This window comes from Schistocerca piceifrons, chromosome 5, assembly GCF_021461385.2.
Source record: "Schistocerca piceifrons isolate TAMUIC-IGC-003096 chromosome 5, iqSchPice1.1, whole genome shotgun sequence".
Classification (NCBI taxonomy): Eukaryota; Metazoa; Arthropoda; class Insecta; order Orthoptera; family Acrididae; genus Schistocerca; species Schistocerca piceifrons.
This window is the reverse complement of record NC_060142.1, coordinates 686,257,643-686,329,731: the sequence shown is the minus strand read 5'-3', so window position 1 is coordinate 686,329,731 and position 72,089 is coordinate 686,257,643.

Below are 72,089 nucleotides of genomic sequence, written 5' to 3'. Positions count from 1 at the left end.
AGTTGTTCATTAAATCTATATCATTTATGAATGTGATTACATATACTCTACTTGTTTCATAATCTTGCAACAGCAGACTCATGACGAATGACGTTACACATTTTCATTTACAGCAACAACCCAAAAGCAATTTTTTTCATGCTTTCCCCTATAATTACCCAAAGCAATGCATTGCTAACAAAAAAATGTATTACCAGTCCCAAATAATGATACCAGTTTAAGAGAGTTCTGAGTAATGCTGATCAGCTATGAATAATATGTCACTTGAACTATGAATGCTACTGATTACTATATTTAAATGACCAATGATTAATAATGCTTTGTAACTAGGAAATGAATGCTACTAATTATGCTTTGTAACAAGGAACTGAATGCTACTGATTATGCTTTGTAACTGGGAAATGAACGCTACTGATTACAGTACTGAAATGACCAATGACAATGTTGTCTGTAAACCAATTAATGAATATTTTTCTGTAATACTACATACATGGTACAGAAATGTTCATTAACTGGGCTGTGAATGCCGCAAACTACTAATGTAATTACCAATGAAGACTAGTATGTGACTTAATGTCCTTCACTCTCTGACCTAACTACCCTGAATTACTGTAATATCCATTTGTCCTGTATATCCTCTTGATCATGGAGCACTATATTTGGTTTTTGCACTAATTCTACGTTGGTGTACCTTGTAACAGCGTGGTGTTGACACGACGTGGTGTCCACCACCGTGAGCGATGGAGACGGTATTATGGTCGCACTGTTTGGTGTACCTGATGTACTGCCAAAATGTTAACATGGAATATTACTACGACATTTCAGTGTCTTGGGTACGCTGATAAATACTTCTGGGAAAAGAACTGCAGATTGCCTGACTTGGTGTTGTACTTCTGTGGAAAGACATGGACTTTCAGTGCAGCTGCGTGCAACCTAAAGTGCTACAACCATGATGCAATCCTTCCCTTTCCTATCCTAATTCTTATAACATAGTGAAAATCATTTTTTGCTAACATCATTTGTATTCTTGGCCTATACATTTTTTTTCGAACTACAGTGGAGTGCACTTTTGTTGTTTTCTAACATGATTACTACTCATTGTATGTACATTTCGATTTGCTGATATATTCTGAATTTCAGTGCGTGTGCACTTTTGTCATTTTTCTAACATGATTTCTACTTATGGTATATAAATTTTGTGATTTGCTGATATATTCTGAATTTCAGTGCGTGTGCACTTTTGTCATTTTCTAACATGATTACTACTCATTGTGTGTAACTTTGATTTGCTCATATATTCTGAACTACAGTGCATGTGCACTTATGTCACTTGTCAACATGATTTTTTGCCATTATGTTTATTTGTTGTGAAAATACTAAAGAGTTTTTCAGTGTGTGTGCACTTTTGTCATTTTCTAACATGATTACTACTCATTGTATGTACATTTTGATTTGCTCATATATTCTGAACTACAGTGCATGTGCACTTAAGTCACTTGTCAACATGATTTTTTGCCATTATGTTTATTTGTTGTGAAAATACTAAAGAGTTTTTCAGTGCGTGTGCACTTATGTCATTTGTTTTGTACTCATTGTACATATATTTTGTACTCGGTGCATGTGCACCACATTTACTTCGTGATCTACATCTGAATATTCTGTGATTGTAAAGTTAATTACTAAGAAAAAAAAGTTGTTGCTCACAGCAAGTCCAAATGACTCACCATCGCTGCCAAATTTTTGCCCCCCCCCCCCCCTCAGTGGAGGGTTATGAAACACGTATGTATTCAGTAGCAGTGATGGCGAGGCATGACAGAATCTCTGACCAGAGAGTTATTTATCGTTGCTAGTCTGCGCTTGACCGCGCGTGAGTGCAGTAGTTGTACGTAGCGAGTCGCGAGAGCATGTAGTTCAGCTGCGAGTTGCACTCAGGCAGTGCTAGGAGTCGTGTGTGAGGAGTCGGCGAGCGTCGACATGGGTCTCTGGTCACGGTTTGGGACGAGGTATATTGTTAAATAAGGCAATGAAGCAGCATTGCGCTCAGCCAATAACATCTGTTAATTGTAATTAATTTGTTCAAGAAATGCCCCCATAACAATTTTGTTGTCAAAGCAATCTTCTTTTTTAGGAATGAATCATTCCAAATGAAACAATATTTCCTATGCTTTTCCTCCCAGAATCAATTTATCAGATTAATTATTGCACAGGACCTGAGGTCAGCGATGCTGCCCTTCAATTTATCAGATTAATTATTGCACAGGGCCTAAGGTCAGCGATGCTGCGCTTCAATTTATCAGATTAGATATTGCACAGGGCCTAAGGTCAGCGATGCTGCCCTTATAAAATTTATCAGGTTGATCTTAACGTTAATTTTGTGGGGACTTAACATTTTTGCACATTTTATTATCATTGAGTTTTATTACTGTGGGAGGCTGACATTTGGCACTATTCGCAATACTATTCAATTCTTTTCATTTTCATATTTTTATGGGGAGGTTACATTTATGGCTTCCATTTATATTTAAATAAATATAATTCAATCATTTTTGTGGGGAGGTTACAAAGTAAATTTTTTTTCATCAGATTTTTCGATAAACTAGTGTAATTGATGTTCTGATTTCATTTTTTTTTTTGTTTCATGTCATTGAGTTAAGAAAACTGTAAACAAGTTTGAATGTCAATATTAATGTTTATGTTAAATGTCAAGCAATATTGTAATAGAATTGAAATGTAACAAATGTTGAGACTGTTGTAAGGTGTTTAAAATTGTAACTGTGCCTCTGGTCCATACGTAGGCAATGTGTTACGATATGTAGAATGTAAAACCTCCGGTGAATACCCGGTCTGTAAGGGCGGCGAGCGCGGGAAAATGCGCACGGGCACTGCACGGCACAACGGGCTCAGCAGTAGTAGTTGGAGTTGGGCATTGGTCTGAGCAACACGTTCTGGAGTGAGGAGGCACTCCTGGAAGACGTAGTTTCATTGAGCCTCGGGTATGCCATTCCAACGCCCACAGAGCATGGCAAAATTGCATAGGTACTAAATGGAAAAGTATTGTGACGCTAAGAAGAATTAAAGTGCCGATACGTCAAGAGCCATAGCTGAGGTTGTATGTGTGCTCTGTGCCTCGCCATCTCGCCGCTCGCCGACCTCCGCATCGATACAAACAGGTTGAAACTTTTAGTACTGTATTCGTATGGACCAGAGAGTGAACTATTCAACAACAACTTAAATTTTACCAGAACTTCCCTATCATTGAATTATCCTCACAACTAACCTAGATAGGGTCCTTTCCAAATGTTGTGCAATCCGAGTGTCCCGAAATGAAAAATTAAATTTTGTGTTAATAATAATTACTTGCAGAACTAACTATCTTAGAATGGTGTTTAAAGAAGTGTTTTGTTAATGAACCAGTAAATGATTAATGAAGGTCTAATGAAGTTGAAAGATAACTTTAATATTGATATAGTAATGAAGTTTAATTATTTCGAGACAGATATAAAGGTATTTAAATGAGCAGTAAATAAGATAAAAAGAGTAGTAACTCATATACTGGAAATATGGAACGCATGATAATGTCAGTAATTAATTTTTTATTACAGTAATCATAACAGTTTCAGGGTCCCCCCCTCCCCCTTTTTATTCATTTGAATTCTGAAGTGTTCCACGTTGGTTTGCCCAGCAAAAGTTTAAATCAATATACAAGTCAAAATTTATCAGTGTTTTATCTTTATCAAAATTGACATTTTGTCTGTGGCTCGAAAGTGCTATTTCCAGGGTAGCCTATGCCCGATTGTATTCAGATCAATAGGCAGTACGAAGCTTTGTAGTATACATTATAGTGTAGTGTTATGTATTCATGGTTTTTCCATATCAGTACAGAACGTGAAACTATCAGTTCAATAGATTTTCCGGTTCTAAAATTTTACTATATTACGCAGTGTTACTACGTGTTGTTTTGCATGAATATACATCAACTTGTACAGGGAAGAAACTCAGTTAATGCCTAATTAGGCTGGCGACCGTATTATTATTAAATTGGTAGCATCTTCGGTGTTGCGTTTGGTCTCGTAAGGTAAACCCCACTCACTTACCATAGTACAGGCTTTCATGAGTATTGTGCGCCCCAGGCGCACGTTACATATTGGCAGACGAATTTGTAGCAGTTCTGTCTCTAACCTGGTCTTGGTTGTGATCCATGAATTAACAGCTTAGAGATATAAGTGATGACACTTTCTGCAGTACAATGCTCAAGCACGTACAGTGCAAGCTGTTACCGATTTGTTGGACTGATGGGGATGCTAAGTGTTACTCTAGCTACTCCACTCCCCTGACTTAAGACGTCGTGAGTTCAACACGATTTCTAAACTTTAGGAAACACTTCACTGCATTCGCTTCAGAACTGCTACAAATTCTTCGGGCAATGGATGGCCCCTCTCGAACTGTTAACACAACTGGCACTGCTAAGAGTATCCTACGACATCCACATCGCTGGCACCGTGATATACACAACGCTGGTGACTACTCTGAAGGTCAGTAAAGCTTTAAAATACGTATATAATTTGTACGAGCTGTAAATAAGTAGTTGCCACTTTTATAGTATTAGTGGTTACAAACTTATTTTAACACTAGATGTACCGGACTTCTCCGTGCCCCTAGTAGTAGAATGTGGATCATTTATGATCCTCAGTAGGAAACCACCGTTTTATTCATATTTTGGTGATATTTTGAGTGCCGCCATTTAGACAGTATGTTCAGGAAGACTCTAAAGCGTAATCAAAGGATAATTTGGACTATAAAATGAATAGCACACTGTCAAATATAAATTTACAGAAACAAACTTTTTTATTTAGAATTTTACAGAAAAAGTTCCACAGTCTTTCATGAGGCATCTCTTTATAAAACACTATCAAAACATATTGTTTATATCAGCACTAAAATTGTATTTTTTACTTTTACATACAAAATAAATACCGTACCGAGTATTTGACAAAGATTGTAAAACACAGCAGGTGACTAAAATGCTTTGCGTGTTTTCTTGCTTATTGTAACTGAGCAATTAAAACCTAAGAACAAAAAACTTCAGTCTATAATTACAAATATTAGGAAATATATAGAAACACAGACTTCACAGAGCTGCTTAAGGTGGGATGATCTCACAGTTCAGACATTCAAGAAGAGTTTTTGCTTGGCAGCCTTTACACACATATTTGTTGCACTTGAAGCATATGTTTCATGTTTTATTCCCCTTTGATGTTTGCAGGAAACTTGAATTTGATAACACCTACTTCCACATTATCCAGCGCCAGGATCGAGTAGCTGCAAGGGGAGATTGACTCCTCTAAGAACTTTGTAGAGGGCAGCAAGCTCATCTGCTACTCTGAGAATAAGGTCTCGGCGAAAAATCTTAGATGTAAGTAATTTAAAAATTGTGTGAGTGTTGATCATGGCAAGGTCAAAGGTATTATAAAAGACATGTTGAGGCCATCGGTGGTTGGCAGCTCCGAGACTGTAGTTTCTAGACATTGGGTCAACTATATATACTCCACCCCCAGTTTCATCATAAAACTTCACCGATTCTGTAACGTTCTTCTCAGTATTCTCAGCCATCTGACATATAGCATGCATGTTACTAAGAATAAGGGTATTTTTTCCTTTCCTCTAGGTATGCTGTGAGAAGATTGTCGCCTGAATTGTTAGTATGTTGCATAGAATGCATCGTTTCCACTTTGCGTCGCAGGCTCTTCGAGTGATTTTCGAAGAGTGCCAGCTACAATTGTTCACTTTTGTTTTGGCTTATCTGTTGTCAGTAGTAATTTTCCATGAGGGCTACGCGCCTGACATGTGCAGCCATGTGCTGCCATGTAAGAGAACTAGTACCAGTACCCAAGACAGCGGGGGGCGGGGGATGGAGGGGGGTCAGCTTTCCCACTATATAATATGTTACTCTTGTGTTTCCCAGTGTCACTCCGTGGGTCTGCATGTCGCCAGTCGATATAAAACGGCAAGCCGCGCTAATATAAAGTATCGCCTGACCACCAAATTCTTCGTACTTTGCCATGTTTGCGGCACAAGGTGTTGTAATATACTCCAGCATCTCGTGAATAATGTCAAGGCCCGCCCAGGAACTATTTAGCACCTGAAAATTGGTGTTACCGGTATGAAATTGCATTAAAATGTGTATGCGCCAAAAATTACCCACATGGTATTACTTGAATAACAAGTGAGTTTTTCGTGCCTCTGGGTGGGATAGAGGGATGAAATTTTGGTGAGTTGTACAGCCCCATATTGGATGAAAAGTCACGGTAGAATTTCGTCCTACAATGATTATGGAGGGGGGTAGGGCTCTCGAAACACTATCGTGGGTCAGAAATGACCCACATGGTACCTCAAGTGTTAAACGGAAAAAATAACAACTATAACAAAAAGAATATATGATAAGAGTAGTTATCTGCTACATCAGATGTTGATTAAGTACGACGAATAACGCCAATTGGCTCTTGTCATGTACAAAATCCATCTTAAGAACCAAATAATCTCAGGCCACAATAGCAGAACTGTATTACAGACACCCAGATCAAATGCCATGTGTAGTGGCCCATTAACATAGGACTCTTGACTTAAAAGTTGACTTATACAATATAGCACAGTGCTGCCAATGGCATTGTAGCAGTGTGTATGCGACAAACAGACAAAGTCACCTGCCCAAATGTACAGGCTCTAGTGCTAACTTAAGCCACTGCAGAGGACGCTAAGTGTATGCGCATAAGAAATGCGTGTAGACTCCATTTAGTAGAATAAGTGAATCCAACACTAAAAGAAAGAAATGCTGCATCTTCTATAAGGCCAGTAGTAATCTAAAATGATGTAAAGTCAAACATATTTAAATGTGCGTGTAGAATGAAATTTGAAACATTCTTATGTCAGCTTCAGACAGCAACGTGTAGAAAGTTACTGTTAAAATTAGTATATGCTGTAAAGTGGAGGGATGTACTAAATTTATTAAATCTAATTTCTAAAAAGAAAAAACTTCTGTTTAGCGTTAAAAAAGTTTACAAGCAGAAGCTTATCCAGAGGAACACTGCAACAATATTTTGCAGCGTGTATGGTAAGCAGCGCCATTACAATTAATAAATACTGTAAACAAAATGGTGGATGGTGGCATCATGAACTAAAATTTCTTAGAAACAAAAATGGAGAAATTTATGCTTAGCATTACAGGAGTTTAGCAACAGTAGCTTATAATAGGGCGACAGTGCAACGACATTTTCCTGTGTTCGTAGTAAACAGTACTATTAAAAATAATAAATGCTATAGGGAAGGAGGAGCGGCAACCATAAACTGAAAGTATTTGAAAGCTAATTGGAAAAACGGAGCAACTTCTGCTTAGCTTTAGAGAGGTTTACGAATGCAAGAAGAAGCAGAACAGAAAAATAGTTCTGGGAGTATGAGACAACCATCCTAAGAATACCGCATCAATACCCATGACTTACGACTATGGTTGTACGTTTGACACTAAAAAGATTTAGAAGCAACAGCTTATAGCCAGCTGGAGTGGCCGTGCGGTTCTAGGCGCTACAGTCTGGAGCCGACCGACCGTTACGGTCGCAGGTTCGAATCCTGCCTCGGGCATGGATGTGTGTGATGTCCTTAGGTTAGTTAGCTTTAATTAGTTCTAAATTCTAGGCGACTGATGATCTCCGAAGTTAAGTCGCATAGTGCTCAGAGCCATTTGAACCAACAGCTTATAGGACAGCAATACTGCAAGGTCGTATCCCAGTTGTGGGGCGGCGGGTGGAATAAGTGTTTATAATTGTTTTGTATTATTTATTTATTTAATGATGTTGTTTGCCATTCGCAAAACTGGCTCTCTAACTACAATAATGGCAACCAGAAAGTGATTAGCGAAACGTGAAGGCTGTGATTAGAATTCCTAGTTCCCACTTCATCTGAGAAATACATTTATAGCTACAGCTTATAGCTCTGAGGAATTAGGAGATTGTCTGAGATTCATAATCAAAAACCATTCTCTCTAAAATGTTCACTATATTCTGTAGGACACAGACCAAAAGAATCCACACAATCCAACTACCAGAGCAGTTAAGAGTCTAATGCGCTGATGCAACTATAACTGTTCAAATTAAATGTTTAAGTGAATGCTCGCCATAATTTGATGGTAATGTTCATCAAAGGAAACGCTAAATAATGGTAGAATGTCTGTCCCGCGGCGGCACGTGAAAATACGACTTACACAAACTGAAGATAGATCATTAAAGTCTTCCCAGAATTAACGCTTCACTTGAAAACGATTTCAAGATTATGCATATCCCGAGTAACTTATTACGGCATCCGAGGCTGATTATAGCAACGATACCGACGCGACGCGACTCCCGGCACAGGTGGTGCGCTAATCAGCATTTGGAGAGAACTGGGGCCTTTCTCTCTTGCGCAGCGTTCTTACATATAAAGCCGCGGTGCGGACGACTAAGGGAACGCCTGATCAAAATCCGCTCTCCCGACTTAGCCGCTCTGCTAGTAATGCACCACTTTAAATTATTGAATAAATCATTGCTTCCTTTGCTGATGGCTGATGAAGCTCACAATTTAAACGTGCAATCAACACACAAGTAAGTAATCATAATAAAAGTCTGACGTGGCTAAGTCAAATATTTTGGGCGAGAGAATTAATTTAATTACACCACACGCAATAGACGAGCTCTGAACTTGGCCTTTGGAGATACGCTATCGCTATAGTTTTATAGTTATTCAGTTGAAACTTCTCACATCTTTATGATTATAGCGGATCTCCCTTGTACTTAAATTTAAACATCCTAGCTTTATTTATTCGCCTACTTAATCTATGTTGCTTCCTTAATTTTATAAGACAAAAACTAGAAAATCATGAATTTCAACTACAATTTCAATTTCTGAGATCCAGAATACCGTTTCTACTAAATTATTATTCAAAAGGAAGCCCCAAGAACATTGCTGACGCAGTAGCGAGTATGAACGCAGATCTTTGCTCTGTTTCTCGGTGGGCACAGAACCTAGGTCTGAAACTAAACCCCAAGAAATCCCAGGTCATACTTATATCTCATCCAAAGTTAATCAGTCGGTACTTTCGTGAAACAGTCCCCCAAATACTCCTCAATGGTACCCAACTACCATACCAAAAAACAGTAAAAGACGTTGGAATAACCTTGGATGAACACCTAAACTGGGAAGAACAAACAGTCACAGCTTGCCGGAAATCGCTCTCCTCCCTACATGCAATTCAAAAATTTAGAAAAATATTTCCAACCCATGTTAAACAAAAATTAGTCCAAATACTAGTCTTGCCTAATCTTTACTACTGTGATGTAGTTCAACATGGCACAAATAATGAAAATTCTAGATGCCTAGAGCTAGTGATGAATGCTTGTGTTAGATACGTATGCAACATACGGTTGTATGATCATATCAGTCCTTCATACTCCCAGCTAGGTTGGATACGCCCACATAAGGCACGCGATCTCCACACGATGTGCTTACTTCATAGATTTCTTAGTCACTGGTGCCCCCAATACTTATCTTCTCACATTAAACACCTATCATCATTCCACAACCGCAATACCAGATCGGATACGTCTAGCATCTTGGCTGTACCTTTACATAACACAAAATCTTTCTCCGTGTCATTCTCCATCTCAGCCATACGACTATGGAAAGCGCTCCCCTGTGATCTGCGTCTTATCCAAAACCACTCAACATTCAAGAGGGAACTTAAGACTTACATATTAGGGACGGTATAGCCACCATTGTTGTGCCCCCCCCCCTCATCTTTTTCTTTCTCCTCTCCATCACAGCTTCGAATTTTACCATTCTATTTCTCTTCCTCTAACCTATCTACCTCTTCGATATCTCTTTCACCCCATTCCATCGTCTTATGTCTCTGCTTGATGAGAATAACTCACAAGCTGCAAGAATATAACGAGAAAATTCCCAACTAGCAATAGGACTGACACTCATAAAAGAAAAATATGTTTACTTTCATATACATAGTTATTATTATTACTATTATTATCATTATTATTATTATTTTTATTATTTTTGATTGTTATAATTATTTTTTGATTGTTATAATTATCATTGTACTACTTTTATAATCTCTATTTTTTTTCTTTAACATTAATACTGTATAACATGTTATATGTCCTAATTTTCTGTAGACACTGAAATTTGTTGAATCTGAGTATGCCTGGTTAGGTGTAAGAGAGGGCCTGAAGGCCCTAATCTTGCCAGGTAAAATAAATGCATAAATAAATAAATAAATAAATAAAAATAAATTTTTAAGTTTCTAGCTCTTTTCTGTTGCACCAATGATTTTTACAGAAAAACATCAAAATTTCGAAAATGGTTAAAGTTATTGAACTGATATCCAACACATATTGATTTAGTATTACTCCTGACATTCTAGAAACGTTTCAGGTTATTTAATTGATTTTTAAAGTATTGCGCAACATTTATGAAGTCAGAGCTAGTTACAGCTGACTAGGCTGGCATACAATGGAAAGACTGATGTGAATTTTATACAGTGTGAGTAGGCTGCTTCCCTACATCACCCTCTACTTAATTTTTTTAAATGTAAATGGAAAAAATTGATTAAAAAATGGGAATCAAGAGTACTGCTTAACTCCCCATGAAAAATTAAAATTTAAATGTAAACATATAGAAATATTAAAAGAAAACGTATTACCTATTTCAATTATTTAAATTGCTGGGATGTTCACTGCTTAATAAGCAAGATTATCACGCAAAATTTAAGCAAAATGAATGAAACACTCTGGCATACATATAGCCTTAGACAGACAAACACATAAAATATGTAAAATTATAAAAATCTTAAATCCATTAAATACATATTTACATACACAAATTCAAAGAAAATTACGCAGTTATTCATGATACATAAACAGATAATTGTATCTTACCAGTCTTTTCTAAACCTGAAAGAAAATTTCACAATTCACGACCATTTCATTTTGACAAACGTGGTTGTAGCAACTTTGGCTGGCGTTCTACGCTTCCATTCACAAGGGTAGAGGAGGGGAAGTTGCTATGGTGTGCGTCCTTCACGTTCCCTCTAAATTACATGGGGAAAGGGGAGGGGTCACTGGGAGTTGTGTCCAAGTCACTCCTCGCTTTCACGCAGCTACCTGGCTGCCATTATCTCGTTTGTCCTGTAGAACAAACAAAAAGAGTGCCTCAGACTCTGTTCACTTAATATCTAAGGGTGGGTCACAATGAAATGGGGATATATACATTTTATCTTTCAATATGTTACTGGAACAAAGTTAACAGAACATTTTCAATTTTACTCTCGCGGTTACTTAACTGTCATAAAATCGGTAAGCAAATGGTTCAAAACGCCGTTAGTCACGTACTAGAGGAAATTTATGCTCAAGGCATAAATCATAAATCCTATTTAATCTCAATTTATCATTTCTGGGCCGGAACACTGAACCAATGCTCGGTACGTTCTTGATACATTTGGATTCTATTTACTTAGCTGACTCATCTTTGATTACCTTATTCTTAGAGATAGTATGAGTATATTTGATTAGTAGTTGTCTTCTCAGCTTCTTTGTACATGTGAGTAACTTGTGGTAATAGTACAGTTCTGAGAGTTCAAAACACACTATGTTTAGATGACTACTAAATTAACTTATTGGTCCTCTGCTACTGTGTCAGTTCCACATATGCAATTATGTACTTACTTCCTCAAAGTGTATTTATGCTGAGCTATAAATAATGTTTCACATCTGCCATTATGTTACTCAATTATGTTACTAGTGTATGTACTTATTTAACACTCACTCTATTAACATTTAACGCATAGGATAGCACATTTATTTCATATGTATAGTGTATTGCAGCTGATCAGTTTGCTCACGTGGCAATCCATTTCCACTCGATCGGACGCTGAAACCATAGGTAGTCTCTCTCGACCTACCACTAAAGTGCATTAAGTAATTATGGGCGAGCGTAATGCTAAATTACTTAAACCTATAGGACACCATGAGCTGCTCTGTCTCATCTAACATAAGGTACCTATGGTCGCATTCACGCCTCCAAATCATAACCTCAATACATGTAGGTGTGTCACTGCACACCCAACACCAAAATAATGGCCAGCTCCAACCTTATAAATACTTCAGGGACGTGTCCTTCACGTCTCAACCACAAACACTGTTCTATTCTACTACTCTGCCATTCCTTGCTACAGAAGGGGAGTTCATTGTTACAACTTATCTGCATATTTTTCATAACACTAAGCAATCTCTTTTACGATTAATTAATTAGCTCTACAGTATACAATAGGTTTCACTGCCTAAATTATTGTTGGTGGACCATTTCCAATAAAACAACACTTTGTACTTATAATATTACGAGGGTTCTATACATACTTGTTACACAAATACCTTTGTATCTTAATTACATCATAATTCTCTATTGTTTATGTCACTGTTAGGTTTGTCACATTAGGTATTTTCTTCACTAATCGGTGGATAGAACGGCTACAGAACTCATGGCTTGATAGACACGACGGAAAATTTTTGTATTGCGAAGAAGGAGTCGAAACTTCAGTAGATAGGAAAGATGAAGAATGAGTGATACCTGAAAAGGAAAGAAGATCTCACACAGCTGGGACTGCACGGCTGCCACACTGTGTAGAGGTTACAGAACAACCTCCTCCCTACAGAATTCATTAGCTTATTGCTGGCTTGATAGTCATACCGGAAGATTTTAGTATTTGAGAGTAAGAGCCGAAATTTTGGTGGATAGGAAGGATGAAGAATGAGTGAGACCTGAAAAGGAAAGAAGATATCACACAGCTGGGACTGCACAGCTGCCATCCTGTGTAGAGATTACAGAACAACCCACTCCCTATAGAAATCATTAGCTTAATGCTGGCTTGATAACCATAACGGACAATTTAATTTGTTGGAAAGCAGAGGGTGAAATTTTAGGTGGATAAGAAAGATGAAGATTCAGTGAAACGTGAAATGGGAAAGAAGATCTCACACAGCTGGGACTGCACAGCTGCCACAGTGTGTAGAGGTTACAGAACAACCTCCTCCCTAAAGAATTCATTCACTACCTATGAACTTCTTTAGGTCTATCACGTTCCTGAGACCTAATAGCTTTTCACTCTTAGGATACTCTAGCCTATATGCATTGGCATGTGGTTTTCCTATGATCCTGAAAGGTCCTTTGTATACGAACATGAATTTCTTTGTTTCTGCATTTATTTTCTTTGGTTTTTCCTTGGTTTTGACAAGGACTAACTGACCTGTTTCAAAACTGGTGGGTACAGCTTTTGCGTCATGACGCTTCTTCCATTCCAATGCTCTTTTTCTTATATTTGTCCTAGCCTTTAACTTCTTCTCGTCTGTGGATATTTGCGTAACAATATGGAATTCTACCATATCTGCAATCACATTGTGCGCTTCTTGGCCAAACATCAGTTTGCAAGGCACAAAACCAGTTGCATCATGCCTTAAGTTGTTAATTACATTCTCAAAATACTTCCTGTGCTCTGCCCAACTCGAGTGTTTCCGAGCAACAAGAGTCCTGCAAAGCCTATTCAGTTATCTCATAATACGTTCACTCATATTTCCTTGGGGTAAATACGCAGATAATTGCAGATGTTTCACTCCGGCCTTATCCAGACATTCTTTAAATCTATCAGAAGTAAATTGTGGCCCATTGTCTGACAGCAAATTCTTCGGAACACCAACGTTCACGAAGAAATCTTTTTCCAACTTTTCTACCAACGTTTTTGCATTTGCTCTTTTAATTGTGTATAGCTTAACATATTTACTAAATCCATCGACAACAACAAAAACATTGGTGCACCTACCTCTCGAAGCAGGAAGGGGCCAAAAAAATCACAAGCCAGTAATTCTACGGTTTCAGTTGGTTCTACTGAATGTATATCCCTTTGTATTCTGGTGTTAGCAGCTCGGACTTTCTGGCACACTACACAAGATGCTAGACGCTTCGTAACAGCGGCGGTACATGTTGTCAAACACAACATCCTCTTTTAATTTTGCGATACACTTCTTTGCGCCGTAGTGCCCATACCTCAGGTGTAAATAGTCGATTAGTAAGTCTACATGTTGTGAGGGAAAGCACAGCTTCCACTCAGAAACACCTACCTTTTTCCTCCTAAACAGAATACCTTTATGCAGACAGTAGTATTGCGAAACCTTATGATAGTTCTCATCTCCCAAATAGCTCTTTACTAATTTCAGCTGGTCATCTGCACTCTGCTCACGTCTCAAGTTCTTAATCACCCTCTTTAATGCACTTTCTTCCTTTACTTCGTGCAACGCAAACATTCGAACTTCATTTAGGTCGGTTGCTGTAATTCCCACGTCATCACAGAGCTCTGCACTTCTAGATAACCCATCAGCTACCAGATTGTCTTTCCCTTGAATATATTTAACCTCAAGGTCAAACTGCTGGAGATACAATGACCATCTTACCAAACGAGCATTCCTCAATTTACAGGTCTTTAAAAAGGTCAATGCCTTGTGGTCACTGTAAACTATTATCTTGTGACCTAATAGATACTGCTCAAACTTCTGTACCCCAAATACAATAGCGAACGCTTCTAGTTCTGAGATGCCATAATTTCTCACGGCTGCCTGTAAAGATCGACTTGCGAAAGCTATAGTGCACTTCTTGTTCGTTTTCTATTTCTACTTGGAATATCTCCACAGCTATACCATAACCACTAGCATCAACAGACATATAGAATGGTTTTTCAAAATCAGGATGATGTAAAATAGGACTATTAATTAAAGATAGTTTAAGCACCTCAAACGCCTGTTGACATTCTGCTGTCCAAACCCAAGGGGTATTCTTTTTCAGCAGGAGGTGAAGACAGGGAGCATTAAAAGCCTGATCACTAACAAAACGCCTATAGAAGCCGAAAAGACCAAACATTGATCTCAACTGCTTCTTGTTTCTGGGAGCCTCAGATTTCTCAATGACTGCTAGCTTGCCTGGGTCAGGCAGAATACCTTTTCCACTTATCATATATCCCAAGAAACCTATTTCGTCTTTAACGCACTCTGTCTTTTCAATCTTTAGTTTCATGCCACCTCTCTCAATAGCCTCTAACACTTCGTCTAATAAAACTATGTGTTCTTCCCAGGTATTAGTTGCTATTAACAGATCATCTACGTAGACTGTTATTGTATTACTTAAGGCTGGTACGAAGGCACAAACACAGATATTAAGTCCGAAAGGTACCACATGGTATTGGTAACAAACTCCTTCGTACAATAAAACTGTGTACTTCATTGAACTTTCCGCCAGTGGCAAATTCCAGTATCCACACGTGATGTCCATAGAAGTTAAGAATTTTACTCCCCGGAACTTTTGCAATAACTCGTCCATGTTCTGCGGTCTATCACTTTCCCTAACCACTATTTCATTCAACCAACGAACGTCCAAGACCAATCTGACACTCCCGTCTCTTTTTGGTACAACAACAAGAGGATTATTGTACTCACTGACCGCTTTTTCAATCACACCCCCCTCTAGCATTCTCTGTATCTCCTTTCGAACCGCCTTCTTCCTAGCTACATGTATTTGGTATGGCTTCCTGAAAAACACTTGGCCAGGTTTCACCTTTAATTGACATTCATAACCTTTGACCACGCCAGGTCGATTTGAAAATACCTTATGATGCCTTTTTAAAACCTGTCTCAGTTCTTCCTTCTGATTAGCTGAAATTTTATCGATTTCTTGCAATTTAGCTTCTATTTTGTCCAAAATAATTGCTTCTTCTTCTTCTTCTGTGTTTAGCTTACTTTTACTAAGATTAACACCTTCGTCCCTATATCTCCTATTTTTCTGAACTCGTATAGGCAGCTCCCAAGTTTCATCATTAGTTACTACATGTTTATCAATAAAAGGTACCGTAATTACTCCGGTTATCGGAAAGAACATTTTTAACTGGCTTCTTTCAAAGTCAACAACACTCTGATATTTTGACAAGAAATCTATGCCAATTTAAACCTCAGTACTGAGATTGTTTACAATTAAGCATGGATGATCAATTAAATTACCATTAATATCAAAGGGCAGCATAGCTTCTTGCTTTACCGTTTTTGACACCTTGCCAGTAGCACCAATTATTCTTAGTCCTGATACCCTCAATACTGTAAGCTTGTCTTTACCAGGTAAAGCATCAAAGAAGGACTGAGATATCGCACTCACCTCTCTTCCACTGTCTAATAGACAACGTACATTGATACCCAACATATTCACTATTATTATAGGGTGGCTTATTCTAGTTTGTACAGGTGGTTCCTCAAACTCATCCAATAGTTCCTTTTGGATTTATCTCCAACTAAAGTGATTGACATCAGTCTTCACTACATTTAGGTCAAAGCGTGTAGTGGTTTCCTGAATTACATTTTCAGCTGCCTTTTCTAGTCGGTCTATTAATTTTAAATCGAAACACCGCACGACTTCATTACATTTAGTTTGCTGAACATGACCCAAATTACTGTAGTCTGAGCGATTCTGCGCCTCCAGACCGTGCATAATACTAGTTACAGCTAAACCACTTTCTCTATTATCGTCGGGTTCCTTCTCAAGTGACATCTGGTCACAGCTACTGGGTTCATCGACCCCCAAAAGGCTATCCTCTACATTCTCACTTACCTCCTGTCCTAAATCTATTAGTACAGTATGAAAATCCTGCACAGGCACTTTAGATAAGAGCACATCATCCTCATCGTAAATATAAGCATGAATTTCTTCTGCTTCTTCACCTGACAATTCAGTATTTTGTAGCTCTTCCCTACCGTTACACTGCTGCGCCTTCTCTTTCTCTTCCCGCTTAGAAAGCGTCTCTAACACGATATCTATCAAATACTGTGAGTGATCTAATATTTCTTCTGTATCCGTAGATGCTACCGACCCCTCATCCACATGTTCAGGCTGGGTATTCTTATCTGTCTTACCAATTACTGTAATTACTGGCTTAGGAAAAGTAACCGCCTGGTGAGCGCCAGTGTCCTCATAGACGGGAACTAGTTTTCCTGCCTCGGCCTACTACTGTTTCCTTTATTTCCGTTATAGTTAACTGGCGCAGCATTGCTTTCAACACTGTTATTTACTTGCACATTTTTGTTAGGAACAAAATTACTATCATTTGGTTGCCATTGTTGGTTCTGGTAATTATTTCTCCAATTCCTACCTTTCTTAGGATGGCGAACACCTACCGTTCTGATGTTTACATTGCCATTCTGCTCGTTCTTAAAATTACTACCAGTGTTATCAACATTTCTGTTATTACATGCTTGCTCCTTATTGGCAGCTACACGCTCTACACGTTCCAAATATTCATTGAAACGATCCAGATTGTCTCTAGGGGGAGATATAATTCTAGTTTGCCAATACCATGTCAGTTTGGCTTCAAGACCTAGTATTATCATTTCAGGTTTTAGCTTTTCGGCCAAATTTGACAAATGTGAGATCCATGACCTGGCAAACTCTTTAATAGATTCCTTGCCTGCATTGAAGCGTTTTCCACTCCAAAATTCTCTCAACATTTCATTTTGCTTATTAATAGACCAATAATCATTAATGAAAGCTGTTTTAAATTCCGCTAATGTTTTACACTTCAACATAACATCAGCCGACCAACGCTAGGCGTCACCTGCTACATGGCTTCTAATAAATGAGATTTTCTCTCGCTCAGACCAAGTTGGTGGAATCGCATCTTCAAAATCGTTCCAGAAATCTAGCCGGTGGATATTTTTATCTGGATCGAACCGCAAGAACTGCCGACACCCGATAAAAGCAGCGTTTCCAGCTACAACTTGTTGTATACTACCATTACCAGAAGTTACTGAAGCTACTTTACTCTCAGTGTTAGCAATGTTAGTACTAATATTTTCTACTCTCATTTCAACATTATCTACTCTTTGCATAATATGAGTAGTATCAGTTATGATTTCATCTACTTCTGCTTGACGTATGTTTACTTTTATATTAACATCTTTAAACCTACCTGAGCACAGTTCAGATTCTGCCTCGATATTTTCTGTTAACTTGTGCTCCAGCTTCGCATCTTCCATTTGGAAGTCTTTGCTAACCTCAGAAACTTCCGATTTTACTGTTTTATACATTTCAGAAAACTGTTGAGCAACCTTTTTCTTAATATCCTCATGATTGTAATCAATTTTATAATTCAAACTGTCCATATCCTCTTTCAACATTTTGCAACCAGCCTTGAAGGTATTGTCCATTACCTCCAATCGTTTATTAAAATTAGTTTGGCTGGCCAAAATCTCGTATTTTAATTCAGCATTACTGCTTTTGACCTCAGTTATTTCAGACTTTAATTCAGCTTTATAGGATTCAAATTTATTGTCCATTACCTCAAACCGTTTATTAAAATTGGTTTGGCTGGCCACAATCCTATTATGTACCTCAATTATATCAGATTTTAACTCAGCTGTCATTCTAGCATTACTGGCAGCTATTGCTTGTAATATTGCATTTAAATCAATAGCCCCAGTATCTTTGGGTTGCTCACTAGCTAGCTTTTTATCACACTCAGGTGACGAAAAACTAGCTCCAACACCAGAATCATCAAAACTAAATGAAATTTCTGATTGATCAGTCATATCTAACTTCTCCTTCTTAAACTGTACCATCTCTGATGTCTGTTTCATTTTTAAATCATCAGAGAAACTATCATCCAATAAATTAACAATTTCTGATTTCTGCTTTACTACAGGGGTCTCTATTATTGAATCATTGCCCCTTTTCACACAACTGTCAGGGGACAATACTTCTTATTTCACTTTAACATTACTATTTTCATGCATATTTACACTTGAATCGTTGTCTGGATTTACAGTTCCCTCAACAGACATAGGTTCTGATTTAAGTTTAACCTCGGTTTTTTCTGGCAGTTCCATCGCTGACAGTCTTTTTGTGCGGGTTAGTAAAATTTTTAAGAGCTTTTCACTTACCTTAGTTCCTTCTGCACGACGTATGGCGTTGCCGGCGCGTCGTACCAGGATTACTGATGCGGCGCGGCGCGTTGAATTGCAGACGGCACTTCGACGGCTGCTGTGTGTTTGCGTGGCCCGCAACTGCAGGCGTGGCTCCGGTTGCTCTGGTGGACGACTGCGGTGAGGCGAAACTGGCTTCTCGCGATGCCGGCAGCGCTGCTAGACTCAGTGCCAGCTCCGTCAATCCAGATGCGTTGTTAATCCAATTGAGTCGTCCACATGCGCACGTAACACTATCACTGTTCTATTACTCAGTTGCTTGTCGCATTTCACTCCCGAATCCGAATATTTAAAAATCACTTTCACTTTTACTCAGGTTCTTTCCTGGCAAATTAGCAACAAATGTGGGGCGGCGGATGAAATAATAGAATATATATGTAGAATGTAATGTAGAAAAGATGCATTCCCGGCCGATTAGGAACATATGTGGGGAAGCGGGTGGATTAGTTGTTATAAAATGTTTTGTATCATTTATTTATTTAATGCTGTTGTTTGCTGCTCTCAACACTGGCTCTCTAACTACAATATTGGAAACCGGAAAGTGATTAGAAAAACGTGAAGCCTGTAATTAGAATTCCTAGTGCCCACTTCATCTGAGAAATACATTTATAGCTACAGCTTATACCTCTGAGGAATTAGGAGATTGTCTGGGATTCATAATCCAAACCATTCTCTCTAAAATGTTCACAGTATTCTGAAAGACACAGATCAAAAGAACCCGCACAATCCAACTACCAGAGCAGTTAAGAGTCTAATGTGCTGATGCAAGTATAACTGTTCAAATTAAATGTTTAAGTGATTGCTCGCCATAATTTGATGGTGGTTGTTGTTGTTGTGGTCTTCAGTCCTGAGACTGGTTTGATACAGCTCTCCATGCTACTCAATCCTGTGCGAGCTTCTTCATCTCCCAGTACCTACTGCAACCTACATCCTTCTGAATCTGCTTAGCGTATTCATCTCTTGGTCTCCCTCTACGATTTTTACCCTCCACGGTGCCCTCCAATGCTAAATTTGTGATCCCTCGATGCCTCAAAACATGTCCTACCAACCGATCCCTTCTTCTAGTCAAGTTGTGCCACAAACTCCTCTTCACCCCAATCCTACTCAATACCTCCTCATTTGTTACGTGATCTACCCACCTTATCTTCAGCATTCTTCTGTAGCACTACATTTCGAAAGCTTCTATTCTCTTCTTGTCCAAACTAGTTATCTTCCATGTTTCACTTCCATACATGGCTACATTCCATACAAATACTTTCAGAAACGACTTCCTGACACTTAAATCTATACTCGATGTTAACAAGTTTCTCTTCTTGAGAAACGCTTTCCTTGCCATTGCCAGTCTACATTTTATATCCTCTCTGCTTCGACCATCATCAGTTATTTTACTCCCTAAATAGCAAAACTCCTTTACTACTCTAAATGTCTCATTTCCTAATCTAATTCCCTCAGCATCACCCGACTTAATTTGACTACATTCCATTATCCTCGTTTTGCTTTTGTTGATGTTCATCTTATATCCTCCTTTCAAGACACTGTCCATTCCGTTCAACTGCTCTTCCAAGTCCTTTGCTGTCTCTGACAGAATTACAATGTCATCGGTGAACCTCAAAGTTTTTACTTCTTCTCCATGAATTATAATACCAACTCCGAATTTTTCTTTTGTTTCCTCTACTGCTTGCTCAATATACAGATTGAATAACATCGGGGAAAGGCTACAACCCTGTCTCACTCCTTTCCCAACCACTGCTTCCCTTTCATGCCCCTCGACTCTTATAACTGCCATCTGGTTTCTGTACAAGTTGTAAATAGGCTTTCGCTCCCTGTATTTTGCCCCTGCCACCTTCAGAATTTGAAAGGTAGTATTCCACTTAACATTGTCAAAAGCTTTCTCTAAGTCTACAATTGCTAGAAACGTAGGTTTGCCTTTTCTTAATCTTTCTTCTAAGATAAGCCGTAAGGTTAGTATTGCCTCACGTGTTCCAACATTTCTACGGAATCCAAACTGATCTTCCCCGAGGTCGGCTTCTATCAGTTTTTCCATTTGTCTATAAAGAATTCGCGTTTGTATTTTGCAGCTGTGACTTATTCAACTGATAGTTCGGTAATTTTCACATCTGTCAACACCTGCTTTCTTTGGGATTGGAATTATCATATTCTTCTTGAAGTCTGAGGGTATTTCGCCTGTCTCATACATCATACATTTGATGGTAATGTTCATAAAACGTCACGTTAAATAATGGTAGAATGTCTGTCCCGCGGCGGCACGTGAAAATACGACATACGCAAACTGAAAATAGATCATGAAAGTCATCCCAGAATTAACACTTGACTCGAAAACGATTTCATGATTATGCGTATCCCGAGTAACTTATTACGGCATCCGAGGCTGTTTATAGCAACGATACCGACGCGACGCGGCTCCCGGCACAGGTGGTGCGCTAATCAGCGTCTGGAGAGAACTGGGGCCTTTCTCTCTCACACAGCATTCTTACATATAAAGCCGCGGTGCGGACGGCTAAGGGAACGCCTGATCAAAATCCACTCTCCCGACTAGCCGCTGGGCTAGTAATGCGTCACTTTAAGTTATCGAATAAATCATTGCTTCCCTTGCTTACGGCCGATGAAGCTCTCAATTTAAATGTGCAATCAGCACACAAGTAAGTAATCACAATAAAAGTCTGACGTGGCTAAGTCCAATATTTTGGGCGAGAGAATTAATTTAATTACACTACACGCAGTAGACGAGCTCTGAACTTGCCCTTTGGAGATACGCTATCGTTATAGTTTTATAGTTATTCAGTTGAAACTTCTCACATCTTTATGATTATAGCTGATCTCCCCTCTACTTAAATTTAAACATCCTAGCTTTATTTATTCGCCTACTTAATCTATGTTGCTTCCTTAATTTTTTAGACAAAAACCAGAAAATCATGAATTTCAACTACAATTTTAATTTCTGAGATCCAGAATACCGTTCCTACTAAATTATTATTCAAAGGGAATCTAAATTTAAATTTTTGAGTTTGTAGCTCTTTTCTGTTGCACCAACGATTTCTACAGAAAAACATCCAAATTTCGAAAATGGTTTACGTTATTGAACTGATATCCAACACATATTGATTTAGTATTACTCCTGACATGCTAGAAACATTTCAGGTTATTTACTTGATTTTTAAAGTATTACACAACATTTATGATGTCAGAGCTAGTTACAGCGGACTAGGCTGGCACACAATGGAAAGACTGATGTGAATTTTATACGGCGCGAGTAGGCTGCTTCCCTACACAGTGCATGTAATACACAATGGTATTAAATATTATCGGTACCATACAGAGCTTTTGCTTATTTCGAAACTTGTACGTTCTTACTTAAATTGCTCAATTCTTACTGAATGTTTTAATATTTCAACAATGACCTACAAAGTGTTCCCTAACAAATACAACACAAAGTTATCCTACTCATTTATGACCCACAATATACAAACGCAACTCAATCCGACTGCAAATAATTAACACAAAAGAATGGCCCTGAATTAGAAGAAATCCTAACAATAAACTACACTTTTTTATGACTCACTTACCACACAGAAAGTCTACATTACAGCAAAGACAGCAAGCAACAACTACAGACAGCTAAATAAAAATATTTTAACTACTGTAGGCTCTAACTACTAATAGGCATATGGTTAGCGAAAGACAGATTTTGCTGGAATGATTTTAGCTTAATCATGTGACATTTAGTTCCAAATGTTATGTAATCATTAATAATTCAGTTACCGCAACATCATCATTTTACAATCCATTTCCAACCAACATTAAATATCCATGACGGACACGCATCCAAACCGTCCCCTCACGCTAACACTTCCCTCCTCCAACACTGCTAACTATTAACTCTCAACTACGAGTCCGACCAGCCACAGAGTCTCTTAGCGAAACACATAAACAGGCAACTTAAAATTTATGGCCTTTCTCCAGGGGCAATGGAAGAAACTGTATAAAGTCTGGGAATCAGAATTGTTAGGACTTGAAATAAGCAAGCACATAGGTAAAAGAGATGGAAACATCTTGAATGATCAACTGGAGCTTGCTAGTAAGAACTTCTCGACAGCATTAAACCACTGCTGACGCCCGTATAGCACGTGTTCACAGATAACCGTTAGCTTCACCGATCAGGTTCTTTTCCTCAAGTCACTTTTTCGTTACAGTAAGTAATAAAGTTACATCTGCATCACAATTTTCAAATGTATGTTGCGTTATTCTTAACTTTCTTTACTACATCCTGATAATTTTTTTTTCCGAAACTGACTTTGGAATTTGTTGGCTGTTCTGCTTCATGTGCAGTTTGGATACTTCCTTACTGCCACGCTAAAGTTTCTGCATTTGAGCAATTAGCTTCTAACAAAAAATTTTATGTCATGGTGCCCCGTTCACTACAGTACTGAAGACATTTAATAGGACTATATGCTACATGAGCGAAAAGTGTCTTTACAGTGATGCTCTGCTGTAAGCAACTGTTTGTAAACCTGTCTAATACTAATCATAGAATCATAATCATAAGTTATGGCTTGTGATTCTGTGTTCTTAGACGGATGTTCCATACGAAAAGAGTCGTTTCGATGTTCAGCTTCTTTTGGCATTTGTAAATTTCTCCGATTCTGAGGAGAAGTGGCCCCATTTTTGCAGTTAGCTTCCAATTAATTTCAGTCTATGGCACCCACTTCCCCTTCCTTACAGTATTTACTACTTTTAGGAGTACTGTTTACTGCAAGCACGGCAAAATGTCGTTGCAATGTCGCTCTATTACAAGCTACTGTTTGTAAATTCTTCTCAGGCTAAACAGAGGTCACTCCATTTCGACATTCAGTTGTTAAGAAATTTTAGTTCATGGTACCGTCCTCTACCCCTTTGTTTACCGTATTTACTACTTTTCATGGCTCTACTTACCAGATACGCGGCAAAATGTCGTTCGTATGTCCATCTGTATAAACTACTGTTTATAAACGTCTTTAACGCGAAACGTTTCTACTTTTTAGCAATTATGTTTAATAATTTGTAGCATGTCTCTCCTCATTACAGCATTACGGGAATGCTGTTACAACAATGATTCTACTTTTCGTTTTTATACGCACTTCTCTTTTTTTTCAGTTGATATGATTTTTTATTAACAGTGGCCTTATACAAGATACGAACTTCCTTTCTTTTTTATTGTATTTATGTAATATACTCAATGCAGTCTACGCACATTTCTTACGTGAACACATTTAGCGTCCCCTGCAGCTAGCTTACATTAGCGCTAGAGCCTATATACTTGAGAGGCAGAATTTTGCTGTTTGTCACATACACATGGCTGCAGTCTGAATGGCGTCACTCTGCTCGATTGTATTAGTCAACTTTTACGTCAACAGTCTTAAGTTAGTGGCTCACTGCAGTTGGCACTTTATCTGCACACCTACACTAAAGCACCAAAGAAACTGGTGTAGACAAGCGTTTTAAATATAGGATGTTAACTGGTACATTACGGCAATGCGGTCGGCAACGCCTACATAAGAAAACAAGTGTCTGGCGCAGTTGGTAGATCGCTTACTGATGCTGCAATAGCATGCTGTCCAGATATAGGTGAGGTTGAACATGATGTTTTAGTAGGCGCACGAGGTATTGGACAAGGCAGCTCCGAGGTAGCGATGAAATGGGAGTTTTCCCGTACGATCACTTCACGAGTGTACCATGAATATCAGGAATCCGGTAAAACATCAAATCACCGACATCGCTGCGGCCGGAAAAAGATCCCACAAGAACGGGACCAACGACGACTGAAGAGGCTCGATCAAATTGACGGAAGTGTAAACCTTCCACAAATTGTTGATCATTTAAATGGTGGACTTTCCATAAGTGTCAGAGTGCGAACCATTCAACGAAACATCATCGATATGCGCTTTCGGAGCCGAAGACCCACTCGTGTACCAATCATGCCCGCGCTCGTCAACACCGACGTTGGACTGTTGATGACTGAAAACATGTTTCCTGGTCGAACGAGTCTCGTTTCAAATTGTATCGAGCCAGATGGACGTGTACGGGTATGGAGACAACCTCATGATTCCACGGACCTTGCATATCATCAAGGGTACTGGGACTGTTGAAGATGGCGGAGGCTCTGTAATGGTGTGGGGAGTGAGCAGCTGGAGTCATATGAGACACTTGATACGTTTAGACACGACTCTGACAGGTGACACGTACGTAAGCATCCTGTCTGATCACCTGCATCTATTCATGTCCATTGTGCATTCCGACGGACTTAGGAAAATCCAGCAGGGCAATGTGACTCAACACACGTCCAGAATTGCTACATAAAGGCTCCAGGAACACTTTTCTGAGTGGAAACAATTCCACTTGCTACCAGACTCCACAAACATGAATATTATTGAGTATATCTAGGATTCCTTCCAATGTGCTGTTCAGAAGAGGTCTCCAGCCCCTCATTCTCCTACGGATTTAAGGACTGCCCTGCAGGATTCACGATGTCCGTTTCCTCCAGACCTACTTCAGACGTTTGTCGAGTCCCTGCCGCGTTGTGTTGCGGCATTTATGCATGCTCTTGGGGACTCTATTACACGATATAAAGTAGGTGTACCAGTTTCTTTGGCTCTTCAGTGTATAACACTATAGTGCTGCTATCCTAAGCCACTGCCTGTGATTGTTTGCGTTGTTATGTTGGTTGTCGAATGTGTAAACAGCTGTTTGGCTTTATTCAATGTGCGTGATCTGCATGTCATGTAAGAACTGAGTACAATTACGGCACTATCTTTTTGCTACAGTTGTTACTACATCCCGTTTAAAATAGTTTTGTAACCACTGTAAATAGGCTGTTTAGGTTTTTATGTTGGTAACGCCACGTAGCGCTCTGTATGAAAATCACTGACTGTGCTGTGTGCATTATGTGGCTGGTTGGCATTGTTGGAATATTCGCTATTTTAGTGTTGGGCAGATGGATGTGAACAGAGCGTAGCGTTGTGCAGTTGGAGGTGAGCTTTCCCTGTAATTATTATTACTCTGCCAACGGTTGTCATACGGGTGGTGTCTGTTTTGGTCACGATTTGCATTGTAAGAACAGCCTTGTGTCCAGTTTTTATTTCGGTCATCGTGGAATTGTGACGGATGCAACCTGTAATGATTGTTTTACTATTTTCGCATCCCGCGATTGTCAGTGTCAATTTCCAATACTTGTAAGAGTCACTGAAAAGCTTTATTGTCGTTTTTGCAACGTCCTGCCAAAATTATATGTCTCAAACGTTCAGGCAATTTGATTAAGCAAATGCGAGTATGTTCTGAGGGGCTGTATTGGTTTGACAGATACTGATTCTTGTGCAACATGTCTTCAAAATATTTGACGAGACTGGATATTCAGATTGTTCGAAATGTTTCATCATTATGATACTATGTTTTGCGCGATCTTGAATGGCTATAGACCAATATTCTGAGAGGAAGTCATGATAAAATACTCCTTCACTGTGACAATCGTGAATGACCGATCCCATTCTTACAGCTGGTTCATTCTCTAAGTAGCCACACATAAATTATAATCTGTGCTCTAATGACCAGTTGGGAGGAAAACAATGAGAGAACGGATGAAGCCATGCTTGTGGATGAATGTCGTTGCCGGAATTCTTAAATGTTTTGAATTTACGTGTAGTAATGAACAGCTTATAGTCAAAGTAATCATGACGGCGAGTCGCATATCGGTCACCGTTACGTCGTGTTGGCGGGTCCATCTCAAAATTCGGTGCAACTTCCCAATTTCTTTCATAATATCCGAAATGCCCTGTGTTATTATTTTGGTGCTTTTCCGTATTTATATGTCCCTCATCCTGTATTGGAGCGTGAGTGTCCTCTGAAATATTTAATTCTTGAATTACTTGTGCCTACTGATCTTGTAGTTCCCGGATTTCTCTTTTGTGTTGCATATTAATTTGATTTTGACTTAGTTTAAATATCTTAATTTATTCATAATCTTGTGTATCAGTGACTACGGGTCTTGTGTCATTCATATCATCATCTACCTTTGTAGATAAGTTAGTGAACTGATCCGAAAGCTCGGCTTCTTTCTCCGATAATCAACTGATTTCCTCCGTGTGTTTTTCTGAACCAAGTTTATCTGCTGTGTCGTTTAAGTTTCCCTGAGTCTTTGCAAGTTGCGTGACAGAATCGGTAGATGCAACTGAGTCAGTTTTAGCTTGCAAGGTGTCGTGATTTTTATGAACAATAGTTTGCAGATCTTTTATAGCTGCTTCGTTATGCTGTAATGCATTTTCATGCCGCGAAAAAATTGGTAGAAAATGCTCACAAATTTGTGTGTTTACGTCTTAACAGAATTTTTGACATTTCCATTCGATTTTAAGTAACGCAGCGGTTAAATCTTCATGTGTCTGTTCAAGCGTTGTGTCTAACTTTCGAAGCTTTTGCTATGTTTGTCTCTGATTTTGTTGCATTGTATCTAACTTTTGAAGCTGTGGTCCCATTTGTTGCATTAATTGTAATAACAAAGCACTTGTGTATAAAACATGTTCCTCTGTACGTTTCAGCAGTGCATTTGCACCGGCAACATTCGCATTTTGAAAAGCTGAAAGTATGTCTTGACTTGATTGATGAACGGGTAATGACGCAAAACCTGAAGCTACAGTATTTGCAAGATTGTGACCTGTCACTTCGGATTCCTGGGGCGAGCTGTTGCCACCCGACCGATCGACAGTTCTACCCTGTTCACTAGCTGTTTCACTGTCTGCAACATTATTTATTGCCTGGTACATTTCCCTATCCACAAGTACCAAATTACTATGTTGAAGATAATTAAATTCATTACACGGTGGTGCTAACATACTACTCTCGTATGCACTGTCGTTTCTCAGTTTCATTTGGAGCCTAGTATTATGTTTTTCACACGCCATAATTGTCACTATATTTCGCACGATGACACAGAAAAGCACAATTTGAAGAGTAAAATAAGAAAACACATTAACATAGAACTGAAATTATCTAATTAATTGCAAGCAAAGCTGCGAAATATTTGGTGCAAATCTACATGCATGTCACAACTGTTTTAAAGTACAACAAAAAACTACATATACAAAGAAGATTCTCTCTAGAGTTACGTACTAGCCATAAATAATAACTACACTAATTACACAAGCAACAAGAAAAAATCAGAAGATTCCAGTGAGGTACCGCACCCTCGGCTAATGGTCGACATATGTAACGTCCCCTTAGAAAAATTATAAATGACTGTGCTGGTAAACCTCTTACGTTATTTGATTTTCAAACGGCTGTCCAAAACTGAAGGTACTTAGACATTTCTCTATTATTATGATCATCACTAAACTGACACACAATATTTTTTAGCGCAAGGCAATCTGACTTTCAACAATCCCTACAAAAGAATGGCCCTGATTAACGATAACCAATGTTGTTGTGATCTTCAGTAACGAGACTGGTTTGATGCAGCTCTCCAAGCTACCCTATCATGTGCAAGCTTCTTCATCTCCCAGTACCTACTGCAAACAACATCCTTCTGATTCTGCTTAGTGTAGTCATCTCGTGGTCTCCCTCTACGATTTTTACCCTCCACGCTGCCGTCCAATACTAAACTGGTGATCCCTTGATGCCTCAGAACATGTCTTACCAACCTGTCCCTTCTTCTTGTCAAGTTGGGCTACAATCTTCTTTTCTCCCCAATTCTATTCAGTACCTCCTCATTAGTTATGTGATCTACACATCTAATCTTCAGCATTCTTCGGTAGCACCACATTTCAAAAGCTATTATTCTCTTCCTGTCCAAACTGTTTATTGTCCATGTTTCGTTTCCATGCATGACTACACTCCATACAAATAGTTTCAGAAACGATTCCTGACACTTAAATTCACACACGATGTTAACAAATTTCTCTTCTTCAGAAGCGCTTTCCTTGCCATTGCCAGTCTACATTTTATATCAACTCTACTTCGACCATCATCAGTTATTCTGCTCCCCAAATAGCAAAACTCCTTTACTACTTTAAGTGTCTCATTTCTTAATCAAATTCCCTCAGCATCACCCGACTTTAATCGACTACTTTCCATTATCGTTGTTTTGCTTTTGTTGATGTTCATCTTATATCATCCTTTCAAGAGACTGTCCATTCCGTTCAACTGCTCTTCCAAGTCCTTTGCTGTCTTTGACAGAATTACAATGTCATCAGCGAACCTCAAAGTTTTTATTTCTTCTCCATGGATTTTAATACCTACATCTAATTTTTCTTTTGTTTCCTTTACGGCTTGCTCAATATACAGATTGAATAACATTGGGGAGAGGCTACAACCCTGTCTCACTCCTTTCCCAACCACTGCTTTCCTTTCATGCCCCTCGACTCTTATAACTGCATCTGGTTTCTGTACAGATTGTAAATAGCCTTTCACTCCCTGTATTTTACCCCTGCCACCTTTAGAATTTGAAAAAGAGTATTCCAGTCAACATTAACAAAAGCTTTCTCCAAGTCTACAAATGCTAGGATCGTATGTTTGCCTTTCCTTAATCTTACTTCTAAGATAAGTCGTAAGGTCAGTATTGCCTCACGTGTTCCAACATTTCTACGGAATCCAAATTGATCTTCCCCGAGGTCGGCTTCTACCAGTTTTTCCATTCGTCTGTAAAGAATTAGCTTTTGTATTTTGCAGCTGTGACTTATTAAATTGATAGCTCGGTAATTTTCACATCTGTCAACACCTCCTTTCTCTTGGAGTTGAACTATTATATTTTTCTTGAAGTCTGAGGGTATTTCACCTGTCTCATACATCTTGCTCACCAGATGGTAGAGTTTAGTCTGGACTGGCTCTCCCAAGGCCGACAGTAGTTCTAACGGAATGTTGTCTACTCCCAGGGCCTTGTTTCGACTCAGGTCTTTCAGTGCTCTGTCAAACTCTTCACGCAGTATCATATCTCCCATTTCATCTTCATCTACATCCTCTTCCATTTCCATAATATTGTCCTCAAGTACATCGCCCTTGTATAGACCCTCTATATACTCCTTCCACCTTTCTGCTTTTCCCTCTTTGCTTAGAACTGGGTTTCCGTCTGAGCTCTTGATATTCATGCAAGTGGTTCTCTTTCCTCCAAAGGTCTCTTTAATTTTCCCTTAACGCAGTATCTATCTTACCCCTAGTGCGATAAGCCTCTACATCCTTACATTTGTCCTCTAGCCATGCCTGCTTAGCCATTTTGCACTTCCTGTCGATCTCATTTACTGCGTTTTTATAATTTCTCCTTTCATCAACAAAATTTATTATTTCTTCTGTTACCCAAGGATTTCTACTAGCCCTCGTCTGTTTACCAACTTGATCCTCTACAGCCTTCACTACTTCTTCCCTCAGAGCCACCCACTATTCTACTACTGTATTTCTTTCCCCCATTCCTATCAATTGTTCCCTTATGCTCTCCCTGAAACTCTGTACAACCTCTGGTTTAGTCAGTTTATCCAGGTCCCATCTCCTTAAATTCCCACCTTTTTGCAGTTTCTTCAGTTTTAATCTACAGTTCATAATCAATAGATTGTGGTCAGAGTCCACATCTGCTCCTGGAATTGTCTTACAATTTAAAACCTGGTTCCTAAATCTCTTTCTTGCCATTACATAATCTAAATGATACCTTCTAGTACATCGAGGCTTCTTCCATGTATACAACCTTCTTTTATGATTCATGAACCTTTCACCTTTCATGAATCACTCACCTCACAAAAATATTCCTTACTCGAACTACTGCCGTACAGCGAGCGCCAATACTACCAGCTAAATAAAGGATTCTAACTACTGAAGGCACTAACTACTGATAGGTATATTTATCAAGTGAAAGATTTTGATAGAGAACAAACAATGTATTTACCTTAATAGTGTTCAAAAGTCATAATATATATATGTCAGTTCATGACATCCAGTCTTACAACTTTCCTTTTTCTGACGGACACACGTCCAGATCGTCTGCTCTCAAAACTCTGGCATATCTCTCCCCACATCCACCACTGCTGTCGGCTCACCTCCAACTGCACAACGCTACGCACTGTTCACATCCAACTGCCCAACACTACAATAGCGAATATTCCAACAATGCCAGCCAGCCACAGACTGCACACAGCACAGGCAGTGATTTTCATTCAGTGCGCTACATTCCGTTACCAACATAAAAACCTAAAGAGGCTACATACACCATTAATGTAATGTTTATGGTTCATTATGAGGTATGATGTATCAAGGACACTCTACTGGCATATCACATTTGGCAACTGAACTGCATTAACCGTTTGACGCTGATAGGGGTCTCGCAAGATCAGGAGGACCCAACGAGGATTGCCCACTAAACCACACCTCCAGTTGTCTGTACCACGAGCGCCCTCTGCTGCTGCCATTGGGATCCTTGCAGCCCATATATGCTTTGAGCCACTACACTACAACACCATCGCTCATGCTTCTTCCTTGTGACATCGCTAGTTGGACTCCATTTCTTGTTGCAACATTCAGAATGAGTTTTTGTATGCTTGGAGGAATACAAGTTAAACAAATCTTCCATTTGTTGTGTTCTTGTTCACTATTCGATTCTGTTCGTGACCAGGTTTCCTAATATGACAGTTGGTACATCACCCTATAGCCCACCTCTCCTTATCATTCTGTAGATGGACATACACATCAAACCTATCGAGGGAGACCATTTTAAAAGTGTCGAATTGTAGGTCTGTGGTAGCAATAAACGATTATATGCAAATGGTTGTCCTCTCTTTTCATCCTTTTCTACTTTTCTAAGAAACAGGTTTGATTATCAATACAATAATTTTTCTGAGCATCCAATGTGTAATACACTACTATGAGCTTTCTACCTGTTATGTACTGAAGAAGAGGTACACAACGAATACCACGAGGGGCCACCACCATACAAGCACAACCACTCGCATGGCCTCTCTCTGAGCTCGTCTCAGAAGCCACGAGATGACACTCTCAAAGGGATGTCTTCCTGTTTACGAACCAGATCCCCCGGCGCGTCGTACACGGTTGCTGATAGTGTGAACAGCCGCCATAGGCAGCGCTGTCTGCCGTGGACTTCATTGCTCCCACCTTGTCCAGGGGGACCTGAAAATCCTTCCGTGTACAGGCTGCAAAACTTGATGCACCGCAGACATTCACACAATTAGTACAGTTCAGTGCCCGCAGTCAGCTCTGTACACTTCTCTGAAGACTACCTTCCGACTTATCAGTCGTTGTGTACGCGATACCTAGGCCTGTAACAGAGTTCTGCAACATAACATTCAGTTGTAGTGACTACCAAGAGTTCATTAAGTCCCTCCAGATCCTTGAGCGTCATGCACTCCTCCTCGCCTTCCATATACGCCTCCCATCCCCCACGCCGATCCTCTATGAATTCATTCCTTTCCCCCATCTGCTCCAACTCCTCGAACATATCCGCATCCTATACACCTCCTACCGCCTTGATACCCCTCACCCCTCGTTGCTCCTCTCCTCTCCCATCCTCGCCCCCTGCCATGTCTTCACTGTTGTGTCCCCACTAACCTCCATCTTTACACCCTTCATCTCCTTTCCCAAGGTGGCTTCTATCAACTCCCCCTCCCAGACGATGCCCTCTCTCCATCCATTTATCCCTCCTATCATCTCTGATCCTCACTCCCCCTCCTTTCCTCTGTCCTTTTCCCAGGCTCCCTCTCGCCCCCTTCCATCCTTTTTTCCCCACCTGCCCTCTCTCTGCCCCCTTCTCTCCCTCGAGTCCTTATGCATTCTCCTCCTCTGCCTCTTCTCATTCCCTCTCGCGTCCGCCCTGCCCCCCTCCCCCCTTATGATTCATCTCCCTCCTTGGTTCCCACCTCTTTTCGTTTTTTCCTCTCCTCCCTCCTTGTTTTTCCCCCTCCTCCAGGCCCCCCCCCCTCCATCTGCCTTTGGCTCGGGAGTGTCATCCTTGTGCCGCCATTTTCGTGCAGTGTTTTACAGTGAGTGTTCCGAGTTGTGTCTTTTGGGAAGTGTTGCGTACGGCCATCACACTGTCGCTGGGTGTGATTTTTTTTATCTCTTGCGAACAGAAACCAGACTGTCACCATGTTTTTTAATTGTGTGTCTCCTATGTTACTTGTTAGATTCCTGTGTATTTTATTAACATTGCCAACCCCTTTTGCTTTCTGTTTTAACTTTCCGCATTTTTCTGCCATTTTACACTTTAGGTCACCGTTTTATCGCCTGTTTTTCTTGTCTCTTCCTTCTTCCGTTTTTTAAAAAAAGTCTGTAGGCTGTAGAGCAGCGTAGTAAGCAGCTGCCAGCCCGCCCCCTTGGGGGGAATTGAAGATCAGTAAAGAAAAAAAAACTACCAAGAGATAGCAAAGGAAATTAGGTACCATTATATTAGGTTTAGAGCAACAAGTACCAGACTGGATATTGTAGCCAAGTACCATTTTTTAACATACTCTTACCAAATGTTATTTAATATTTCTCATTGGGTTGCCACATTCCTGTGATACTGTCACCATGTCATGCAAGTTTTAGATAGCAAGCGTGCAATGGATATTTTTAAGTATCTATAGAAGTGAAACAATTTTCTCTTGCTCCAGATGTTTGGGCTGGATTAAGAGTAGCATTCATGTACTACATTCACAACATTTTGGTGACGAGAATAAACTTAATAACTATCACCATAAATATTCTGAGGTCGAAACAGTATAAAAATCTAAAAAATTTCACAGCATACAATTTGGATAGGAGGAATACTGGATATTATTGAGAAAGATACAGCGCAAATGCATGGGATTCTCCTCATTGGACGACAAGTAAAACAAAACTATACAGCATAAAAAGAGAAAAATTACTTAGCAGGAGAGTTTCTCTCATTTTCTTTACAGTGCCTGATTATGTACTTTTTTTGGCTACACTCCTTGGCTTTATTTTGTGACTGTTATGCTCTAGGAATGCTAAACCGTTTCCTTTCCAGGACGATATCTGTCAATTTTGTCGACTATTTGAGGCATATTTTTCAGACAACCGGAGCCAGTTCCGCAACCAGAGCTGAATTGACTGCAGTTACTGCCTGTATCATATGAGGTCTTCGTGGCGCACTTGGCCCAAGTTGAAGAAAGGACAGCCAGCAACAACAATAAATACCACTGCATATTAAGGATGCGGCCTCCACCCTTCCCAGCGTTCGATCGAAAAGTGGGATCCTGAAACACTTGTGTCCAGTTACAGGAGCAGCATTAACTCATCCATCAGATATCAGCTGATGTGGAACATAAGCCACTTTATTAGCTTACTCAGGCCCTACTGTGTTTCACCTTGTTCAGAAATTGTCACCTACTTTAGAACATTGACTCTTTATTCTGATATTAAAGAAAGACTTGCGAAACGTTTGGCTCACAAGTTCGTGTTGCTGCTGCTGCCAGGCATCGATCTTTTTTTCTTTTTTGTTTCAGGAAGGAAAGCTATAAACAGTGGATTACTCTGTTGGAAGACGTGACTTGTGAATATAAATTTCAGTGTCAAAATGACCCATGTAAGATATTTTTTACAGTCTTACTAATTCAGACCATGCTTCATAGAATGCAAGCTTTCACAGCCCGTATTGTCTTCACTTAAAACTTCCGGGCTGATAGGCCGTGGTCGAAGTATAAAACTCTCCTGACGTTTCGTCTCCGACTGCGGCAGACATCCTCGGAGGTAAAGCGGCGAACTGCGAAGAGAACTCGAGGAGGCGCTGATTATATATGCAGTACAGAGGGCGCCACAGTCGATCACGTGGCGTCGGCTATGATATTGTCTCTGGTGATGCAAACATTCTCGATTGAAAGTAATCGATCGTCACGCTTGCGGTGCAACACTGACATCTAAATTTTATCCAGTTTAACACCTTCCTCTTTCCTGTTAAAATTATTACGCTGTTTATCAGTCTCGATAGCCTCTCTATACAAGCGTGCATAATAATGCGAGGTTTTTGATATGACGCTTGTCTCGCTGAATTTTACTTCATGATCACCTTCCTGGTAGACATGTTCCGCTACGGCCGATTTATCCGTGTGACCCAGGCTGCAATTCCACTTACGTTCAACAAGACGGGTGTTCACACTTCTCTTTGTGGTGCCGATGTAAACCTGACCACAACTACAAGGAATTTTATATAGCCCCGGTGTGGCCAAAGGGTGTCATGCATCTTTTGCCGACATTGAAAATTCTTTTATTTTCCTAGTGGGTCTGAAAGTCGTTTAGGCAAGTATGGGGAGGAAACTACTTTCAGACCCACTAGGAAAATAAAAGAATTTTTAAGGTCGGTAAAAGGTGCACGACACCCTTTGGCCACACCGGGCTATATAAAATTCCTTGTAGTTGTGGACAGGTTCATATCGGCACCACAAAGAGAAGTATGAACACCCATCTTGTTGAACATAAGTGGAATTGCAGCCTTGGTCACACTGATAAATCGGCCGTAGCGGAACATGTCTACCAGGAAGGTGATCATGAAGTAAAATTCAGCGAGACGAGCGTCATATCAAAAACCTCGCATTATTATGCACGATTGTATAGAGAGGCTATCGAGATTGATAAACAGCATAATACTTTTAACAGGAAAGAGGAAGGTGTTAAACAGGATAAAATTTGGATGTTAGCGTTGCACCGCAGGCGTGATGATCGATTACTTTCAATCAAGAATGTTAGCATCACCAGAGACAATCTCATAGCCGACGACACGTGATCGACTGTGGCGCCCTCTGTACTGCATATATAATCAGCGCCTCCTCGAGTTCTCTTCGCAGTTCGCCGCTTTACCTCCGAGGATGTCTCCCGCAGTCAGAGACGAAACGTCAGGAGAGTTTTATACTTCGACCATGGCCTATCAGCACGGAAGTTTTAAGTGATCACAACATGCTTATCATGTGCCTGCTTACTCTAACAAACTCGACTATCAAGACTGTTTGCAATTGATCTGGGCGTACGAACAAACGCACGTATCTCCTGAAACAATTACGTCCGACGATGGTGACGTATTCAATACGTGCAACAGCCTGCACGGCAAAGCAAACAACAGGGCCACTCTTGGAAACACAGTGGGCATAAGCTGAAACAGTCATAAAACAAGTTTAGAAAATCTGAATTACTATGTTATCCATACTGTGTCGTAAAATACAAAAGAGACAGTGTTTCCCACTGAAACACACGTTGTAACTATTGTAAAAAGGCCAGATACAGGGTGTGGTGTACAAAATGCAGCACAACCGCCGAAACAGACAGTCAAACGTACTGCAATGACTGACAGACTGTCCACATCGAACATGTGCAAATTGGAAAGATGTTACAATAGTGGTGAAAAATATTGAATAAGATGCGAGACATCAAGAATGAGTAGGAAATGTGTGTGTGTGTGTGTGTGTGTGTGTGTGTGTGTGTGCGTGTGTTTGTGTGTGTATTTGTCTGAGAGAGAGGAGGACAACTGTAACAAAGAATGACATTCAACATTCGAGAGGCTCTACATACGACAACACTATCTAGAAACCTAAAACAGTTTAAATTAAACTAAAAAATTAAATAAAATTAATACAAACGACATTATCGAAGAATAGCTTGAATAGATATCACTTGTGGAAAGTTTATTCAGAAACGGAGCAAAAGGCAAAATAGGCAGTCGTCATGGATATACAAATTGTAAAACAAGAATATGCACCTAGGAGCCAAAGAAACTGGTACATCTGCCTAATATCGTGTAGGGCTCCCGTGAACACGCGGATGTGCCGCAACATGACGTGACATGGACTCGAATAATGTTTGAAGCGTTGCCGATTAAAGTCAGCGCAGGCACGCCAGTCAGGAACAACAGGGAAGAGAATGCTGTGAGAAGGAGTCAGTCAGTAGCACAATGACCGACCTCACCTCCAGGACGACAACGCGACAGCAGCGGGGCCCTGGGTGAAGAGGACATAAGCACCGCCCCCGACTTGTGGCACGCACTGCGATAGCAGCATCAACATTAGCCACGTCACTAGGAATCTCTATGTAGCACAGACTTCTGTTTCTCTATTCTGAAGAAGATTGATTATTTTATATGTAACCCTTTGCTTGCGACATCTATCGAAGTCAAATATTCTAATTGTCTTTTCTAATAAAACTCATTGATACGAGTTGTCTGACATTTTGCCTAGCGAAACGAGTATGCAGGATGCCTGGACATAACATGAAGTAGTGCTGGAAGCAGCTGACACCATGTGAATCTTGCAGGGCTGTCCTTAAATCTACAACAATACGAGGGGGTGATTATCTCTTCTGAACAGCTCATTGCTAAGAATTCCAGAGAGGCTCAATAATGTTCATGTATGGGGAGTTCGGAGGCACTCGGAAGTACTTAAACTCAGAAGAGTGCTCCAAATAAGCTCTGTACTAATTCTGGACTTTTGGGGTGCCGCATTGTCCTGTTGGGTTTACCCAAGCACGTCGGAATGCAGAATAGTCAAGACTGGATGCAGATGATTAGATTGGATGCTTACGTACGTGTCACCTGTCATAGTCGTATCTAGACATATCAGGGGTCCCATATCAACCCAACTTCACACGCCCCACACTATTACAGAGCCTCCACCATCTTGAACAATCCCCTGGTGACATGCAGGGTCGGTGGATGCATGAGATCGTCTCCATACCCGCACTCGTCCATCCACATGATACAATTTGAAACGAGACTCGTGTGACCAGGCAACATGTTTTCAATCACCAACGGTCCAATGCCTCTGTTTACGGTCCAAGGGAGACGTAGAGGTTTCTGTCGTGCAGTCATCAAGGGTACACGAGTGGGTCCGTCTCCGAAAGCCCATATCGATGATATTTCGTTGAATGGTTCTCATACTGACACTTGTAAATGGCCCAACATTGAAATCTGTATTAAATAACCATTCAAAAAAATTGGTTCACATACCTAATATCGCGCATGGCACTGGCGTGCACGTAGAAGTACCGCAACATGATTGGCGTACACTCTAAAGTAGTCATGGAGGGAATTGACACCAGTAGTCCTACAGGGCTGTCCATAAATCCGTAAGAGTTCGAGGGGTCAAGATTTCATCTGAGCAGCACGTTTCAAGGCATCCGGATCCCTGATATGCTCATGTCTGTGTACTTTGGTGACCAGCGCAAGTGTTTAAACTCAGAAGAGAATTCCTGGAGCCACTCTGTAGCAATTCTTGACATGTCGGTGTCGCATTGTCATGCTGGATTTGCCGAAGCACGTCGGTATGCGCAATAGACATGATTGGATACAAGTGATCAGACGGGAATCATTTGTACACTCCAACTGCACACACCCCACACCATTACAGACCCTCCACCAGCTTGAACAGTCCCTTGCTCACATGCGGGTTCCATGGATTCGTGAGATTATCTCCATACGCATACATATCCATTCACTCGAAACAATTTGAAATGAGGCTCATCCGACCACGCTACATGTTTCCAGCCACCAACAGCCCAATGTCGGTGTTGACGAGTCCAGGCGCGGCGTAAAGCTTTGTGTCGGGCAGTTATCAAGGGCACACTAGTGGATCCTCGGCTATGAAAACCCGTATCGATCATGTTTCGTTGAATGGTTCACTTGCTGAGACTTGTTGATTCCTGATATTCACAGTGATCTCGTGAAATGGTCTTACGGTAAAACTCCCATTTCGTCGCTGCCTCGGAGATGCTGTGCCCCATCGCTCGTGCGCCGACTGTAACACGACGCTGAAACTCACATAAATCTTGATAACCTGCCATTATAGCAGCAGTAATCGATGTAACAACTGTGCCAGATCCTTGTTGCCTTATATAGGTGTTGCCGACCGCAGCACCGTTTTCTGCCTGTTTACATATCTTGGTATTTGAATACGGATCCCAGTACCAGTTTCTCTGGCGCTTCAGTGTATGTAGTGCTCAGACAATCACAATTATATAAGTAAAAGAAGTAAAAGTGGACAAACTGTATGCAACACACATAGTGGAAGACTTAGGTGGGGTTTAGAAGAGGCAGTGAATGTGTGTTGAGCTGTGTTTGCTCATTTAATATCAAATCATGAGTGCGCAACAGCAGAGGAGTTTTTGGCTTTTCTTTGTTAACTGGAACACATGGTGCTGTGATTCGCTCAGTACGTGCTCAGCAGTTGTGGAGTAACAATTCTGCAGCCTCCATCTGCGTTCAATTTCAGGCAGGCTAGGTGCAGTGTCTATAACTGATAGACCAATACAAAACACACGAAAATCAGGGCAAGTAATTTCATATACCCCTTTAATATCTCCTTCCTGATACTGGCAGTTTCTTTAATACACCGTGTTTTCTGTATCTGCTGCAACCAAAAGACGGAAACCAACTAGAGGAAATTATGAACATATATTGTTAGGTTCATGGCTGAACACGAAGTAATACTTGGAAAAATTTCTAACGTTACTCATACATCATTACGATTATGGGCGTGGAAAACTTCAATCTAACTTTAAACTCTTCGTAATTGCGCATCTTTAGGAAGAAAATAAATGATCTAACATAGTATTACGCATAAGACAATAAGTGATAACTGATAGTCATATGGCCAGCGTGTAGACAAAGCATATACCAAAGACGATTGATCAAGGATGCCAACAGTATAGATATACAGATTAAAGAACCGCACATAACCGTTTAACTGACATTCTTTAATGATACAAAATGGGAGCTTCATTATGATATATCCAAGTTACTTGGAAAACTGCAGACTAAGTCAGTATTATATAAATAAAATGAATAAGGAATCGAATTAATCTAAACCTTGAACAAATAAGATCACAAAATCTCGATACTTCCAAGTCCGTTGTAAAACAATGAAACAAAAGTCAGAGAAATCATGATTATAAGTAAACTGTAAAAATATCCACACATTCTATCAGACTGGTGCGACAGACACGTGCGTCGTGTACATGGTATTTGCTTCAAAATAAACCACAAATACTAACTACTTATGAGTCACCAGTATCAAAATATATCGGAAAACATAGAAACAACATCGTGAGAGCACGAGATGAGAAACCACAAGTATTCTGTTCAAAAGTGGGAATAAAAATCGAGGAAAAATTATCTTATGGAAAAGTAACTAAATGGACTAAAGTTAATTCTTTATGAAACAAATTATTTGAAGTAGCACATTATTTCAAACTAAGTAATCTATCAGATGAAATACTTCTTACTAACCAACACAGCTGTAAGAAAATTTAAGAGAAGTAAAACAGAGAAAAACATAGGTTTTGTTCTCTCCCTATACATCAACATCATAACTTATGGAACAACCCATAGAAATCTTTCGATGAGGCCAAAACATATTAAGACACAAGAACAAATAACATCGACAGAAAACGGTTCTATGACAAAAAAGTCAGCGTCAAGGCAACAATTTTTTATTCTCTCCAACGGTAAATTAGGGGCAATCTAGTATTAAGACTAGAAGCCTTAAGGAAGGCTCATACTTAATACAATTACTCTGTAACTTTTGTACGGTAAACCACTGTACAAGATATGAAAACTCATGCCGTAGTCACAGTATGGTTCACAAGTAGAAATTACTGAACTACGTGTATCTGGTACGTCATAATTACAGCTGTTGAAAGGCTCCTGCAAAAAATCTTTCATCCTAATTACTCATCTACATACCTTCACGAAATGACCACTATTAAAAGATCAAAGAAATTAGACCTCACTGGGGAGCAAGCCGAGTCTTTCTTACCGCTTACCACACATGAAGTGTGGAGTAAAGTTTGACAATGCTGCGCGAGACACCATCTGATAGAGACTTGTTTGTTTAATAAAAATGGAATTACGGATTTCCTAGGTTATGGTCGACTTATTTGGTGAGCAGTGTCACGGAAGCTGTTCCATTCGAGAAAACGCGGAACCTGAATGTGTAGTTTGGTCTAATCTCTACAGGAAGCTAAAAACCTTTACAAACTGCAGCGAAGAATTCTGTTTAGCGTGATCTGTGATCGCTCTTTTACAGATATATTACTGCATGAGGGATATGGTGACTTTATGGTCATAGTAGATACTGTTATGTTTCCTGCACGTAGCGTAAAACCGATCTTAATGGGCAAGCTAGTGATAACGCCTGAAGCACTTCCTGGAATAGAATAGGAAAAACATCGAGCGGCGTGTAAAGGATCACCTAAATGAAAATGATTATTTAGGTGCGACAAGTTGCACATCTACATACTGCTGGGTAAAAGCTTTAATCCTTAAACACTTCATTGGAGAATGTCACACATACACAATCTCGTCTTTCATAGTCAACACTGTAGTACCAGTCAGTGATTCATGCTCAGTGATTAACCACAGTCCACATCTGTAATACACATTGAAGATAATCACCCAATCGTCGGAGACCCAGAGAGAAGTCAAGTCGCACCGATAATTCGTCCTAAAGCGTAGTCGCTCTTGATTACGTGGAGCGGCTTGATCTGCCGGCCTTTGACAGGAAAGTGGAACGAATATGTTTCTCAGGCCCCGGCAGACATAGACGCTGACATGTAACACACGTCCCCGTTACTTTTCCTTGTGGCGCCTACAGTGACAGAACATCATTACACTACTGGCCATTAAAATTGCTACACCACGAAGATGACGTGCTACAGACGCGAAATTTAACCGACAGGATAAAGATGCTCTGATGTGCAAATCATTAGCTTTTCAGAGCATTCACACAAGGTTAGCGCCGGTGGCGACACCTACAACGTGCTGACATGAGGAAAGTTTCCCACCGATTTCTCATACACAAACAGCAGTTGACGAGTGTTGCCAGGTGAAACGTTTTTGTGATGCCTCCCATGCGTATCATGAAGTTTCCGACTTTGATAAGGGTCGGATTGTAGCCCAGCGCGGTTGCGGTGTAGCGTATCGCAACATTGCTGCTCGAGTAGGTCGAGATCGAATGACTGTTGGCAGAATATGACATCGGGGAGTTCAGGAGGGTAATACGGAACGCCGTGCTGAATCCCAACGACCTCGAATCACTAACAGTCGAGATGACAGGCATCTTATCCGCATGGCTGTAACGGATCGTGCAGCCACGTCTCGTGCCCTGACTCAACAGATGGGGACGTTTGCAAGACAACAACCATCTGCACGAACAGTTCGACGACGTTTGCAGCAGCATGGACTATCAGCTCGGAGACCATGGCTGCGGTTACCCTTGACGCTGCGTCACAGACAGGAGCGCCTGCCATGGTGTACTAGACGACGTACCTGGGTGCACGAATGGCTAAACGTCATTTTTTCGGATGAATCCTGGTTCTGTTTATAGCATCATGATGGTCGCATCCGTGTTTGGCGACATCGCGTTGAACGCACATTGGAAACTTGTATTCATTGCCATACTGGCGTATCACCCGGCGTGATGGTATGGGGTGTCATTGGTTACACGTCTCGGTCACCTCTTGTTCACACTGACGGCACTTTGAACAGTGGACGTTACATTTCAGATGTATTACGACCCGTGGCTCTACCCTTCATTCGATCCCTGTGAAACCCTACATTTCAGCAGGACAATGCACGACCGCATGTTGCAGGTCCTGTACGGGCCATTCTGGATACAGAAAATGTTCGAGTGCTGCCCCGGCCAGCACATACGCCAGATCTCTCACCAACTGAAAACGTCTGGTCAAAGGTGGCCGAGCAACTGGCTCGTCAGAATACGCCAGTCACTACTCTTAATGAACTGTGGTATCATGTTGAAGCTGTTTGGGCAGCTGTACCTGTACACGTCATCCAAGCTCTGTCTGACTCAATGCCCAGGCGTACCAAGGCCGTTATTACTGACAGAGGTGGTTGTTCTGGATACTGATTTCGCAGAATCTATGCACCCAAATTGCTTGAAAATGTAATCACATGTCAGTTCTAGTATAATATATTTGTCCAACGAATACCCGTTCATCGTCTGCATTTCTTCTTGGTGTAGCATTTTTATTGGCCAGTAGTGTTCGCTGCACTAAGAGCTGCAAACCCTGATCTTCGATACTGGTGAATGCAGTAAAGCAGAAGGTATCATCTACTAATAACACCTACCAAAGGACAGAAACAGGGTGCGGACAGCCACATTAACATCTTGAATCACCTTCTGAAGAGGAACGTTCATACACGCCCAAAGTAGACGGCACATGGTTTAACGTGTCTCGTGTGCAACATCGGACGACACCATTCTGTCAGAACTGTGCTGCATCTGCTGATATCTGTGAGAGATGTCATGATCTTCCGCCTCACTTAATCACCAGACTGCGTCCATACCGATTTCTTCGTCCTTTTAAACACCAGAAATAACGACAGGTTCGGACATTGCTGCCGGCCACGCAGTACAAAGACTGCAAACCGAAACCAGCAGACTGCATCTTTCGAAAATAGCCGAGACCTCTACAATCGTCCTCACAATTGTACAATTAATTTTAGTGGCAATAATTTGAATCCAGAATATACGTATCATGTTTGCTGTAAATAAGTCGGTCATCTTTTTATTTTTTTTTATTTTGCTCATGTTGTATGCTTGTGTGCCATGCGTAGGTGAAATCATTGGCATGCGGTGTTTCCCAAAAATACGTTATTTGATCCTAATAGTGGCAGCGCATTGCTAATTTCACTATGATATTACATTACATGCTCAGAACTAATAATAAACAGTGTTTTGCCACGCGGTATTTGGACGACGAAATGAACAAAGACCCGTAGAACACACGCTGCAATTTCTTTCGCTAGCAGCACGCACAGCTTTGTGTAATTCTTACGCCGTTCGCCGAAGGCATTATGCAAATAACGAAGGCAATTGGGGTTAACGAATGAGTTTGCGTTTCCCTCATTACGCCACACAGTTTTAGTTCGCGCACGCAATGCAGAGTGTAAAAGCAGGCCTGTAAAGGATAAGGAACATGGACGAACCGCGAACTGCGTCTACATTACCACCATCAAAATGGAAATTTGGAAAAAGCCCTCCTGAATACTTTTTGGCAAAATATGTGCCGACGTTGTGGTTGAGATTTCCGATGACTGATTTGGTGCTCCTTTTCACGTCAGTTTTTTGTATGCGGCCTTCTTCTTCCCTGTATTAGCTACTGCAGCCTACGTCTGATTCAACCTATCTACTGTTGTCAAATCTTGATCTTCCTCTACATTTCCTCATTTCCTGCCCTCCCCCGTGCCCCCACCAGCAACAGCGCCGGCCGCGGTGGTCTCGCGGTTCTAGGCGCGCAGTCCGGAACCGTGCGACTGCTACGGTCGCAGGTTCTAATCCTGCCTCGGGCGTGGATGTGTGTGATGTCCTTAGGATGGTTAGGTTTAAGTAGTTCTAAGTTCTAGAGGACTGATGACCACAGCTGTTAAGTCCCATAGGGCTCAGAGCCATTTGAACCCACCAGCAACAAACACATACAGACGTGTTTCTTTCCAACCTTTTTGTTTCCAAACTGAAGATTTCTCGATACCTCAGAATCTGTCCCATCTTCAGCTCAGTATCTCTTTCATTAGATGAAGTGCTGACTCAGCACCTTACGACGGAGCAAGTAGACTACACGAAGAATTCAACAGAATTACGGAATTATCACCAAGGTCTTAATGTCGTGTGTGTGCCATCCGGAGTAGCGTAACGTAATGTAGTTTGTTTTACTGTCTAGGGTGGGAAATAAGCAATAATGTGATGCAGTCGAATAATATAGATTTATTTCTTAAATTACTTGTAAACTCGTTTATATGCGCAAAAACACTCAACATTTCAACATTAATCTAGACCTAAATGAAGTAATACTGCTTTATAAACGAATTAGGTCGTTTATTATAAATTATTTACTTTTCGATTAAGATGAAATATCTGATAATCGTTTTGTAAATGATGTATGGACGAATAAACATAGAATTAAGTATCAAAGTATTTCTCAGCGTAGTAATACTCCGACATAAATTTATTTTCTCTCTTCTTCGATTTAGTTCCTTTTCATGAATAATATGAGCCACCCATCTACTCCCACCACATTTGTAAACCTATTCTCATCCTGTCTGAACTGTTTATCATCCACGTTTCACTTAGTATAAGAATTATCCATACAAACATACGGAGAAAAGGTATTTTACTACTTGGACGCTACATTTGCCATTAACAAATTTATCTTTATTATAAAAGTTGTTCTTGCTATAGCCAGTGTGCATTTTATGTCCTCTCTGCTTGGCATTTCATCACTTATTTTGCTGCCCCAATAGAAAAACTACGGCACTACTTTCATTTTCAGATTTTCTAATAAAATTTTTACTGTGTCGCCTGAATTAATTCCATTACATTGAACTGCTGTTGTTTTACGTTTGTTAATATTCAACCACTCTCTTTTCAAGAGACTATCCATTCCTTCGATAAGGATAGAAGATTAAGTAATGAACTGAAGTTTCTGACAAGGCCATTACTTGAACCCAGGTCTCCTGATTACTAGGCACATGTGCTAACATCACAGCACCGCGCCATTGTGGTTACAGCGACTGCACAGACTTCAGTCCAATGCCCTCCCTAACACAAACTTCAATTCACGTTTTCAGCCAATTTTTCCCTTCTTAAAATGTCAGTATTGCCGTGGTTTTCCTACATTGGAACAGTATATCAGCTTTTCACGTAATAGGGAAAATCCTAATTCTACCGCAGGCGTTGGTGATGTATTTATTTGAGGGAATTACATTTTCCAGGAGACATACGCTTCTGATATTTATCTTCCAAGGGAAAGAAGTTGAAGAAGTAAATGAAGATTTGCTCCAACACTGGGACTTTAACTTGTGTCTCCTGCTTACCAGGCTGATGTGCCAGGGAAGCAGAAGACTCGGATTTAAGTCCCACACTTGGAACAAATTTTAATTCATTACTTCAGCTTCTGTTCATATCAGAGATGAAGCAGAGACTCATACGTCACCGGAAAAATGTAATTCCATCAAATCAGCTATCCATTCCGTTCATGTATCACTCCAACTCATTCGCCACATCTCACAGAATTACAATGTGATCATCAAACCTGAAAGTTTTCATTTCTTCCTCTAGTTCAATTCCCTTTCCTAAGTATCTGCTAGATTTTTTCTTCTTTTTTTTTTGATATTTGTTCGCTGAACAGACTGTGTTGTGACTTGGCAAGACAGCCAAGCCACTATGAGATAGCCGAAAGGCACGCGTTTAAGCTCACGCAGGCTGGCGTGAGGTCTGGAACAGTTAAAGGAGTTGAGTCTAGTAAAAAAAGTACGTAGATTCTGGAATACTCAACTTTAATCCATAATTGGTGAACATCAGTCTGACGGTACATGCATCACAAGATAAATAGCAATTGATAATGGCGCCTTGCTAGGTCGTAGCAAATGACGTAGCTGAAGGCTATGCTAACTATCGTCTCGGCAAATGAGAGCGTAATTTGTCAGTGAACCATCGCTAGCAAAGTCGGCTGTACAACTGGGGCGAGTGCCAGGAAGTCTCTGTAGACCTGCCGTGTGGCGGCGCTCGGTCTGCAGTCACTGACAGTGGCGACACGCGGGTCCGATGTATACTAGCGGACCGCGGCCGATTTAAAGGCTACCACCTAGCAAGTGTGGTGTGTAGCGGTGACACCACAGACTGAATAACTTCAGTGTAGGTTACAAACCTGTCTCACTGCCTTCTCAACTACAGCTTCCGTTCCATTTGATTCCACTCGTAACTGTGGTGTGCTGTCTGTGTAAGTGGTAGATAATCTTTATTTTATACCTGCTACCTTCTGAATCCCCCCCATGAACCACGGAGCTTCCCGTTGGTGGGGAGGCTTGCGTGCCTCAGCGATACAATGGCCATATCGTAGGTGGAACCATAACAGAGGGGTATCTGATGAGAGGGCAGACAAACGTATGGTTCCCGAGAGGGGAGGCAGCTTTTTAAGTAGTTGCAGGGGCAACACTCTGGATGATTGACTGATCTGGCCTTGTAACACTAACCAAAATGGCCTTCCTGTTCTGGTACTGCGAACGGCTGAAAGCAAGGGGAAACTACAACCGTAATTATTCCCGAGGGCATGCAGTTGGTTAAATGATGATGGCGTCCTCTTGGGTAAAATATTCCGGAGGTAAAATAGTCCCCCATTCGGATCTCCGGGCAGGGACTACTCAAGAGGACGTCATTATCAGGAGAAAGATTTAATAGTCGTGGGTGACTGGAATTCGGGAGTAGGATAAGGGAGAGAAGGATACATGGTAGGTGAATATAGATTGGTAGTAAGAAATGAAAGAGGAAGCCGTCTGGTAGAATATTGCACAGAGCATAACTTAATCATAGCTAACACTTGGTTCAAGACTCACAAAAGAAGGTTGTATACCTGGAAGAATCCTGGAGATACTAAAAGGAGAGATTTAGGAGCCATGTTTTATATTGTAAGACATTTCTAGGGGCAGATGAGAACTCTGACCACAATCTATTGGTTATCAACTGTAGATTAAAACGGAAGAAACTGCGAAAAGGTTGGAATTTAAGGAGGTGGGACCTTGGTAAACTGACTAAACCAGAGGTAGTAGAGAGTTTCAGGGAGAGCTTAAGGGAACAATTGACAGGAATGGGGGAAAGAAGTACAGTTGAAGAAGAATGGGTAACTCTGAGGGATGAAGTAGTGAAGGCAGGAGAGGATCAAGTAGGTAAATAGAAGAGGGGTAGTGAAACTCATTGGGTAACAGAAGAAATATTGAATTTAATTGATGAAAGGAGAAAATATAAAAATGCAGCAAATGAAGCAGGCAAAAAGGAATACAAACGTCTCACAAATGAGATCGACAGGAAGTCCAAAATGGCTAAGCAGGGATGGCTAGAGGACAAATGTAAGGATGTAGAGGCTTATCTCACTGGGGGTAAGATAGACACTGCCTACAGGAGAATTTAGAGACCTTTGGAGAAAAGAGAACCACTTGCATGAATATCAGGAGCTCAGATGGAAACCCAGTTCTAAGCAAAGAAGGGAAAGCAGAAGGGTGGTAGGAGAATATAGAGGGTCTACACAAGGGCGATGTACTGGAGGACAATATTATGGAATTGGAAGAGGATGTAGAAGAAGATGAAATGGGAGATTTGATACTGCGTGAAGAAATTGACAGAGCACTGAAAGACCTGGTCGACACAAGGTCCAGGGAGCAGACAACATTCCATTAGAACTACTGGGAGAGCGAGTCCTGACAAAACTCTACCGTCTGATGAGCAAGATCTATCGGACAGGCAAAATACCCTCAGACTTCAGGAAGAATATAATAATTCTAATCCCAAAGAAAGCAGGTGTTGACAGATGTAAAAATTACCGAACTATTAGTTTAATAAGTCACAGCTGCAAAATACTAACGCGAATTCTTTAGAGACGAATGGCAGAAACCGACCTCGGGGAAGATCTGTTTGGAGTCCGTAGAAATGTTGGTACACGTGAGGCAATACTGATCTTACCACTTATCTTAGAAGAAAGAATAAGGAAAGGCAAACCCAAGTTTCTAGCATTTGTAGACTTAGAGAAAGCTTTTGACATTGTTGATTGGAATAATCTCTTTCAAATTCTAAAGGTGGTAGAGATAAAATACAGGGAGCGAAAGGCTATTTACAATTTGTACAAAACCAGATGGCAGTTATAAGAGTCGAGGGACATGAAAGCAGTGGTGGGGAAGGGAGTGAGACAAGGATGTAGCCTCTCCCCGATGTTATTGAATCTGTATATTGAGCAAGCAGTGAAGGAAACAAAAGAAAAATTCGGAGTAGGTATTAAAATCCATGGAGAAGAAATAAAAACTTTGAGGTACGCCGGTGACATCGTAATTCTGCCAGAGACAGCAAAGGACTTGGAACAGCAGTTGAACGGAATGGACAGTGTCTTGAAAGGAGGATATAAGATGATCATCAACAAAAGCTAAACGAGGGTAATGGAATGTAGTCGATTGAAGTAGGGTGATGCTGAGGAAATTAGATTGGGAAATGAGACACTTAAAGTAGTAAAGGAGTTTTGATATTTGGGGAGCAAAGTAACTGATGGTGGTCGAAGTAGAGAGGATATAAAATGTAGACTGGCAATGGCAAGGAAAGCGTTTCTGAAGAAGAGAAATTTGTTAACATCGAGTATAGATTTAAGTGTCAGGAAGTCGTTTCTGCAAGTATCTGTATGGAGTGTAGCTATGTATGGAAGTGAAACATGGACGATAAATAATTTGGACAAGAAGAGAATAGAAGCTTTAGAAATATGGTGCTACATAAGAGTGCTGAAGATTAGATGGGTAGATCATATAACTAATGAGGAGGTATTGAATAGAATTGGGGAGAAGAGGAATTTGTGGCACAATTTGACAAGAAGAAGGGACCGGTTGGTAGGACATGTTTTGAAGCATCAAGGGATCACAAATTTAGCATTGCAGGTCAGCGTGGATGGTAAAAATCGTAGAGGGAGACCAAGAGATGAATACACTAAGCAGAATCAGAAGGATGTAGGCTGCAGTAAGTACTGGGAGATGAAGAAGCTTGCACAGGATAGAGTAGCACGGAGAGCTGTATCAAACTAGTCTCAGGACTGAAGACCATTACAACAACAACCTTCAGAATCTGAAAGAGAATATTCAAGTCAACATTATCGAAAGCTATCTCTAACGAAAAGAAGCAAATGGCCAAGCCACACCTGTTTTTCACAACTCATCTCTATGATCAACACTGTATTCTGTTTCATTTTGTACTTGCATATTGCTGCAGAAAATCTAAAAATTAGACCAAAATTATCAATGTCTAACACACAAAAACAGCGATGTGCTAGCAAACGGTATTTCCCAATGTAAGCGATAAATCAGCCGAAAAATCGCCGTAAGTACAAATCAACCTATTCTTAACGAACTTTTCTTGATCTAAATGCAAATCAAAATGTAAATAATTTAATTACAGATCACTGAAGATGCTTTACCGCAAAAGGGAAACGCGTCTGGTGAAAAAATCACGCATATTTGTAGTGTCAATAACAGAACAAAAATACCCCCAAGAATTATAAAGCAACTACGGACACTATGGCCTCAGAAATGAAGTATTCAATTTCCAACGGCAAATAGTATACAGATAATTTCCAAATCAAAAACAAAGGTAGTAGATTCCGTCCTTACGATAAAGGAGTTACCAGTCAAAAATATTTCATGTTGATTACAGATTTCTAAACAATTTCTCTTTGCAATGGTCACGTCAGCAGGGAGTGAAGCGAAAAGTAGAGGCAGCTGGCAACTTGTTCGACTATTGAAACAGGTTCCCACATGTATTACTTTCTATTTGTCTGTGATGCCGTTACGTTGGCAATAATGAAAGTGATTACGTGCCTGCCTACCAGAAACTCAGCTTTTACAGTGAAACGTTCCTTCAGCCTCGTAGTTGGACGATCGCTGAGGTCGCGTGAAATTTCAAATACATCATGTGCACTTTATTTAGGATTTGCTACTCGAGCTGAATATTGTGTGATGTGTTATTTCTCAGATTTACTTGGAAATGTTTATTGGCCGACTCAGATTATTTACCGGTACTGCTACATTATTAAATCTGTCTAAATAGGAGCCACCACCGTCATCTCAATCGAAAACGCAGTGTTAAAATTTACGAACTTCCAGCATGGTTGGGTAACTTGGGTCAGCAACTTCTGTTAATCAATACAACGGAAAACCAGTCCAAGTAGCAGATATTTAATTTTGCATTCGATGACTAGTTTCGGGCCGACACCATTCTCAAATACACATAACAAAGTCGAAAATTGCATTTCCGAAGATGTCAAAAATGTTTAATGTACATTTACAGTGTATACAAATAACTGTAAGTGCGCCGGCCGCGGTGGCCAAGCGGTTCTAGGCGCTTCCGTCCGGAACCGCGTGACTGCTACGGTTGCAGGTTCTAATCCTGCCTAGGGCATGGATGTGTGTGATGCCCTTCCGTTAGTTAGGTGTAAGTAGTTCTAAGTTCTAGGAGACTGATGACCTCAGACGTTAAGTCCTGTAGAGCTCAGAGCCATTTGAACCATTTTGAACTGTAAGTGCATACAGAGAAGTTATCTGTATATGTTGTAAATGTAGACTACCCATTTTCGAAATCTTCGGAAATGCCATTTTCGACTTTGTTACGTTGATCTGAAAACTGGTCTCGGACCGAAACTGGTCATCGAATGAAAAATAAAATATTTGCAACTAGGACTGGCTTTCCGTTCTAGTGTTAAAATTATCACTATTCCTGTGCCACTACAAGATGTCCAGTGGCAATCCAATTAATTTCGAACAAACTTAGATTTTTCCACCAGGTGGAAAATCTACACCGCGCACAATCACTACACCACTCTGGATGGCTACCAGCAATTCCCACTGATAATCGTCTGTACAGCGAAGTCCGGATGGCTAGAGTGTTAATAACCTCAGTATGGGCCACAATATTGGTAAAGGATCGTTGGCGGAACACTGGGTACTTTGAATCAGATGGTTGATCACCACAGAAGTTTGAAGAAACTATCGTGTATTTATTCAAATGGTTAAAATGGCTCTAAGCACTATGGGACTTAAGATCTGAGGTCATCAGTTCCCAAGACTTAGAACTACTTAAAGCTAACTAACTTAAGGACATCACACACCTCCATGCCCGAGGCAGGAATCGAACCTGCGACCGTAGCAGCAGCGCGGTTGCGAACTGAAGTATCTAGAACCGCTCTGCCACAGTGGGCGGCCACGTATTTATTCATCTCAATCAATACGGCAGCTGAGGCCATCGACTTTCTGCGGTCAGTACTTACGTCGTGGGACGGCCCAGGCGCCAGCATAGCTGGCAGCGAAATGAAGTGGTATGCGGTGACGTCGATAGCAGCCCGAATCAGCGCGATTGGACAATGTGGCCTCGTGCTGTCCGCAGTGGAGCAACGTCAGGTGTCGGATAGGTACAGCCGGCGCAGCGTTGATCAAGCAAAGCAGCAGCGAGGAGAAGAGAAACCATACCCCGGAAACCGGCACACTGACCCATGACGCAGCGACAGCGCCATGTGGACGGAAGTCTGCAGTAGCAAAGTGTGTGACGGAGACGGGTGACAACTGGGTAGCAATGCAGGTTGAGCTGCGAACCCTGGTCCCTTGCGGGCCGAGGTAGTCGAGCGGTTCTAGCCGCTTCAGTCCGCAACTACATGGCTACTACGGTCGCAGGTTCGAATCCTGCCTCGGGCATGGATGTATGTGATGTACTTATGTTAGTTTGGTTTAAATAGTTCTAAGTTATAGGGGTCTGATGACCTCAGATGTTAAAACTTCATAGTGCTTAGAGCCATGTGAACCTAGTGCCTCGCGTAAGCGCCCTGGTTAGTCAGCCAGCCTCAGACTGGAAGGTACCAGTTCATCTCCTGGCAGCATGAGCACTACAAATAGCGCACAGGCCCACAGCGGAGTTGGTGTCCTGTAGTAGCAGGCTGGATGACCCACGTCGTGTCGACGACCGTCGTGGAGCGCCTCTCAAAGCTGGGGCAAATGATGACCAGACAATGTGTTGCTGCAGCAGGCAGTATTTATGACCGCTGGATCCAACCCTGTTGTGACAGGACTTTATTTCTGATCACACAGGCCAGAATCTACATCTACATCTACATCTACATTTATACTCCGCAAGCCACCCAACGGTGTGTGGCGGAGGGCACTTTACGTGCCACTGTCATTACCTCCCTTTCCTGTTGCAGTCGCATATGGAACGCGGGAAGAACCACTGCCGGAAAGCCTCCGTGCGCGCTCTAATCTCTCTATTTTTACATTCATGATCTCCTCGGGAGGTATAAGTAGGGGGAAGCTATATATTCGATACCTCATCCAGAAACGCACCCTCTCGAAACCTGGACAGCAAGCTACACCGCGATGCTGAGCGCCTCTTTTGCAGAGTCTGCCACTTGAGTTTGCCAAACATCTCCATAACGCTATAACGCTTACCAAATAACCCTGTGACGAAACGCGCCTCTCTTCTTTGGATCTTCTCTATCTCCTCTGTCAATCCGATCTGGTACGGATCCCACACTGATGAGCAATATTCAAGTATAGGTCGAACGAGTGTTTTGTAAGCCACCTCCTTTGTTGATGGACTACATTTTCTAAGCACTCTCCCAATGAATCTTATATGATCATTCCACTTCAAATCGTTCCGCACGCATTGTAGGGAAGCAGCCTACTCACGCTGTAGTAAATTCACATCGGTTCCCATTGTGTGCCAACCAGTCTGCTGTAACTAGCTCTGACGTCATAGATGTTGCGCAATACCTTAAAAATCAAGCAAATGACCTAAAACTTTTCTAGCATGTCAGGAATAATACTAAATTAATGTGTGTTAAATATCAGTTCGATAACTTCAGCCATTTTCGAAATTTGGACGTTCTTCTGAAAAAATCATTGGCGCAACAGAAAAGAGCTAGTGACTTCAAAATTTATATTTAGATTCATCTTTCATAACGATTTAATAAAAACAGTACTTTGGATTTCACAAATTAAGATTTTAGTGGAAATTCATGATTTTGTGGTTTTCGTCTCAAAACTGAAGGAAGCAAGATAGATTAAGTAGGCTAATAAATAAGGCTAGGATGTTTAGATTTAAATAGATTGGAGGTCCGCTATGACTATGAAGATGTGAAAAGTTTCTTTTGAATACCTATAAAATTATAGCGATAGCGGATCTCAAAAGGGCCAGTTCAGAGCTCATCTACTGCGTGCAGTGTAATTTAATTAATTCTCTCGCCCAAAATATTTGACTTAGCCACGTCAAAAATTTATTATCAATACTTACCTGCGTGCTGAATGCACATTTAAATTAAGAACTTCATCGGCCATCAGCAAAAGAAGCTATAAATTATTATGTAACTTGAAGTGGTGCGTTACTAGCCCAGCGGCTAGTCGGGGGAGCCAATTTGATCAGGCGTTCCCTTAGCCGTCTGCACCGCGGCTTTATATATAAGAACGCTGCGCGAGGAAGCAAGGCCCCAGTTCTCTCCAGACGCCGAATGACACGCCATCTGTGTCGGGAGTCGCGTCGCATCAGTGTCACTGCTACAAACAGCCTCGGGTGCCGTATTAAGTTACTAGAGATACGCGGAACCATGAAAACATTTTAAGTGAAGTGTTAATTATGGGATGATTTTCATTATCTAGCTTCAGTTTGCGTATTGTCGTACTTTCACGTGCCGTCGCGGGACAGACATTCTACCAAATATATAGCGTGGCGTTTGATGAAATACCCTCATCAAATTATGGCGAGCATTCTTTTTAACATTTAATTCGGACATTTATAGTTGCATCAGCGCATTAGACTCTGAACTGCTCTGTTAGTTAGGTTGTAGGGATACTTGTGTTTTTTATCAGTGAATTTCAGAATATACTCAACTATTTTGGAAAACCGTTTTTGATTAGAAATCCCGGACAATCTCCTAATTCCTCTGAGCTATAAGCTGCAGCTATAATGGTATTCTCGGATGAAGTGGGCACTAGGAACTCTATTTACAGGCTTCACGTTTTGTTAAATCACTTTCTGGGTGCTAAAAATTAAATAGAGAGCCAGTGTTGAGAACGGCGAAAGACAACATTAACAACATTCTAAAAGCCTGAAACGGATTCAACATGCAAGAATTTATACAGCAATTCATTTTTTTTACAAATTATTCGCCGCCCCACAGCATACTCCCAGATATTTTACAGAAGTAACTGCTGCCAGTGTTTGTTCCGCTATCATATAATCATACAATAAAGGATCCTTCTTTCTATGTATTCGCAATACATTACATTTGTCTATGTTAAGGGACAGTTGCCACTCCCTGCACCAAGTGCCTATCCGCTGCAGATCTTCCTGCATTTCGCTACAATTTTCTAATGCTGCAACTTCTCTGTATACTACAGCATCATCCGCGAAAAGCCGCATGGAACTTCCGACACTATGAAGTGTAATGTGGCTCACCAAGGCGACGGGCTGGCCCAGCGATCTGACGTCTGACTCAACACACGTCATACAAATAACTTCATAGTTAACTGGTTGCAGCTATAAAATCAAGAATACATAATTATGCTTTAATTAACTATTTCAATAAGTACATAAAAATCGTAACAATTAATTGTATCCTTCCTACAGGAAGAAATCAATACTAATATTTCTGACTCAACTTACGAATATGATTACATGCCCTCTTTTCCATGTCACCTCTCATTTTCATCAATTTTATCAATGTTGTATGTCATTGCACGGTGGTAACAGACCGAATGATGTTATTGTAATGAGAGTATTTGTACTGCTCAAAATACTTTTCACTTGATTCCTGTGCATGTTGGGTTACTTCCATGGGTAGCCTGTGTGAGGCGAGCGTCGGAGGACGTTGCACACTGCGTTTCTGACTGGTGGCTGCACTTCTCCGAATACTGAGAGAGTCGTACAATGGGCCTAAGCGCCTGGTGGAACGACTGACGTCGGTCGAGTTTCACCTATTGTATGCAGAGCGAAACAACCTGTTAGACTTCTGAGTGTCGCCGCAGTTTATGTGTTTACCGTTCCAGCGCGTCCGGAACGAAGATCCCTGGCACCGACTGACTGCATTGTCCTCTTGATTCTGAGAATACTTGTGGACCGTGCCCTGCTGGCTGCGACTGCCTGGCGCCGGATGGCCGGTGGTCTAGGCAGGTTGTTTTCGTAGCCGGTCAAACAGCAAGTTCAGTGCCCTCAGCTGAATAGCAGAGGCATGATTGGTCAACTTAAACTGAGGCTAAATGACATCATAAAGCCCTGGTCGAAGTTGGAGGGAACGGTCGCTATTGGCGAGAATCATGTTCTGAGACAGTGTGGGGGAATTTTGGAATCAGAACTGAATGGTGCTTCGCGGGTTTCGAGGAGGGTAGGGAGTTGAGCAATGTTGGCTTCGCTCTTGCGTTGTGTGGGCGCAGGTTTTTCGGAATCTGATCTTCGTCGGAGTCGCACTATTTTCGGCAGAACTTAGAATTCTCGGACAGATTTCGAGGGCAGGTGTTGAAACAGAGTTGCTGCACGCCGGAAGGCGGCGCCTACGTCATCAGAAAGCTGCCTACCGACGACGTGCTACAAATTTCAGGATTGGTGAAGTATTTTGCGGCTCCGGCATTGTAGGACCTATCAATTTAATACTGAAGTCCTCAATAGTACGCGCGCTCGCTTTGCCAGAAGTCCACCTAGAGTATTTCTCCATGTGATCCCATGTGAGCTCTCACTACTAATCGCGATACTGCAATATGGTCGAGAGATTAATGTTTGATTGATTAGGACCTCCAGTCATTACAGACAAGCTATTGCATCACGGAGAGTAGGAGCCCTTGTTATCGAGCCAAGTCTTATTCGCATAGCAGTTCAGGATACCCTATCCTTTAACCTACTGTTTGTGTCGATATTCATGTGCCTTTATGTTTTGATGTATAATAAATGTCATTGTAATACTTAAGCCGCATATCATTTCGTAGATATATGCAGAATCCCTTTTCCTGTTGTTTATTATGATAAAGTTCTCTTTTTTTCTTTCTGGGTAGATCACGATTTTTATTAAATTATTATGAGTGTGCACTCCTTATTTTACCAATTTGTTGGGGTCCACCATCATTTCCCTTCGTTACCACTGTGCGCATAATTAATTAGTTGGTAAGTAAGGAGAGGGTCGAGTTCATGTGTCGTTCTCATTCAAAATTCCTCAGAATTAAAGAGGTACAAACTGTGTTCCATCTCGGCACCTCGCAACCTTCTCGCGGTGAAACGTACTAATTTACTATCAATAAGTTTCACTCTAACCGACTTCGTTTAATAAATTAAATTCTTTCATTAATTATACTCTTTTTATGAGATTTCGGCCTTTACTGTCCGTGTTTCATCTTACCAGGTCATCTGTCAATAGTAAAGATTTGGCTATTCCAGAAATCTGGGAGGTAGTATTTTTTCGTCTCAGAGTTGCGCAATATATATACACTCCTGGAAATTGAAATAAGAACACCGTGAATTCATTGTCCCAGGAAGGGGAAACTTTATTGACACATTCCTGGGGTCAGATACATCACATGATCACACTGACAGAACCACAGGCACATAGACACAGGCAACAGAGCATGCACAATGTCGGCACTAGTACAGTGTATATCCACCTTTCACAGCAATGCAGGCTGCTATTCTCCCATGGAGACGATCGTAGAGATGCTGGATGTAGTCCTGTGGAACGGCTTGCCATGCCATTTCCACCTGGCGCCTCAGTTGGACCAGCGTTCGTGCTGGACGTGCAGACCGCGTGAGACGACGCTTCATCCAGTCCCAAACATGCTCAATGGGGGACAGATCCGGAAATCTTGCTGGTCAGGGTAGTTGACTTACACCTTCTAGAGCACGTTGGGTGGCACGGGATACGTGCGGACGTGCATTGTCCTGTTGGAACAGCAAGTTCCCTTGCCGGTCTAGGAATGGTAGAACGATGGGTTCGATGACGGTTTGGATGTACCGTGGACTATTCAGTGTCCCCTCGACGATCACCAGTGGTGTACGGCCAGTGTAGGAGATCGCTCCCCACACCATGATGCCGAGTGTTGGCCCTGTGTGCCTCGGTCGTATGCAGTCCTGATTGTGGCGCTCACCTGCACGGCGCCAAACACGCATACGACCATCATGGGCACCAAGGCAGAAGCGACTCTCATCGCTGAAGACGACACGTCTCCATTCGTCCCTCCATTCACGCCTGTCGCGACACCACTGGAGGCGGGCTGCACGATGTTGGGGCGTGAGCGGAAGACGGCCTAACGGTGTGCGGGACCGTAGCCCAGCTTCATGGAGACGGTTGCGAATGGTCCTCGCCGATACCCCAGGAGCAACAGTGTCCCTAATTTGCTGGGAAGTGGCGGTGCGGTCCCCTACGGCACTGTGTAGGATCCTACGGTCTTGGCGTGCATCCGTGCGTCGCTGCGGTCTGGTCCCAGGTCGACAGGCACGTGCACCTTCCACCGACCACTGGCGACAACATCGCTGTACTGTGGAGACCTCACGCCCCACGTGTTGAGCAATTCGGCGGTACGTCCACCCGGCCTCCCGCATGCCCACTATACGCCCTCGCTCAAAGTCCGTCAACTGCACATACGGTTCACGTCCACGCTGTCGCGGCATGCTACCAGTGTTAAAGACTGCGATGGAGGTCCGTATGCCACGGCAAACTGGCTGACACTGACGGCGGCGGTGCACAAATGCTGCGCAGCTAGCGCCATTCGACGGCCAACACCGCGGTTCCTGGTGTGTCCGCTGTGCCGTGCGTGTGATCATTGCTTGTACAGCCCTCTCGCAGTGTCCGGAGTAAGTATGGTGGGTCTGGTGTCAATGTGTTCTTTTTTCCATTTCCAGGAGTATATATATATATATATATATATATATATATATATATATATATATATATATATAATCTGTGTGTGTGTGTACAATACAAGTAGCCAGTGCCACAGGCGTTGGCCGCTGTACTGCATCACATGTTACAGTATTTGTTGGGACTCGGACTCGCTTCAGCTTCCAAGAAGATAATAGTAGTACTAAACGGAGTTCAGATTAATGGTCCCTTATGACACATAATGAAATCTAGTGTTCAAGTTAGTAAATTCTGTCACATTCAGTGCTCGCTAACACATCTCCAGTTCCGGTAAAATTTGCTTAGCGCCTGATGACACAATATCCAGCACCTGGGACGTAACCACGAACTCAAAGCATTTCAACCTGCAATACACAACACTCAACCATCAACCAGTTTTCCGCTAGAGGTTCCTGCACAGGACTACTGCTACAGACGGGAACAAAACCAGACCTTGCGTGGATTCAAATTAATCCTCAAAACACAAACCATCGAATCGCCGCAGATCTGTAAGGGTCCAGTAATCTGGTTACTCCTTACTTATTCATCTACCTATTTGGGCCGCTTAAGTATCCTGGGACTCATCAAGAGCTCGAATCTAGTTCAACACTGGACCTGAGCTGAATCGTATCTTCAAATCTCTGTCGGAACTCGTATTAATTTCTTTATAAATCAGCTAAAAGAACCCGTTAAACAATCGTATTCTCTGGTAATCAACTAGTCAAGCTCCCACGCCGAATAACCCAACCTCATGACGTCAACCAGACTGTGCTCAGATGCAACCTACACTCGCGTTCAGACAACTCCCCGATTGCCTGACCAAAACCAAACTGCCGTCGAGACCACATTAAATTTTCAGGAACCATTAAATTTGCAGTCTCTCGGTTACTGACTCTTTAACAATTCAACGTTGCATCTGACTGCCGTCGGCGAATTTCTCAGCGACCAGGTGCGTTGCTATATACACCCTTCTGCCGCACAGGTTTTCAGCATTGCCTTGACCTGCAGTATATTTCTTTGTTCCTTCCACGTACAGCAATTGCTACAACAATAATTTACATAAAGAAAATACGGTTTTACATACAAACAACGCGATTTACTTAAACTTAAAATGCAATTGATGCGCATCTAAGTTGGGCTGATAGCTTTACCTAACGTGACACCGACCACAAAATACACTCCTGGAAATGGAAAAAAGAACACATTGACACCGGTGTGTCAGACCCACCATACTTGCTCCGGACACTGCGAGAGGGCTGTACAAGCAATGATCACGCGCACGGCACAGCGGACACACCAGGAACCGCGGTGTTGGCCGTCGAATGGCGCTAGCTGCGCAGCATTTGTGCACCGCCGCCGTCAGTGTCAGCCAGTTTGCCGTGGCATACGGACCTCCATCGCAGTCTTTAACACTGGTAGCATGCCGCGACAGCGTGGACGTGAACCGTATGTGCAGTTGACGGACTTTGAGCGAGGGCGTATAGTGGGCATGCGGGAGGCCGGGTGGACGTACCGCCGAATTGCTCAACACGTGGGGCGTGAGGTCTCCACAGTACAGCGATGTTGTCGCCAGTGGTCGGTGGAAGGTGCACGTGCCTGTCGACCTGGGACCAGACCGCAGCGACGCACGGATGCACGCCAAGACCGGAGGATCCTACGCAGTGCCGTAGGGGACCGCACCGCCACTTCCCAGCAAATTAGGGACACTGTTGCTCCTGGGGTATCGGCGAGGACCATTCGCAACCGTCTCCATGAAGCTGGGCTACGGTCCCGCACACCGTTAGGCCGTCTTCCGCTCACGCCCCAACATCGTGCAGCCCGCCTCCAGTGGTGTCGCGACAGGCGTGAATGGAGGGACGAATGGAGACGTGTCGTCTTCAGCGATGAGAGTCGCTTCTGCCTTGGTGCCCATGATGGTCGTATGCGTGTTTGGCGCCGTGCAGGTGAGCGCCACAATCAGGACTGCATACGACCGAGGCACACAGGGCCAACACTCGGCATCATGGTGTGGGGAGCGATCTCCTACACTGGCCGTACACCACTGGTGATCGTCGAGGGGACACTGAATAGTCCACGGTACATCCAAACCGTCATCGAACCCATCGTTCTACCATTCCTAGACCGGCAAGGGAACTTGCTGTTCCAACAGGACAATGCACGTCCGCACGTATCCCGTGCCACCCAACGTGCTCTAGAAGGTGTAAGTCAACTACCCTGGCCAGCAAGATTTCCGGATCTGTCCACCATTGAGCATGTTTGGGACTGGATGAAGCGTCGTCTCACGCGGTCTGCACGTCCAGCACGAACGCTGGTCCAACTGAGGCGCCAGGTGGAAATGGCATGGCAAGCCGTTCCACAGGACTACATCCAGCATCTCTACGATCGTCTCCATGGGAGAATAGCAGCCTGCATTGCTGTGAAAGGTGGATATACACTGTACTAGTGCCGACATTGTACATGCTCTGTTGCCTGTGTCTATGTGCCTGTGGTTCTGTCAGTGTGATCATGTGATGTATCTGACCCCAGGAATGTGTCAATAAAGTTTCCCCTTCCTGGGACAATGAATTCACGGTGTTCTTATTTCAATTTCCAGGAGTGTATTTTTGCACATCGCCAACTCTACGTAGCCGCTGATGTGTACAAAGCTACACTGGCTTCGGACTTAGTCGTCTGGGTGCTTCACCATTCTTGTAAGCCAGTATACATATAATTACGGAAAGCTAGTGGGGTGCTGAAGCCAAAGTATATATTACTTTATAACTTACGCTACCCCTGCCTTACCTCAACTACGCTTGCTTTGCTGTCTCTCGGTTACTGACTCTGCTTCAGAAATACTTGAAGGATGCCTTTAGAAAGCGGTGTTGTGTTGCTCGGATTCTCTGCGGTCAGCTTCTGTCGGCGTTAAAGAGTCATCATTCATAAAAGAAAGCACATTCGGATAAAAATGAGTTGCATCCACGCAAACGCACAATTCAGCCTTTTATTTTTGCATTTGAATTTGGCCGTGAAATACTTTTCCAGTAGGCACTGCCTTAGAAATAAACTTCCATCACGTGCATATACCTTTTATAGTGTTTCACCACGTTGTAACAGTTTCACAAGTTCTACTATATCAGTGCAACAGATGCAGAAATCCGTTGGGATACGGTATAGATGGAACCGAACATCAGTCCGCAACTGTTAAAGGTCTTTTTAAATGGATGCGAACACGTGCATCGTCTTTTATTACTTGAGTTTTATTTCCGCGCCTCCGGCATAGCATGTTCGTTGTATGACGATATACTTAAAGATATATTTCTCGCACTGTAGCAAAACATCGAAATATTTTTTACTCCTTAGGCGTTCAATTCCGTTCCTATCTACGGAGAGGAAGACAAAGCCGAAAAGATCAGTTTGCTTTCATCGTCTCGTAGAATTACGTACTTTTCTGTCGACCTCGACCGTGTGTAATTAAACTCCGTAGTTATCTGAGTAATACTGCGGAAGAAGATTCCAAAGTCAAACTTATTTAGTATATTGTATGCGAGTGCGTGTCTGGGACTCCTATAACTGACCTGATCAAAATAAAACCATAGGCAAGGGAAATTCTTCTTTCGTTATTTCTTTGTGCGAACTAATCAACCATTGGTTTCATGTTCACAGATCAATATTCGTAACCGAAGCAATGAATTAAGTACTTTTGAATATATTATGGGAGTGGCAGTGATCAATATCTCACAAATATTTACTATTAAAAACAGACTTGATCACGATTTATTTACCAAGGTAGCCGGCCGGTGTGGCCGTGCGGTTAAAGGCGCTTCAGTCTGGAACCGCGTGACCGCTACGCTCGCAGGTTCCAATCCTGCCTCGGGCATGGATGTGTGTGATGTCTTTAGGTTAGTTAGGTTTAATTAGTTCTAAGTTCTAGGCGACTGATGACCTCAGAAGTTAAGTCGCATAGCGCTCAGAGCCATTTGACCCATTTACCAAGGTGACCGGTTTCGACCACTACTGTGGTCATCTTCAGACCATTGAGTAGGAACTTCTTTCTGTTGGAGAGTCACTACTACTGATTCTCCAACAGAAAGAGGTACTTAATCAATCGTCTGAAGATGACGACAATAGTGGTCGAAACCGGTCACCTTGATAAATAAATCGTGATCAAGACTGTTTTTAATTGTAAATGAATTATGTTCTCATACTTCAATTTACTCTCTCTCTCTCTCTCTCTCTCTCTATGGAGGCTACACAGTGCAGAATAAATAAATATCAAGACTAGATCATTTATATATAAGGCATATTACGACGCACATACAGAGCACAGGCTCTCTGGAATCCTCGATACTTACAGCGGAGCACACTGCTTAGTATTAGAGAGGCTTGACAGTTAGATAAAGATAGAGTCATTATTCTAACAGATTCACGGTTAGCATGTTTTCAGTAATACCAAAAACTGTAGGACGTATTGAGGAAATGAAGTTCCGTAGAAAGTAAATCAACTCGATACTTACAGCGGAGCACACTGCTTAGTATTAGAGAGACTTGACAGTTAGATAAAGATAGAGTCATTATTCTAACAGACTCACGGTTAGCATGTTTTCAGTAATACCAACAATTGTAGGACGTATTGAGGAAATGAAGTTCCGTAGAAAGTAAATCAACATACTATGCTGAAATGGGCGCTTTGGCATCAACGCAACTGCCGACACTTTAGGTGAGAGTACCACTAACCATGGCACACGACGTACGAACAGTTTCCCTGTACAGACCTTCTGCAAGAACAGTGGCGGCAGATCAGAAGCTTCTGGGGCAATAACTGGCCCCTATTGTACCGACACGGAGGAAATCATTATGCAGCTGTACTACCAAGCATCCGTGAACGACCGTGGTACTCCCACTGGTATGTACAACCGACAACTTTTGGCTACCACGTTCCGCCTCGGCTTTAACCACCCAAAGTTCCGACTGCGGGCGACAACCAAGTCACTACTCTGCTTAGCGCTTCCCATCGGAACAAAAACACTATACTTACACGACGAATAATGTGTCACTACATAAACATATAGGCCGTTTTGCTGCCAAGTCGTGTAAGCCCAGTTGCGGTGTAAAGTCAAGCGCCATCATCACCAGTCGGGAACGTTAGAGCAGAGGGGGCTGCGAAGGAGACGTCAGCCAAAACATGCTCATCGTGATCGACACATCTCCAGGACGACAACGTGACGGCAGTGCTCTCTACACGAAGAGAACCTAAGCGCTGCACCCTACTGACCGCAAGCCAGATCTCCGAGTTCTAAAAGCTCTGAGCACTATGGGACTTAACTTGTGAGGTCATCAGTCCCCTAGAACTTACAACTAATTAAACCTAACTAACCTAAGAACATCACACATCCATGCCCGCGGCAGGATTCGAAACTGCGACCGTAGCAGTCGCGCGGTTCCAGACTGTAGCGCCTAGAACCGCTCGGCCACCCTGGCCGGCTCCGAGTTCTACAGAAACGTCAAGACCAGCAACCTGGATAGACTGTATTACTTCACTTCTATTGGAATTGTAGATACCGAAAGGACATGGTCTATTTTGCATGTCGCCCTTCGCTTGCGACATATCTGCATGTCTCAAAGTTAAGTGTCGTCATTTACTTTCTGCAATAAAATTCAAATACGATTTGCTTGAATTGTTGTCTAGCGATCCGAGAAAGCAGGTTTCCTGGGCATCCCATATTTGACGAGTAGGCAGGATACAACACGTCCCAAATTGGGCTTTCCCAGAATAGGGAATTTAAAGTTAGCAGTTCCTAATAACTTATTTTGGGAGTTAATTAGAGAACGTCGATAAACTGTAAACATAATGTTTCTATCAAAATGTATAAATCTCTCCTGGAAAGGTTTTACCAAACTCAGAATTATAGCTTTCAGAATAATTATCTTAAGTGGAAAGGCAAACAAGTAAAAAGTGACAACTTGCTCGAAAAACAGAATTGTTTTATATTGCCAAGAGGTACTAACTAAAGAAAGCGAACATTCGGGCAATGTATTTTCTGATGTTGTTATGGTTTTAGCAAATAGTTTGTAACTTTTTAAACGTTTGTAAAACCACAATGTAAACATAGAAATAAATGATGCTGGTATGGGTGTATGAAATAGGCCCGCAATTTTTTTTCTTCGCTTCTGCGATGAATATTCCATTAGCGTAAGACATCTGAAACCGGCGTATAAAAATATAAACTTAAAAAATGGTTCAAATGGCTCTGAGCACCATGGGACTTAACTTCTGAGGTCATCAGTCACCTAGAACGTAGAATTACTTAAACCTAACTAACCTAAGGACATCACACACATCCATGCCCGAGGCAGGATTCGAACCTGGGACCGTAGCGTTCGCGCGGTTCCAGACTGTAGCCCTAGCACCGCTTGGCCACCCTGGCCGGCCGTATATGAAAGCTCACTGACAGACACCCAGTGCTGTTTATAGAAGGACGCCCTTTTCTCAAACCAGCCTCCTGGAACGGAACCTTGACATTCAGCGTGTTTTCATAGAAGAACAGATGTTCCATGCCCTTCATCGCAGGTGATATGACACAGTTTCAGTGAATTGCTTTCTGTACCAAAAGTTTTTCCCTTCTTCGAGGCACACTCCTGAAGGCCTTTGTCAGAAACACAAAATGCGCCATTTCATAAAACCATGAACATAATCGTTATCAGGCAGTCGTAGCAGACCAGCGTGCCATGAGCATTTGGACGTACACCACTCGACTGCCAAGGCGCTAAACTGTTTCGTTCAGTTTTAGCTAACTTGTCAGAGAATGATTTGCCTGTCTAGTAGTGTTAAGTATTGTCAGTTTTCAGTTTCTGTGATTTACATCACTTCGCCGCTAACCCGCCATACATAAACAGAGTTCGCAAAAATCATGGGACAGCTATACACGCATATACAGGTGACGATAATACCTACATCTACATCTACGTTGATACTCCGCAAGCCACCCAACGGTGTGTGGCGGAGGGCACTTTACGTGCCACTGTCATTACCTCCCTTTCCTGTTCCAGTCGCGTATGGTTCGCGGGAAGAACGACTGTCTGAAAGCCTCCGTGCGCGCTCTAATCTCTCTAATTTTACATTCGTGATCTCCTCGGGAGGTATAAGTAGGGGGAAGCAATATATTCGATACCTCATCCAGAAACGCACCCTCTCGAAACCTGGCGAGCAAGCTACACCGCGATGCAGAGCGCCTCTCTTGCAGAGTCTGCCACTTGAGTTTATTAAACATGTCCGTAACGCTATCACGCTTACCAAATAACCCTGTGACGAAACGCGCCGAAACAAAGTATAAAAGGGCAGTTGTTTGGAGGGGCTATCAGTTGCACTCGCATGATTCATATGAAAAGATATCTGATGTGATTGTGGCCTGGCCCCACGACGGGAATTAGCAGACTTTTAACCCGGAATGGTAGTTGGTGCTGAAAGCATGGGACTTTTCATTTCGGAAATCGTTGGTGTAAGCAATATTCCGCGATCTACAGTATCAAGAATGTGCCGATAGTACTAATTACCACACATTACCTCTCACCACGAACAACACAGTTTCCCACAGCTTTCACTTAACGACCGAGGGTAGCAGCGTTTGCGTAAATTTGTTAGTGATGCCTCGCTGCGTGAAATAACCTCAGAAATTAGTGTGGGGTGTACAACAAACGTACCCATTAGGACAGTGGTGCTAAATTCGGCGATAATGCACTGTGGCAGCAGACGACCTACGCGAATGCCTTTGCTAACAGCACGATATCGCCTGCATCGCCTCTCGTGGCCCCGTGGCCATTTCGGTTGGACCCTGGACAGCTGTAAAACCGTGGCCTGCTTAGATGAGTCGCTATTTAAGTTGGTAATGGCTGAGTGACGCACAGTGTCTAGAGGTAGCGTGTTTGATTAGTAATGAAAATGTCCTCGGATCCGCGTTCGGAACTCTCCACAGCTTAAAATTTCATTAATAATCAGCTCCGGCGGCCAAAGACTTCAGGCATAAGAAGTCACCCTCAGTCTGCCAACGGCCTTATCAAAGCAGGCACTCTCGTGTCCTTGGAATGGGAAACTGACCCTGAAGGAGGAACAATAAGCAGTGGTCAACATCATGGGGATGCGAGGCCAACAGAAACCACTGCATTAAAGACACATAACGTGTATCCACACGACATGTGGCCTGTAATTGAAAAAGTGTCATGACATTTCCATTGGCAAAGGATACCAAAATAGCCTTACATTCGCATCTCCGGGAGGAGGCTGGTAAGTGGGAGCTGACCATGTGACAAAGATAAACAACTAACGAAAGGATAACGCTCTACGAGTCGGGGCGTGCTATGTCATAAGTTTGAACGTGATAGGGAAGCTAGAAAATCTGAAGAGGGAAATGCAAAGACTCAGTCTAGAGAGAGTAGAGGTCAGTAAAGTGAAATTAACAGATGACAAGGAGTTTTGATTAGATTTTTGTAATATCAACAGTAGCAGAAAATGGTACAACGGGAATGGAATTCGTTATGAATACGAAGACAGGGCAGGGAGCATATTACAGCGAATGGTTCAGTGTTAACGTTGTTCTTATCAGAATCTATAGCAAACCAACACCGACAATGACAGTTCAGGCATACATGTCGACGTCGTATGCTGGAGATGAAGACATCAAGAAAGTATATGAGGGTATTGAAAGAGTAAAACAGTACGTAAAGGGAGATGAGAATCTAATAGTCACAGTGTACCGGAATGCAGTTGTAGGGGAAGGAGTAGAAGAAAAGGTTACAGGAGAACGTGGGCTTGGGACAAGGAATGCGAGAGGAGAAAGGCTAATTGAGTTATGCAATAAACTTCAGCTAGTAATAGCGAATACTCTGTTGAAGATACACAAGATGAGGAGGTATACTAGAACAGGTCTGGTGGTACAGGATGATTTCATTTAGATTACATCACACTGAGACAGAGATTCCGAAATCAGATACTGGATTTTAAGGGGTACCCAGGAGCAGATACAGACGCCGATCACAATGTAGTATTGATGACGAGTAGGCTGAAGCTTATGAAATTAGCCAGGGAGAATGGGAATGCAAAGTAGTGGGACACGGAAGTACTAAAAAATGACGAGATGCGATTGAAGTTCTCTAAGGCTATAGATACAACGATAAGGAATAGCTCAGTAGACAGTAAAGTTGAAGAGAAATGGACATCTCTAAAAATGGCAATCATAGAAGCTGGAAAGAGAAACACAGGCGCAAAGAAGGTAACTGTTAAGAAGTCGTAGATAACAGAAGCGATATTTCTGTTGATCAATGAAACAGAAAAGTATAAAATGTTCACAGCAATTCAGGAATATAGAAATACAGGTTTCTGAGGAATGAAATAAATAGGAAGTATAGGGAAGCTAAGACGAAATGGCTGCATGCAAATGTGAAGACATCGAAAAAGAAATGATCGTCGGAAGGACTGACTCATCGTATAGGAAAGTCAAACCAGCTATCGGTGAAACTAAAAGCTAGGGTGGTAACATTAAGAATGCAACGAAAATTGCACTGTGAAATACGGAGGAGAGAGCGAGTAGGTAGAAACATTACATAGAAGGCCTCTATGAGGCGGAAGATTTGTCTAATGTTATAGAAGAAGATACAGGAGTCGATTTAGAAGAGATAAGAGATTCAGTATGAGAATCAGAATTTTAGAGAGCTTTGGAGGACTTAAGATCAAATAATGCAGAAGGGATTCATGACATTCCACTAGAATTTCTAAAATCACTGGGAGAAGTCGCAACGAAAAGACTAGGCACATTGGTGTGTAGAATGTATGTCTGGCAACATGCCATCTGACTTTCGGAAGGATATCAGCCACAATGTTCCGAAGACAGCCAGAGCTGGCAAGTGCGAGAATTCTCGCACAATCAGTTTAACAGCTTATGCATCCAAGTTTCAGACAAGAACAACATACAGAAGAATGCAAAAGGAAATTGAGAATGTATTATGGGGCTTTAGGAAAGGCTAAAGGTAATTTCGCCGCTGCGGTTTGTAATCGAAGTAACACTAAAGAAAAATGAAGAGACGTTCATGAATTTGTCGACTTGGAAAAAGTATTAGACAATGTAAAATTGTACAAAACGTTCAAAATTCTGAGAAAATTAGGGGTAAGCTATAGGGAGAGACGGGTAAAGTACAATATGTACAAGAGCCAAAAGGGAATGAAAATGAGTGGACGATCAAAACGTAGTGCTCGAATTAAAAAGGGTGTAAGACAGGAATGTAATATTTCCCCCTACCGTTGAGTCTGTACATCGAAAAGCAATGACGGAAGTAAACATAAGGTTCAGGAGTGGAATTAAAACTTAAGGTGAAACGATATCAATGATACGATTCGCTAATGACATTCCTATCCTGAGTGAAAGTGAAGAAGAATGGAATGAACAATCTAACGAGTATGGAATGTGGATTGAGAGTAAATTAAAATAGACGAAAGTAATGAGAAGTAGCAGAGATGAGAATAGCGAAAAACTTAACATCAGGATTGGTGGTCACCAAATAGAAGAAGTGCTATCTAGGCAATAAAATAATCAATGACGGACGGATCAAGGAGGACATCAATAGCAGACTAGCAATTGCAGAAAAGGCATTCCTGGCCAAGAGAAGTCTACTAATATCTAACATCGGCCTTAATTTGAGGAAGAAATTTCTGGGGATGTACGTCTGGAGTACAGCATTGTGTGATAGTTAATCATGGACTGTGGGAAAACCAGAACAGAGGAGAATCGAAGCATTTGCCATGTGGTGCTACAGACGAATGGTTCAAATGGTTCAAATGGCTCTGAGCACTATGGGACTTAACTTCTGAGGTCATCAGTCCCATAGAACTTAGAACTACTTAAACCTAACTAACCTAAGGACTCGCACACATCCATGCCCGAGGCAGGATTTGAACCTGCGACCGTAGGGGCACGCGGTTCCAGACTGTAGCGCCTAGAACCACTCGGCCACTCCAGCTGGCAACAGACGAATGTTGAAAATTAGGTGGTCTGATAAGATGGGTTATACGCAGAATGGTGGAGGAAAGGAATATGTGGAAAACACTGACAAGGATAAGGGACAGAATGATAGGAAATCTTTCAAGACACCAGTGGATAACTTTTATGATACAAGATGGAGCTGTAGAGGGCAAAAACTGAAGAGGGAAATGAACCGTGAATTTACTTTCAAAATCTTTTCATAGAGAATTTATTTTATTTACTAGCGATTCGTCAGGAACATTAACACATTTAATCACACTAGGTGAGCGTGGAAGTAGTTGCCAGGGAGTACCTGATGAAAATGTAATTACCCCCTAACTGTTAACATGCGGGAGACCAGCAGACTGACATACAGACACTAACTGCCTAACAAATGCGGACGGGAGACAGACGAGCAAGCTGGGGACGAGAGACTGACCAAGAAAACAAGTAGAATTAGACAAGTAAATGAAACAACACATCACGAATCACTTAACTTATAATAAACTGCGATGTCTGGCGAAGACCTGGCGCAGCACCCCCAAATCGCTCTCGCGAACCATCCGCTGCCAGCCGATTCAACGGACGCAGGAAGGCGCGCCGAACTCTCGTCTCACGACGTCGCAGCTCGCGCCGACCAGACCGATGTCGTGGGTTGCTCTCGTGTCGGCCGCGAAGCCACTATCCCTGTCTATACGGCGCGGCCCACTGGACTCACGTGGCGACCTCACATGCGCTGACGTTCAAGACGGACAAGTCACCTTGCGTCTCAGTGCGCGACCGACCAACACATGCAGGAACACATGCAGGAAATAATGGAGAATGCAGGTTGCAAGTGCTACTGTGAGATAAAGAGGTTGTCAAAGGAGAGAAATTAGTGCCGGGCTGCATCAGTCTAGTCAGAAAACTAATAACTCGAAAGAAAGAAAGAAAGAGCCGATGTAGAGTTCGAGTGTTGCGCATATCCCACGAAGCCATGGATCCAACTTGTCAACAATGCACTTTGCAAGCTGATGCCGACTCCATAAGGTCGTAGGCTGTGTTTACATGGAATGGACTGGATCTTCTTGTCAAACTGAACCCATCACTCACAGGAAGTGGTTATATTCTGCTACTTGCTGACCATTTTCCGCCATTCATGAACTTCATGTTTCCACAGAGGAATGGAATTTTTATGAATGACAGTGCACGATGTCACCGAGCCAAAATTGTTCGTGATTCGTTCGAAGAACATTCTTGACAGTTCGAGTGACGCATTTGGCCACTAACATTTATGGGATCTATTCTAGCGGTCATTTCAGGCACAAATTGTTGTACGGCAACATTTTCGCACATTTGGTCGACTATATAGAAAGCATGCGTCAGTATCTCTGCTTGGGACTTACAACGACCTGTTGAGGTCATGGGACGTCCACCTAATGCACTCTGCCGGACATAATGACGTCCAACATTATATTGTGAGCTGTCCCATGACTTTAGTCACCTACATTTAAAAGTTCAAACGAATAACTTCTGTAGGGGTATAGCTGAAAATGAAAACTTATCGAACAGCGACCGTCACCAAAGCGAAGAGAATCAGAGATTTTATTTTATTTCTATATTTGAGCTACAGAAAATACGTTCAGACGAAGCATTTTTGAGGGTCAGGAACTTAATTACCAATGAACTCGTTAAGTGTTCAGATAATGCTGGAAGATAAAGATAGAGTGTGGGATTCTTACGAAATCTGTTCTTCAGAAGGTTTTGTCCTAGCTCTGCGTATTGTTTGTTCGTCTGCGATGGTAAGTAGCATACATCCTATTACTGAGTTTAGTTACCTGCGGGTCGGCAAGTGACAGTTTGATTGTCAAGAACATTTCCTGCTCCGCTTTTCTATAAAACGTAGCTACAGTGATTTTGTCTAATAGAAGGGGGGAGGAAGAGGAAGAACCCAGTAGACGAAACAATACGAACGTCGTTCAATGAAATTAACACAAAATGTAAAGTGGCAAAGCAGAGGTGGACAGAAACCTGTTGTTGTTGTTGCGGTCTTCAGTCCTGAGACTGGTTTGATGCACCTCTCCATGCTACTCTATCATGTGCAAGCTTCTTCATCTCCCAGTACCTACTGCAACCTACATCCTTCTGAATCTGCTTAGTGTATTCATCTCTTGGTCTCCCTCTACGATTTTTACCCTCCACGTTGCCCTCCAATGCTAAATTTGTGATCCCTTCATGCCTCAAAACATGTCCTACCAACCGGTCCCTTCTTCTAGTCAAGTTGTGCCACAAACTTCTCTTCTCCCCAATCCTATTCAATACCTCCTCATTAGTTACGTGATCTACCCACCTTATCTTCAGCATTCTTCTGTAGCACAACATTTCGAAAGCTTCTATTCTCTTCTTATCCAAACTAGTTATCGTCCATGTTTCACTTCCATACATTGCTACACTCCATACAAATACTTTCAGAAACGACTTCCTGACACTTAAAGCTATACTCGATGTTAACAAATTTCTCTTCTACAGAAACGATTTCCTTGCCATTGCCAGTCTACATTTTATATCCTCTCTACTTCGACCATCATCAGTTATTTTACTCCCTAAATTGCAAAACTCCTTTACTAAT